Here is a 72089-nt window from a genome sequence, read left to right as displayed (position 1 = left end):
CTTGGTGGGAGCTGTTCTTCCTTGCATTGAGGTCCTGTCCATTTCTGTTCATGCTGAGGTATCCTCTCTATGGGTCATGTGAATATTACCTGCACCCCAAGTACAACACTGCTGAATACCTCCCCTTCCCTTAATACAGAGAGTCTGTCTGCATTTGGCCTTGCCCGGAATCTCAGCGTTTGACATTCTGGAGGCCTCACAGCTACTGACAGTCTACTAACTCACTGCCCTCCACACATCATCCCTAGAAATGTATAACCGCATTAGGAAGATTTTATTTTATAAGGACTGTTTAGAAATAGGACATGAAACAAAAGTTGCCCCATATTCTTCCCAATCAAACAAACCTTACCACCATTTTTCAAACCCGCTCCCACACACCACTCTAAATGCTCCTGCCTTCCGAACTGAAGAGAGAGCAAGTCTCTGTTGAATAGTGCTCCCTAAACTGCCAGGGATACTTGTAAAGTGTCCCCCTCGTCCCGCATGAATGCAGGCGGGGTCTAAACAAGGGCAACACACTTTGGAAAGAGTTACCCAGAAGATTCTTCCAAGAACTCTGCACCAGGGTGAATCTGTGGGTTCTAAGGCTTAGCAAGTATCCAGCCCAAATCAAGAGGTCAACTTCCCATAGTAACTTGTACCCCCAAACGTCATGAGATATGTTAAGCACTCTGTGCCACCACTGCGCCCACACATGTGACTTCTTGGAAAGGAAGGCATCTCCTCTCTCTGGGGGTGGTGAGAAGGCTCTGTCCCTCTGCATTTATCTCCCCGCTGCTCCCTTCTCTTCTTGTTATATCAGGTGAGGCGGGCTTTGTGTACAACCTCTGTAACAAAGAATGTGGTCAGTTTCACAATTCCAGGACCCGAGGATATATTCTACAAGCAATCTGACTACTTTCTTTTCTTTTCTTTCTTTTTTTTTTTTTTTTTCAAATTGCTCACACAATTAGCAATTCTAGTTAGCCAGTCTGGGCCACCCACTTCTGACTTGTGAATTCTGTATTTTGTGTTAATACCAACTGAAATATAAAATCCAGAAAAATAAGAAAATGCTCTAAATGTTTCTCAAGTATTACATACTAGCATCAAACATGCTTGCTAGTACAATATTTACAGAACTAAGGATGTTGTCTTGCTCATATTAACAAATTTCAGCGTTTCGACTCTTTTAATTTATCTAGTTTCTTATTTTCTTGTCAAATCTCATTACTTGCTTCTTTTTTTGCAAATAGTGAAATGGGAATAATAACTATCTCACAATTGTGTGGTGTATTAATTTGTTAATTTCACTAAGCAGTTAAGAAAACAGAAATCACTGTCATTGATGTTTGGAAAATGAAGATGTCTCCAATAAAGCATTGAATAGGAGCTGCAGACTTCACCCAATTCTGCTAGAAATTTAAATGCCTTCACTAGATGCCAGCAACTAAGATAATTAACTTTGCTTTCTTAGCAATTTTCATAATGCTACTTAGCAACTTCACTTTAAAAATACCCATTTCACATCCCTGTAGCGTAAGGAGCATCATTAGTAGTAAAATTACATGTTTGATGGCATAGCCAGAGAAGAGTTCATGCTATGCCTTGAAGATCTATTTCACTGGCTTCATGCGACTAACCAGACAGCATGCATTTTCTGCCACTTTGAAAGGATAAAAATTTTTACCAATCAGTAATTTAGAATATTAAATGAATCACTTTCACATGTGGTACATTCCACATGTAATAAATTAATACCTATGCATTATTATGTAATAAATAAGTATATCAACCAGAAGTTTTGTATAAGATCAAAATTATTTGAAACACAAAAATCTAAAATTTACCAAATGTCCCCTACACCATAAGAAATGTATGAATATTTTCTACTATAAACTAGGAATGATCATGTCTCAACAAATGTCAATGCCTTTGATAGTATAAATACTTAACTAGCTTAATAGCTTTTTCAGAAATCAATGAAATGTAACAGCTATAGAAACTCAAAAACATAATCAAAACATTGTAGTTAAACCAATTATTTATTCTACCTTCCAATTTTCTGTGTTTTCAATTGCTTATAATTAGCATGTGTAGTTTTACTGAGAGATAAGTTATCTTATTGTCTTTGAGTAAAGGTGTCTAATCCAATTAATATTTATCCAGTAGCTAGCAACATACAAGTATGCACTCAATATGACAGGTACTACTTATTTTTAAATTATGAAAACAGAAATTTAAGTATCCTCATCTTTATTCTAGAAATAATATACCTTTATAATTTTGGTTGCACAGGCATTATCTATTCATATTTTTTCTTATCAAAGGCAGGGGTCATCCATTTTTCCTATTAGAAGAAAACAAGTTAAAGCACTTAAATATTATCAGTAAGTTAATTCTTCTTCCATGGCTTCATACCAGGATCTCTGATTGTCTTCCAATTCTCTGGTATCTCTCACTCATCTCTTTATTTGCTCTCTTTCCTTTAAATATAGATATTCCTTAAAACTTCCTTCCTTTCTTTTTTCTTACACACTCCATTGGTTTTGCTGTCTCATTTATGTAGTTGATACTTAAATCAACATTCACCTATTCATCCATCCATCAATCTATGTATTCATCTATCCATCCATCCATGTATCCATCCATCCATGCGTCCATCCATCCATGTGTCCATCCATCCATCCATCCATCCACCCATCCATCCATCTATTCATCCATCCATTCATCCAAACATTTATTCATTCAACATCTATTGAGTCTACTATTTTTTCAGATAAGTGAACCAAGTGGTAGGAATTCAAAGATGAATAAGACACAGCTCCTGACTCAAGGGGTAAATAAGTGTTGGAAATTTCTATCTGGATAGTCTGACATTCTCTCAAGTTCAACATATTAAAATTGTCTTTTCTTGTCCCAGACTGTATCTCCAGACAACATTTTCAATTTATGTTCATAGTTATTTCATGTGTCTAGTCTCTCAGGATAAATTTACTGACCCTGTTCTTCCCATGAGGCCCATCCAATCAATCTCCCCTGTTGCCTCATTATTTAGTTCTTTATTACTCCCTGTCAGAACCACACGGTTTAAAAAATGTCCTTATTTATAAAAGATAGATTTTAAAATTTTATTTTGGTAAGTCATGATAGAACAAACACACACACACACACACACACACACACACACACACACACACACATATATATATATATATATATATATATATATATATATATATACATACATATATATATATATAAATTATGGGGGATGATATGGAATGGGATGAAAAGACCTTGCTTAGTCCAGTACCTGACATAAACAAAAGATATACAAAAGAATCACTAAATTTTATAATTTTGTTTATATATTTTTCTTCACCTATATTTTACTCAGGCTTTGATCATATGTGTATAAATATATACAATGTTTATGTAGAGTGAAAATTTATTATTTTTCTACCTATACCTACACATAGATACACCTCTCAGAAACCATAATATGAGCTAACATTTCTAAAATTTAGTGATTCTTTTGTATATGTCAGATACTGGACTAAGCAAGGTCTTTTCATCCCATTCCATATCATCCCCCATAATTACCACAACAGCTCTATGACAAAGATTCTACTTTTATCACCTGTTTAGAGGTAAGAAAATGAGTGTGTTTCTTCAAGTCATATAACTAAGGAGTGGCTATCCAGATTTAAAACCAGGAGGTCAGATTCTGGAACCTATTTTCTTCACTTATCTTCTATAGAGTGTATTAATAAATTATCTTTGACTTTTGTTCTTGTAGTTATGCCCATAATTCTGTATTTTTTATTAGCTTTTAGACAATGCCTATATGCTCCCCACAAGGAAAGAAAAGGGTTCAGTTCATTTCTCTTAATCCCATTTTCCCTGCTTCTCTCTTCTAAATGCATCAATGCTTTGTAGTTTATTTATATCTTAATTTCAAGTTGTTTTACTCAAGCAGTGGCATATTATACAATATTATTCTACTCCTTGCTTTTCACCTAAAAATCTTCCCAATATTATGTCTGTACATTTCCAATTGTGTTACTTTTAATGGTTATCTAAGATTCTAGACTAATGGTAATTCATTTTCATTTACTCAGTCAGTCCCCCCACTGGTGGATATTTAGGCACTTACACTCTTCTATCACAAACAATACAATATAGCATACGGAACACTTGTGTTCTAGATTTAAGAATACTTTTATTTGAGGTACCCAGACTCACAGTGGAAGCTTCAGTGCTCTTGTGAATGTATTTCACGAAGAGCCTCTTTCACACCCTTCCTCCCCACCTAGAGTAGAAACCAGGTTGTCAGTCCTGTGAATGAAAGCGGAACAGAGTGCTGCAAATCACTCAGTATGAGGACACTTAGTGAATACCCCAGTTTACCCTGATTCTCATGACTAATTTTCATATTCTGAGCATGTTCTTTTCAGGTCCTTCAGAAATGATTGGCACCACTTCCCCCACAGTGGTCTCCTCTGCTATGTTATTTTTTCCCAAAGTTTCAACCCACTTTACGTATTTAAAAAATTATATTTTTTATGCAGTAGCAACCTTTCCAAATCATTTATTAGTTCAATTTATTCTTAGAAATCCAGATAAAAAGAATTTTATATGTTTTATAATGGAAAGTCATATTCACTTTTAAACAAAATATTTTATTGCATTATTCATTGGAGAAAAAAGGAGAAACTTCACCTGATTTAGCATTCTACTGGGTTATGCTTATGCTTTGCTTCCATGTTTAATTTTGCTTGTATACTTTTCTTCACCTATATTTTACTCAGGCTTTGATCACATGTGATAATATATATAATTTTAAAAAAAAGAAGAAATGCAAATCAGAAATTCAGGGATATCACTGCAGAATGGCGGCCAGAGACTAGAAAAGTAGAATATGAAATACAGACCATATGTTATACTCAAGTTACAGTGCAATAGACTCATCTGTACCTAACTATAATGAATTAAACTATAGTGGAGTTGTGATAATGAGGAGAAAAGAAAGAAGAACTAGTTAAACCATGTTAACTCAATCCCCAGTTGGGGACATGTTGGAGGCAGCCTATTGATGTTTCTCTCTCGTCATTGCTTCTATCTCTCTATCCCTTTCCCTTCCTTTATCTCTAAAAAAAAGTAATAAAAATATTTTAAAATATATTAGTCAACAAAAAAGAGGAATCCTAATACTGCCATTGTAAAATATCTATCATCTATCTATCATCTATCTATCTATCTATCTATCTATCTATCTATGTATCATCTATCTATCTATCTATCTATCTATCTATCTATCTATCATCTATCCATCTATCATCTATCTATCATTATCTATCATCTAAGTGATTTCAAATATCATCTGGTTTTCTCTTTCTTGGCCCAACATAATGATAAGTCTCTATCACAGTGGATAGGGCTGTTTCTGATCTAAAGATAAGGATCTGATCCCCTTTCCTGGACCATGTCTTCCTTGAGTTAAGCCATATTTTGATTTGTTTGTCTTGCTTTGACTGGAAAAAGCATTCTAAGTATATCAAGTCTGAAAGCGTCATCTGAACAAGATATACCCTAAGACAATCAATTCACTGCCTCCCCACTGCCTTGGCCCTTTTTTACAGAGTCCAACCGTAAATCCCAGGGTGTTTCTGGTGCCAGGTTGCCTCTGATTTGGTTTATATTTTCCCCAGGATTTATTACAATAGGAGTGAGTTCCTCTCTCTAAAGAGTGGGTATGTGATCATTGTAGCTGAAATATGTCACAGAAACTGAGTTTGAATAAAGAGAAACATCAAAATATTCAAATGATAAGTTGGTTGTGACAGCTTAGAGTTATCTCTAGTTCACATTATATTTTATACCAAGTATACCCAAAGGCTTGACATTTTCTGTAGGAAAATTTACGCACAAGGCCTGACATCTACTTTATTTATTCCAACCCCTAGGGTGAAATTTAAGAATGCTCCTGTACAGCTAATCATTAGTAATTGATCCTACTGATCAATGCTTTTGAAAGTGAAATCATGCATGTAAACAAATAAAAATATATCTACAGCAAGAAAAGAAGTCTAGCAAATACTTGACTTCAAGAAATTCTTAGAAAACAATTTTCCTTACATGTTAAGCTTACTGTATATACACCTATGGGGAAAGAATAAGTCAGGATCGCCAATAAATGGCTCAAAGACAATTAACAATTAGCATTTTAGTTTTTTAGGGCAAATACTTTAGATCCATGTCCCCCCACATTTATATGTTGAAGCCCTAATGTCCACTGTGATGATATTTGGGATGGGCCTTTGAAAGGTAACTGGATTTAGATGAGATCATGAGTATAGAGCCCTTATGATGGGATTAGTTCTCTCTCTCTCTCTCTCTCTCTCTCTCTCTCTCTCTCTCTCTCTTTCCTTTTCTCTTTCCCTTTCTCCTTTTCTCTTGTGAGAACACAACAAGAAGGTGGCCATGTAGAGACTGAGTATCTTGGACTTCCAGCCTCTGAAACTGTGAGAAAAGTAAGCTTTAAGCAACTAAGTCTATGAATATTCTGTTATGGTAGCCTTGGCTGACTTATACATTAGGTTTTACCATGAAAAACCTGGTGGTACCTTTTACAAAATTATAAAAGACTTGGAGAAGAATAGGTATGAGGGAAAATCAAGAGTGTGGTTAAATAAAATGTCAATCTCCAAGTTGTTAGAGGGTTAGATTTTTTTAATGTAATATTATTATTATTTATTATTATTATTTTTAGTGTAGATCTTAGGAGGATGTTCTAGATCAAGGGCGGGAAATCTCTGGCCTGCGGGCTATATAAGGCCCATTAAACCATTTGGTATGGTCCTGCCAAGGCATTAGGGGTGAGTTAATTAAATGTTTGACCAAATATAGCTAATTTTTAAGTTGATCATTTTTTATGGCCCACGAATGATGTTATAGATATTCAAATGGCCCTTGGCAGAATAAAGGTCCCCACCCTTGTTCTAGATTAACATAAGTACTTGGTAGTTATTGTTATAAAGCTGATATCTAAAATTTTGGACTAGATAATTAGAGAAAACACATATAGAAACAAATATCAAGGATAGTCTCAAAATGTCAAATTTTGCTTTGATTGTCAAATATGCTTTTATTGTCAAAGAAATTAAGTGGTAGCTGGAGGACAATCAGTCAAAAGAAATGTTTTAAGTGGTTAATACTTAGACATGATTACATGCTGATGGTAAGGAACCACAGAATGGGAGAAATGTATAGTGCAGAGGAATAAAACAGACTATTCACAGAAGTGGGAGACATTGAGAAGGTGAGAAGAGATGGGATTCAGAGCAGAGATGAAAATGGGGACCCATTTTCCATCATAAATTGAGAAGTTAGAATATATGGATATACAGGCAACCAGATAGATGTGTTTGGTGAATGCAAGAAGAGGCTGTTATATATAATCACATCTATTCTCTCTCTGAATTAGAGGGTAGGGTTATCATCTGAGCGTGGAACCTGGGTAGCACTAATGGCTTAAAAGTTCTGATGAGATATGAGATTTGAATGAATAATCTATAATAATAAAAGGATAATATGCTAATTAGACCACACAACCTTCCAGACATCTTTCTGGACTAAGCCAGGGCCAGAGGGAAGCCCAGTTCCCGGGTGCCTGCAGACAGCCCGAGGGAAGCCAGCCCGGGTCCCGGGTGCATGCCGCAGCCGGAGGAAGGAAGCCCGGGTCCTGGGTGCTGGAGGGAAGCCGGTGCCGGCAGCCATGGGAAGAAAGGCCTACTCTTACATGAATTTTTGTACATCGGGCCTCTAGTAATTCTATAATACATAATATGGTAAATAGATAATTTTGATCTCAATGTGTAATGTTTGAGGTCATGATGGCAGATCTAGTGCCACTATTGGAGGTGACAGTTCATGACTGATTAGATATGGAGGAATAGATAGTTGAAGCTAAGGGTATCAAGAACTGAGAGATCAAGGTGCTAACTGATTATCTATATGGATGTTATCTATATATATAAAAGGCTAATATGCTAAGTGTCCAACTTTCCGACTGGTCACTATGACATGCACTGACCACAAGGGGGCAGATGCTCAACACAGGATCTGCTGATCTGCAGTGATTTGACAGTGGTGGTTCTCTGGTGATGCAGCCTGAAACCAGAAAGGAGGGAGCCCTGATTCCTCACGAGGCCGCACGATTCCACCTTTGGCCTTGGATTATGTTGTTGCTGGGGCACTATAGGCCCCAAATCTGGTTTACTGAACACGTGCATTAGAGTTCCACACCCTGTATGACAGCAACTTTACAGAGTGCCCTCACACACTCTGGGACCCCTCGGGGGATGTCAGAGAGCTGGTTTCGGCCAGATTCCCGTAGGTCAGACCAAGAGACCCCACCTGCCAGAGGGACCCTGCTCACTCCGCAGATGCTGGGGAGGGACCACGGGAGGTTGGCTCTAGAACTTGCCCGGCCCATCTCTTTCAGTCCCACCCTGCCAGCCACCTTCTAATTAATTTCCTTTCAGATGTTATCTTCAATAGTTGATACAGGTATAGGGTTGAATAAAACAGAAAACCAGAAATAATAAGTGAATTGTAAAAAAATAAATGGCAGGTTAATAGATTACATCCAAAAAGATGAAGTGACTGGTGCCTTGTATTCTTAAACGGGCAAGGATTTTGGGAAGAGTAGGGGAAAGAAAGGATTTGGAAGTAGCAAAGAATGACACCTATCTCTAGGTAGTCATGAACAAGAAGCTATGCCTTTAAAAACAAGCTGCACATGAAAAGGGTTCTCATAGAGCAGCCAAGTATAGATTTGAGGAGACAAGTAAACCTATGAAGTATACATCTTGGAAGATTGGAGAGTAAAAGTAAAAGGGTTGTATAGTCATTGTGTATAGCAATGTTGAGGGCAATTTTGAAAAATTTTACTAACTTAAAATAAGTAGTCAGTGTGGTGGTAAGATTTTCTTCAGGATTTTCAAGAACTGATGTTCAGTAACATATTTTAAATGTAGCTTAGAATTATCTTCATCTTACAACATAAGTAGAAAGTTCTGCAGGGGAGTGACTGAATGTATACTAGGCATTGATAAAACACACACACACACACACACACACACACACACACACCACTCACTCGCTCATTCACTCATTCACTCGATACTCACTCCTGCTTGATTAAATAAGAAGTAATAAAGTAGGAATAACATCACTCCATATCATTCCATATTATCAATAAAAACCAGACTTGTTATAACTTTTATTAAGCATATTTATTAGCATTTCTCAATAAACCTAATCATTTTATTTTAGCAAACTGAAAGAACAGCATTTAAAATGGCTATGATGTTGAAAGAAGAAAGAAATGGGGTTGTTTCTGTAACTGTACTGGCTGGGGAAGAGAAAACCCCTTGAAGTAACAAAAGTAGTATCTTTGAATTAAATATAAGTGAATATTGCAGCCTTTTGATGTTAGATTGCTACTTGATACTTTTAGGTCAAACTTACCTACAAAATGAGGATTTTGATATCTTCAATGTAGCATATTGTAAGAATTAAAAGCAGCAAAGAAAGAGTACCTAATGAAAAGTCTAAAATGTAGTAAGCCCTCAAAAATTATTAGTTGTGGATGGCACTCTGCTATTTTCTGAGACAGGCTGAAGTTGCATAAATAAACACATAAATATCAAAATAAGATTTTTATTTTTATTTATTAGTAATCAGACTGTTTTGTTCTTCCAGCCTCTCAATGATATTAGCAGGTTGGATTCTACTTCTAAAATAAATGCTGTCAACTCTTAAAAGTAAGTTCCCTCCACACATATTTTTTAGTATCTCAACTAAAAAAGAAAACCTGTATTTGTGTAGTTGATTCATGTCTATTCTTCAATTTCAAAGAGCCATTGTTAATATTTTGATGTTCACGAAGCAGTAAAAGCTTCCTCTCAATGAACAATACATTCTCAGCTCAAAGAGGAGGAGGAAGCCTCATGGAGGGGACAATAGAGCAGTGGGATGGGCAGACAGGATTCACTTAGTCCAACATGGAATGAAGGGGAAATTGGTTCTATTGTGTCAAATAGAGAGAATTTAGGGATTGAAATTTCAAGAGTAAGTAGAAAGAAAGTTCTAGGGACTTTCTACCTCATCTTGAAATAATACCTAATCAAAACTTTTCCCTGAGAGTTTTGAGAGGCATTTTAAATGGAATGAAAGTAAAGTGAAAAGCAGGCCAGTATGAAGGAATCTTTATTGGTGACTGCTGAGGCAGCCTTTGGCAGATGACAGAATTAAGTCTGAGAAAGCAAATCAATTTACAATTATCAGTGTATTATGAGTTTTGACAAATAATAATTTTATAAAGTGGTGCTTTAATGGGTATAATTTGTACTTCAATGAATAGACAAAAAGGCATTAATCATGTAGTAAAATCAGCAGTATAACTTGATATTTCTTGAACATGAAAAATAAAGCTATTTATTATGAATTCCCTGCAGTGCCGTAACCACAAATACATACCCCATTTGGTTGCCAGAAGTAAATAAACATTTGGCTAATACAAGTGATCTAGCTATCTATTGCTGCACAACAAAACCCCCCAAATGTAGTGGTATAAAACTAAGACTATTTTATTATGCTCAGAGAATCTGTGAGCTAAACCTCAACTGAAAGACTCTAAGACTGAAAGTGAGTTGATGGCTATAAGATCATAATTAGTTATGATCCTATATACACTGGAAGAAGAAAGATTTACCTACATTGGTTAAGAGAAAAACCCATTTTCCAGAGCCATAATGGAAAAAATGTTGGGGAAATGGCTTATATTCAGGATGATCTTTTTCTCAAGATCTTTTTAATTATTAGATCTTGTGATATTAAGACAGAATGAAATTTTAAATCTCATTGTAGCCTAAATTTGCTAGTGTAGAGGTAGAAAAACATTTGAAGTAAGTATAGCACCTTAAAGATAAATTTATAAAAAACAAAGTTAAGAGAAATCTCCAAGGATATCAGGTCTCTTATTTCAAAATAAGACTTTACCAGATATATGAAATACCCACTAGTACTCAAGGTCAAGATCACTTTTGGTTAATTCAAGTTAAGATCAGAACTGAGTCTCCACAAAGAGAGAGCCATTGAGTTATCCTTAAAGGAGATCATATTAATTATATACAAACAGATACAATAAAATTTGGCTATCAATATTAGCATTAAACTAGATTTATCCAATTAAAATTTGGAGAAAAGCAAAAAATATATAGTAATATCTACCAGTGTTTTTATTGTGACTTATTTTGATTGTGAATACAGTCCATGAATCAACAGAAATAGGGTATGACTAAACTAAATATATAAATAAATCTGGGAGGTGGAGGATTAAAAAGACATTCTTTAGAAGGATTCTTTAAAAAACAATGAAAAGTTAAAAATTTTGAAAACATTAGGAAAAAAATAGAAAAATTTTGTCAAATAGAAAAAAGTGATTCTGTTCCAAGCAAGCAAGAAAAAAAAAAACTGAAAATTTTGAAAAGGACTGACTTTCTGTTGGAAATATGATGTGAAGGAAGGCTTTCCAAAGGCAAAGTAGAAATGTCTGAAAAGAGAACTGAGTCACGGGCAAACTACGAGGAGGGATATATATCTGTGAAAAGAAACAAAGGTCATCACTGGCCATTGCTTATAAAGGAATGGAAAAGAGCAAAAGTCTGAAATGTCATTATTTTAGTTAACTGACGTATTTATAACTTAATGTGGTGAGTGTGTGTTCATGAATGTAGATAAACCAGAGAAGATTATGCATATTTGATTAAAAAATAACTGAACATGAAATTTATCTATAGACTAACTTGGCAGAATATAGTTAGGACATTTATGCCATTTAATTCAACAATAAATAACATGATATTAACATTTTGTATCTTTAAAATATAGCATTTTATTTGCTAAAACTACATGCAGCCACCATCCTGAACTTAAAAGGGATCCATTTAATTAAATATGTATATTTTTAATCGTTTAAAAATTATAAATGGTATTTTTATTTATTTTAAAATTTTATTTAAAATATTACATATGTCCCCTTTTCTCCCCTTTTGACCCCTTCACCTCCTCTCCCCCACCCCCACACCCCAGGCCTTCACCACACTATTCTCTGTGTCCACGGGTTATGCATATATACATACAAGTTCTTTGGTTGATCTCTTTCCACCCACTCCCATCTTCTCTCTGAGATTCAACAGTGTGTTCCATGCTTCTATATATTTATTTTTTATGTAAATTTGTTGGAATGACAAATAAACATTGTAGCAACTAATTGATTAAATGTATCATGGTTAATATTATGTCATTATTTTGATATTATAGTTATTATTTCTGTCCATGGGATACCATTCAGTGAGTTAAGATGCTAATCACTATATCATCCCTGAATGTTGATATAGTAATCCAAAATGTAGTTTTGTGTTAAAGACTTATTTTGTGGTACCAACTGAAATATGCATTCCTTGTATGGCTAAAATACCTGGGGCTATTTGGAAATGTCTACCTCAGATTTTACACAATCCAGCACATGGCTATGTTCCGTGTGTGTGAATTAATAACTATGACAATTTGGTCATTTGTATTGTATTTCTGGGAAGAAAAATTCCATTCTTTCATCGCGTCTGACTTAGCAGTCTTGTATGTTCTACCAGCATCCTTGAAATTAGGTCAAACTGACTCGTTAGCTTGCAGTAGAGTCTCAGGCTCTTCACAGTTCCTGACATAACTTTGCCAATTCCATTTCTTGCTGCCCCTTATATTCCAGTTTACATGACACTTAAGGTGCATTGCTCACCCTTCCCAATTATAACTGGCAATTCTATATCTTAGTGTATATATTGCTCGTCCATGACTTTCCACTCAGAAAAATTCCATGCACATTTTTTTGAGACATTTTTTGCTCAAACCACTCAGGTACAGCAATTTGACCTTTTAGTTTTTAGGCCATAGTGTTGGACTAATGCACTATCTGCTACTTAATTTTGTATTATAATCAGTTTTGTATAAGGTTATTCAATATGTGATGTTCATTTTGACTATCTTTATTATTTTATGGGTCAGAATTTTCACATTTTAGGAAGATAATGGAGGCACATACACAATTTATTACACAGCACCCTATAGTATCTTGCTTCACTCTTCCCCTCAATGTTTAAGATTTATTATCCTAACCAATTTTGAGTGTCCACTTCAGTAGCATTAAATACACTCACACTGTTGTGCAACCAATAACAGCATCAGTTTATAGAATTCTTTTCATCTTGCAAAATTGAAACTCTGTCCATGTATCTATCTATCTATCTATCTATCTATCTATCTATCTATCTAGATAGATAGATATATATATGACTGTGACCACCCGTCCGACCGACCTACTTGTCGCACATGCGCAATACATATAAAGCTCTTGCTGGCGCCAATTGCCCGTGTTTTTTAATTTTATAATACTATGTTATATATACTGTTTTGACATGTAATTTTTTGCAGTTACATAATTACCACACAAATCTTTCTCTTAATTAATTTCCTTTCAATGTGCATGAATCTGTGCACCAAGACACTAGTTAAATAATAATTCCCTATGCCCTTCTCCCCTGGAACCCACACTTGTACTCTAAGAATTTGACTACTCTAGGTATTGCATATAAGTGAAAATGTACAGTATTTGTCCTTTTGTGGGTGGCATATTTTACTTAGCATAATGTCCTCATTGTCCATCCCTGTTGTAGCATGTTATAATTTCCTTTATTTTCAAGATTGCATTATGTTTCATTGTATGTCTATATCACCTTTTGATTATTGCGAATCATGCTGTAATGAACAGGGGTGTGTAGATATCTCTTTGAGATGCTGCTTTTAATTATTTTGTGTATATAGCTAGGAATAGGATCAGATAGTACACACTTCACTTTTATTGGATTAACATTTTATGAATCTTCATATTAAATTTGATTTTTGTTGTTTTTTAATTTTTTCTTTATTTTTTTCAACAGCATCTTTTTTTAAGTGAGGCAAAGATATAAAGAAGTAAAAAAAGTAGTCATTTCAAACAAACACAAATACATATTTTTGGGTTTCTCACACATTTTTCAGGGAAAAAAACTATAAATTTTGAGCTTGTGTTATATTCTTCAGGGGAAAAAAGTTGTAAATCTGTTGTAATTTTTTTGGTTTGTTTGTTTCTCCAATTTTTATTCCTACCCCTCGCACCTCTTCTTTTTTGACAACTACCAGCTTATTCTCTGTACCTATGAGTCTGTTACTGTTTTGTTTATTTATGTTTTTAAGATTCCACATAGAAGAGATCATATGGTATTTTTCCTTCTCTGTCTTAATTAGTTCACTTGGCATAATACTGAAATATGGGGTTCTGGGAAAGGATCTCCCCATTGTGGGTTCTTGCCTCACAAAGTTTGAAGAATAAAATTCGCAGACTAAAAGGACTTGTTAGTAAAAGCGTGGGAATTTATTGGAAGCAAATAGAGATTCCCACATAGGGAGGGGTTCCCAAGCAGGTAACCAACCAAGCCCCTTTTTCTAAAGTTTATGAAGGCTGTAGTTCTTTGTCTCTTCATGCTCCCTTCTAATTGGATCCCTTCCCCATTTTATGACCCTGTGCTCTCCTAATTAGTCACTTTTTTGTTTCAAAGTCCAAAACCCATGTGGTGACCCCCGCCCCCGCCTTTCTCTCCCTCTTATCTTGCAACATTCCTCTATCTCCTGTGAAAATATATTTTCTTCTTTCCAGAATCTGTCAACATTTCTGTATCCTCTGTGAAAGTATGTTTCCTTCTTCCCAGTACTCTGTGACTATTCTTTATCCTCTGTGAATGTAGGCCTTCCTCCTTCCTTATCCTGTAGCACTTTTCTATTCTCTGTGAATGTATGCCTTCTGGCAGTTCCAAGCCCTCACCTATGCATTCGTCCCCCATGGATCCTCTTGTTTCCCTAATCCTATTTTGTCCCTCGAATTTCTTCCAATGCCCTCTAGGTTCATCCATGTTGTTGCAAATGGCAAGATTTAATTCTTTTTTTATTGCTGAATTATACATATATATTTCACCTCTTTTTTAGCCATTTTTTCATATTGGTGGACATCTAGGTTGTTTCCATATCTTGGCTATTACTAGTAATGCTGCAAAGAGCATAGAGGTGTATATATATTTTTAAATTAGTGTTTTTGTTTTCTTACAATAAAACCCAGACGTGGAATTACTGGGTTGTATGTCAGCTTTAAAAAAATGAGAACATTTCATGCTGTTTTACAGTGGCTGCACTAATTTGCAATGCCACCAATAGTGCACAAGAGTTCCCTTTCTTTACATCTTCATCAGCATTCATTGTTTGTTGATTTATTGATTACAGCAATTCTGACAGGTGTGAGGTGATATCTCATTGTGATTTTAATTTACATTTTTCTGATGATTAGTGACATTGACCACCTTTTCATATCTGTTGGCCATCTGTATGTCCTCTTGGGAGAAATGTCTATTCAGGTCCTCTGCTCATTTTTTAATTGAATTTTTGTTGTTTTTGTGTAAAATTATAATAGTAATTTATATACTTTGGATATTAACTCCTTATTGCATATAGCATTTTCAAGTACCCTCTCTCATTCAGTAGATTATCTTTTCATCTTTTAATAGTTTCCTTTGCTGTGCAAAACCTTTTTAGTGTCATGTAGTTCCCATTTGTTTATTTTTTCCTTTCATTTTTTCCTTTACTTGAGTAAATATATCCAAAATTCATCTTTATAGTCAATGTGCCCAGCACTGTGCCTGACCCGAAGTTTTCAATGAAAATTTAAATCAATCAACACAATGAATATTTCAAAGATTCATCTAAGTGTTATTTTATAAAATCCTCTAGATAACCTGAATTATTTAAAAGGGAAACAGGACCAAAAACAGTAGGAATGTGTGACTTTCATTTCCTTATTATTATAGGAAATATTTTCTTAATAGACTAAGACTAAAAGAGAAATAAATGTCAGCAATCAAACCACAATCCCTGAACAGCAGGTGATTTGAATACTTGGCTTGAATAAGCAAACAGTCTACATTGCTCTGACATAGCTTAAAGAGTTGCCTCTGGGAAAAATGGCAAGGCAAAACAAGAACACTAAGACAGTCACCCAGGGAAGTATATTGGAGACAAAGACATCAATAGAATCAACCCTTTTCAAACCAGTGACAAGCATTCAAGCAAGTGCTGGATCATTCATTGAATTACTAATAATGCTCTTGTTATCAGAGTCTTTATTTAGATAGGTCTAAATAAACAAGTCTATAATAGACTTGTCAAATGTACTTGAACATTGAGAAGTGTTGGCTTAGAGATGCTGCTTAAATTACTCAGGAAACATCAAATTATTTAATTTCAAAATGAATCACTTTTTCACTTAAAATTTTACACTTTACCAAATGAACTTTTATATCAAAGAACAGAAAAGTTTAGAGTTGTTATTATTTTTAACATTGCATTAAAGTCAGCTATTCTATACACATGTATTGAGCTCCAACTGTTTCAGGAAGTGTGCTGTATTAGTTCTCTATTATTGCTGTAATAGATTACCACTAATTTAGCGGCATAAAAGCATACCCATTTATTATCTCAAAGATCTTGAGGTTGGAAGTCCAACTGTTCTCAACTGGCTTTTCTGTTTAAAGTCTCAGGCTGAAATCAGCCAGGCTGAGCTCTTATCTGTAGGTTTTAGAGTAAAAAAAAAAAACCTTTCAAGTTTTTTCAGGTTATTGGCAGGATTGGCTGGAATGCTTTTCATGGTTTAGATTCTCTAACTCTCTGTTCTACTACAAGTCAAAGAAAACTTTGTTTTTATAGGGTTCATGGGATTAGAGTGATCCTATATAGGTAATGTCCATTTTTATTAACCTAAGATCAACTGATCATGAACCTTAATTGCATATGTAAAAATTGCTTTAATATGCAACGTAACATAACCACAGGAATTATGTTGTATCATATCCACAGTTTCCATCTACTCTGGAGGAGTAAAAATCATATAGGGGCAAGGGTCATTCATTAAGGGTCAGTCTCAGAATTCTGCTTACCACATTACATGTGTTAAGTTCTAGGAATAAAATGATAAGCAAAACAGACTCAATCCTTACTTTTATAAATCTTAAACTTAAATGGAATGGTATACGATAATGTATAAGTTGTTTAGGGAGGCATTGCATATATATATCAGATGTACCGGTTAATAACAAGGATTTTGTAATCAAAGAAAACATGATAATTTCAAGAGGAACATCAAAAGTGCTTTATTCAAAGTAATGTCAATCGCTAGCCACACATTTCCCCCATCTTTCAGGTAATTTGTGGATACCATACCAACAGAACTTTTCTTGTTTTGAGGCAAACCATTCAGAGACCCAATTTTCCACTTCTTCATATGTTTTGAAATGCTGCTCAGAAAGTGCGTGTGCCATCAATCAGAACAAGTGGTAATCTGAAGGAGCAAGGTCTGGTGAATACAGTGGGTGGGTTAATACTTCCCAGGCAAGATCTTTTAACGTGTCTTTAACTGGTTTTGAAGTGTGTGATGGTGCATTATCATGAAGAAAAATTACTTTGCCGTGTCTTCTGGCCCATTCTGGTCATTTTACGATCAAAGCGTGGTTCAAATTGATTATTTATTGTTGGTAGCGATCAGTATTAATGGTTTTACCTGATTTTAGAAGCTCATAATACACCACACCTTCCTGATCCCACCAAATGCAGAGCATTGTCTTCTTTCTGAAGTGATTTGGCCTTGCAGTCGATGTTGATGGTTGACCTGGATCAACCCATGATTTTGTGCATTTGGAATTCTCAAACAAACGCACTTTTCATTGCCAGTCACAATTTGATGCAAAAAAGACTTTCTTTCATACCGTTGAAGCAACATTTTACTGATGACTTTTCTGTTTTCCATTTGTCTTTCTTTCAGTTGATGTGGCATCCATTTTCCTTCCTTTATAATCTTTCCCATTGCCTGTAAATGATTGGAAATTGTTTGCTGAGCAACATTTAATATTTCTGTAAGTTGTTTTTAAGTTTGACAAACATCTTCATCCAATAATGCTTGTAATTGTTGGCCTTCAAACTTTTTCGGTTGACCTGGACGTTCTTTGCCTTTCACATCGAAATCATCACTTTTAAAGCATTTAAACCAGCATTCACAAGTATCTTGAGATGGAGCATGTTCACCATAAGCTTCCCGAAGTATAAGATAACTTCAGCAGCACTTTTCTTCAAAATAAAGTAATAAATTAACACTTCCCACAAATGCTCTTTTTTGGCACCAAGTTCAACATTTTTAAGCATAAAAATATCTATGATGTTAACACCTTCAGAAGAATTGACATATAAAGTATTAAAGCTTGCTGTCAATACAATAAAATAGCATACATATCAAATTGCATATATATCAACATATGTGTAACTCCATCTATTGAAAAAAATCCACATTATTAAATGGTACAACTAGGTAAGAATGCAAATGGAACAACCAATACAATGTAAACTGTTTCCTGGAGGAAATACTAGGATTTATTTGGTAAATGAAGATCATTGTAGGGTGAAAGGGTAGGATAGTGTTTAAAACAAAAGTAATAAAATTATAAGTCATCTTTTGAAAGAAGTTATGCTTAAACAAGGGTGTCATAGTTTTTAATGTCTGCAGAGGAGAGTAATGGAAAAATATTTTTAAGGCTTTTATTCCAGGATACTATCTAATCAAATGTGTGTTTTGGAAAGGTTATCCTGGATGCAGTGTCCAAAACAACTCTGAGAAGTATAAACATTTGAAGGAATGGGACCAGTTATAAGACCGTGAGATAATCTGGGTGGGAGATTATGGTTACTGGGACCATGATAGTGACATAAAGATCTGACCATAAATGGGTATATTGAGGAAATTTTGTAAGTGGATCCTAAAAGAGTTAATTGTTAAATAGATATAGCTGTGAAAGGGAAAGGAAGTGATGAATGAAGTCCAGGTTTCTGGCTTGAGACACTGGGGGAAGATGGACTGTTTTCTATAAAAAGAGAAGTAACCATAGGGAAGAGATGAGTAGCTCAATATTAAACATGAAAAGTTTAAACTCCTTTTGAGACAGCCAAGTGTTGATATTGATCATACAGTTGGATATACTAATCTAGAGCTCAGATGAAAGATCTAGGCTGGAGATATACAACTGACAAACCTCAGTACATAAGGTTAATAGAATCACTAGAGTGAAAGTTGTCCCCTAGGGAAGGTATGTAGCATGAGAAGAAGAGGATCTAAGACATATTCCCCAGGTCCACTGACACTTAGGAAAAGGATCAAAGAAAAGAATACATAGCAGATTCTAGATAAAGAAGAACCAGGACATTTGCTGTTAAGCAAGACAAGGAAATGAGAATTTTAAAATGTTTTAAATTTGGAAACAGTGGCCAACATTTATAGGGAAGTCATGTAAAAGAAGATTGGTAAGTGGAATGGACTTAGTGATAAAGGACTCATTGCTGACTGATAAAGTATGATACAGTGGTACAGTGTGATACACACTGTAGTGGATTTAGGAATAATTAACACCTGAGAAATTTATCTTTCAATAATATTTCTTTTATAATTGTTACCTTTGGTAGAATCCATTTTGAGTAAAGATTAAGAGTTTCTTAGAAAAGGTTGTTCAGAGAGGATTTCTGCAGTGGAGGGGAATTGGTTTACCATAAACCATGGATACCAGAGAGCACAATGGAATTGTTTCAGATGAGAGGAAGAGTGGAGGGCTATTGCATTATTGACTTTAGGGGAAATATGTATTTTTTTAAAAAAAGATGAAAAACTATTTTTGATCTGGGGGAACCCCCAAGCTATAATGGTATGTAATGTATGATGACCCTTCCTTAAACCCCATCTTGTGGTGGCCATCTTGTGACAATGTTGTGCGTGAGGGACACCTAGGCTTTTATTAGTATAGATGGAATAAACTTGCTTAATTAGATCTGCTTTCTGATTTATTTTTTTAATATATTTTATTGATTTTTTACAGAGAGGAAGGGAGAGGGAAAGAGAGTTAGAAACATCGATGAGAGAGAAACATCGACCAGCTGCCTCCTGCACACTCCCTACTGGGGATGTGCCCGCAACCCAGGTACATGCCCTTGACCGGAACCTAACCTGGGACCCTTCAATCCGCAGGCCGACGCTCTATCCACTGAGCCAAACCGGTTAGGGCCCTGCTTTCTGATTTAGCTAAACGTTTTCCAGTTCAGTGAAGCACCCCAACTTCTCTTTCAGGTAATTGTCAGCAACACAGCAGTAAATATTAACACAAAGCAAGTTATTATTACAGATCATGCAGGGAGAACAAAGGGTAAAATATTTAACTGTAGCAGTGTTTGACTATATACTGCACAGTGAGAAAACCTGAAGTCATTTTCAAGGCCCACCATTTCTTCTTTTCAGTCAGGTCAAGTTTCTAAGCTTTCTAAATCTCCGTTTTCCAGTTAATGAAAAGTAAATAGGATTTCACCAAGTCTCCTATCTACCTACTCCAGAACTTCTGTGAGGATCAAATGAGATGAGGCATGAGAAAACGTTTTACCGACATTTGGTTAAAGTGTGAAATGTTTCCACCTGGCTATAAATCAAGTCGTGTTCCTCGGCTGAAGAAACTGCAAGGAGGCTAGTTGCTAGCTAGGTGTTGCTACGTGATGTAATTACCCAGTGCCCACAGTCATGGTTTCTGGGCTGGGCTGGGTTGTGGCATTTTGCACCATGGCAGCATTGTTTGTGATTTGGTGGGCTGTCGCTCCGGGGTGGTGGCAGGGCCTGTGTCCCACTTGGGGGGAGCCGAGTGTTGCTTTATTGGTGCCAGGTCCACGCTGATGTCTCTCTGTAAATGGCCAGTGCACGTCACAGCAGCTCCTGCCTTGAGCATCTGCCCCGTGGTGGTCAGAGTGCATCATAGCGACTGGTTGACGGGTGGAGGGACACTTAGCATATTAGCCTTTTATATATATAGATGACTTTATCCAGTAAGCAGTTGTGTATTCATACTTGGAATTCATGGGTTTTGTCAAAACTAGAGCTACAGATTTGAAAGTTCTTAATTCATAGGTGGGAGATGAGATCACTTTATTAAAGAATCAAGATTAGAAAAGGTTAGAAAAGAATGGGAACTTGGGAAGACCCAGAATTTATGGGCCAAGTTCAGTATCAAACTTAGTGAGGGAGGCGGAAACTGAAGATGCTAAGTACAATTTAATTTGAGGGTAAATAATAAGTAGAAAGGGAGACTTTACAGGAAGAGGCATATGACCTACAAAGCAAAATGCTAGAGGATTCAGCAGTAGGCAGGATTGAGACTCTCATGGACAGGTTCGCATTGGATAGACCTTACTCTTGGAGACTGGAGGGAAAGCAACACTAACATATCCACAAGTAGCAACTTGTGGTTGTGGAATTAGGGATGATGGCTTTTATGGCCAGTGGCTTCAAATTTATAAAATAACCAGTAAAGGTGATCAGTTCTGGGTAAGAGATGTAGAAAGGGATGTGGAGAAAAGTAGCAGATTTGAATACTCTCTGATGAAAAAGAATAGCTGACCAATTGCAAGAGTTCAAATTGTAAGAAAGGAATGAGATACAGAGCTCTGACAAATTGGAGAAATTAGAGGGATACTGAGATTGGAGTTTTAAATGTTCAAGTCTATACACAGGTATAGGAGAAATGAATGCACACTAGACATTATCTGGAAGAGGGATTTTAGTTATTCAGGTATATTGATTTTTGAGATGACACAGTGCTTATATTCAAGAATCATCTGTGGAAATCAATACAGTCATTTTGGATATGAAAAGAAAGGGAAAGAGCAAATTTATTTATTCAAAAATATTTTTGAGCAACATCTATGTGTCAGGAAATACTGGAGATACTAAAATGCATAGGATTCAGTGTTTGTTTTTAGTTACATCAGGCTACTTGAAAGGTTGATGTTTCCAATTTAGGGAACAATGTGAATGATGGAGTGGCAGTTTTAAAGGGCAGTACATAAAGTATAATTAGTACACATTTAGAATGAGTAACTAATATAACAGGCCAAGTGGCTATATAAGCCAAACAAGCTAGAGAGATGAATCTTTAATCATGAAGAGAAGTCAGTTCTGAGTAGGAAACACCTAGGATGGCCCCTAGAGAGCATGAGGAGGAAGGAGTGGGTGGATTTCTACTCTAAGCTCCCCCCAAGGTTGGGCTGTAGGTGGAGAAAGAAAGGAGCCACTGAAAGAGAGCAGAGTTGAGGCTAGGCAACTTGCTTTTAAGAAAAATGAAGAAGAGAGTTCCAGAAAAAAGGTGGTCAACATAAATCCAGTAAGTCAGAGAGCCAGACAAGAAAGACAAAATTGTTTGAATAGATTTGGCAAATAGAAAAGCATCAGTAATCCTAGCAGGTGCAATTTCATTGGGTTAGGGTGCCATATAACCAGCAACTCTCAGCGCTATTGAATGATTATGAAATATAGCTTATATATAATTGGACTTGTAGGTGAAAGGGAAGATATGTACATTTAATAGAGAAATAATAAGTATAGGGTATACATAAGATGTAAAAATTAACTTAAAACCAAACAGGAGAAACTAAAATGCAGTAAGAATAGAAATATTTTTGGGGAGGTATATGTTATTTGTGGGAATAAGAATGCTTTAAAAAGTTGGTTTCATCATACAGTATTGAAAAAACCTTTGATAGTTTCAGCTAAATCCAAAACCTCAAATGATATGTGTCCTGCAAAGAGTGAAATTATATGTCTTTGTAAGTAAAAATAATAGATTATTCTGACACAGACAAGTAATTCCACACGTTATTGCTTTCAAATTTTAAAGGTAATATGAAATGTGGAGATCTTTTAAATTTAACAAATGACTTCTGATTTGCAGAAAAAAGATGACCTTCCAGGCTTTGGGGAAGTGAATATATGTTTACTAGTAAGAATGCAATTACATTTTCCACATAATGTAGTCATCTAACTATATATCCAAATGAAGCTAAAGGATTTCCGTGTGATTTATCTAAGGGTATTGGAGTTTGTATTATCTTCTATCAATTTTCTGGTAGTTATTATTTTCTAACAATTTGCTAATTATTCCTAGTCAAACTTTGCTTTGAGTAAATGAAAATCTCTTTTTATGCTGTGGCATATATGGAACAGCAATTAAAAAATATGGTTGCAGAAAATTCACTTTACTTTTTCTGAAAGAAGACATTATTTGAGAAGGCAAATTAATTCTTTTAGTTCTGTTTTAAAGAAATTAAATTGAATGAGATCTTTAAAATGATTTTAAGATTCAAAAGAATAAATACTTCCTAGCCTATATTTTAATAGCTTCATTTTTTTAATTGATCTTGGTTTTATTTATTTTGCTATTTAAGAGTAATGGAGTATATACTTGTATTTTCTTTGAGATTTTGTTGAAGGATATGTGGAAGTTAGAGTGTAGCAAATTTATGAATCGCTTTAGGATTATTCCTCAGATACAATGTGCTTATAAAGTATATAAAAATCCAACTTGGTTGAGAAATAACCAGCTATATGTTATTTTAAAAATTGGTTAGGTATGAGATACATGAAATGCTAAACAAAAACTATCTAAAGTAATATGCAATAACTAAATGGTATCCAAATAATTTCAAACTCTTAAAAAATGTTTTAGAAATGCTTAGTAAATACTGTAGTAATATATATTAATATTAGCTATTTTTTTAAAAAAAATTAGGTGCTTTTTCAGAAAAATCAATGTGATATTGATGGGCATAGTGTTGGACTCAACTCTAAGGAAAATTACCATTAGATTTTGTTGATTTTATAATTTCACTTTAGTATAAAAATTGCTCATTCAAAATGCCTTTAGCAATTCTTTTTAAAATTGATAATTCAACATATAGAATTAATCCATATTAAAACTCCATTTATCCTAGCCTTATCACTTTAACAGATTGCTACTTAATGGTATGAAAAAGAAACATCCCTTAGTGATGGAGCCAATGCAATTACACCCCAATAAAGCTAACGCCGCCGGACACTATAAAGTGCCTACTGGGCAGAGGGACAGGAGAGTTAAGTGGTTTTCTGCTCTAAGAAGCTTCAACTTTGAGGAGTAGGTAGAGGAAGAAAGGAGCCACTGAAAGATTAGAGATGAGGCCAGGCAACTTGTTTTTAAGAAAAATAAAGAAGAGATAACCTGTAAGAATCATTTTTTTTAAGCAGTGAAATTACAGAGATGGTTATCTGGAGGGTTGTTGGGGTGGTGGGGACAGGGAGAAGGTTCACTGGCTGGTACCTCATATCTCAGCAGAGAAGCCAATGACAGCTACTTGGCTTTATAAAGCAGGGTTTTCTTTCTACCTTCAGAGAGCTGTGTGTGGTTTGTTTTAGGCCTTGGTGCAGTGATTGAATTCGAGTTCAAGAGGAGAAAACCTAGTGAACCTGTTTGGGCCTGAAGTCCTTTGTAGTTGAGGAGGTTCCTCTGAAGGTTCTCATTTCCTCAGGTCTTCCGTCCGCTCCCTCGCTTCCCTTTTATCCTGAGAAGCCACTTTCAGAAACCTTCAAACTTCCTCAGTAGACAGACAGGGAGAGGCGATGACATGGTGAAACCATGTCCTATCATGCTAGTCTTGGGAGCTTCACCACCTGTAGACCATTTGTCTTTACTTATTTCCACCCAGCCAGTGGCCCTGGGTCTTCCTATTCTTTAAGTATATATTTTATTGATTTTTTACAGAGAGGAAGGGAGAGGGATAGAGAGTTAGAAACATCAATGAGAGAGATCCATCAGCTGCCTCCTGCATGCCCCCCACTGGGGATGTGCCCGCAACCAAGGTACATGCCCTTGACCGGAATCGAACCTGGGACCCTTCAGTCTGCAGGCCGACGCTCTATCCACTGAGCCAAACCAGTTCGGCAGGGTCTTCCTATTCTGACCTCATAACACTACTCAGTCAACCTTCTAGACTTCTCAGTCATGGATGTTTCCTCTTCAACTCGTGGCTTTCTGAGGGTGAAAGCCAAATTGTGAATTTCCTATGGCCTCAGTGAAGGAGCCTGGATAATCCCACTTGCTGTTGTCTGTCAATGGACACAATCTGGGGGAGAGCAGAAGGAGCTGTGATTTCCCCATAACCTAGGAAGGCTCATGATCTCTTTACTCCCTTCACTGTCTCTGATTAATGGGGTCTGGCTCTCAGGTCGCTAGGACAAGCAGAGTCTGGTGGCATAGCAGGTGGATTTTAGAAGCAGTCATTCATTGAAGGATGGGCTTCCACAGACTGCTGCCTAAACTCTTGTACTCTTAACTGAATCTACCTCCCTCCCTAAGACTCAGTAAAACAGTGACTGTTCAATAAATGTTTGAATGAACTGTAAAAAAAAAAAAGAATCAAGGGTTGCAAAGTCATTTGTCATATAACTTACCTTATTCCATTTGTTTTAAGACAGTTCTGATAATTCTCAGATAAAGTGCAGGCTCTAGACTCTCTTTACTACCAACTGTATGAAAGCTCAGTTTTTCTACTGACAGATCTCCCCAAGGTTCTTATCAATCCAAAGATATTTTAAAGATGATGTTCAAGGTTTAAGTGAAAAAGCCAGACATATCTCAAACAAAACAAAAATAACAATAGAGGTTATCATTTTAAAAAGTTATGCAGGCCCTAACCGGTTTGGCTCAGTGGATAGAGCGTCGGCCTGCGAACTGAAGGGTCCCAGGTTCGATTCCAGTCAAGAGCATGTACCTTGGGTGTGGCCACATCCCCAGTAGGGGGTGTGCAGGAGGCAGCTGATCGATGTTTCTCTCTCATCGATGTTTCTAGCTCTCTATTCCTCTCCCTTCCTCTCTGTAAAAAAATCAATAAAATATATACTTTAAAAAAAGTTATGCAGTCCCAACCACTTATTATGGTACTGCTGGGCTAAGAAAGGGTTAGCCCTTGGCCATTGCCCTGCTATTCTCTCCCTTGTTTCCAGTTCTCACATGCAGTCCTCTTGTCTCATTGAGTCATGTGGGTCATCAACCCCCTCTCAATTCCTAGGGTGGGTGGGAAGAGATCAGCCAATAAACTTATATGCATATATGCAAATCCATGACAGACATTGGGGTGGTGAGGGCCTGGGTGGGCGGGGGCAGGCTGGAAGAGGTCAGTGGGGGAAAAGGGGACTTAATTAATACTTTCAACAATAAAGATAAAAAATACAGGGTATGGAAACACCATACTGTGTATACTCTACCTTTAAATATTAATGTAATTATTAATGTATGTTAAATAGGAATCTGATACATTATGCCTAAGGTTTTTATTAGAATGAAACTTGAAATCTACAGTTTTAGTTTTTCAGCTTAGACAATAATCATTATGTAATACAGTAAATAGATGAGCTACAGGCAAAAGTGGAATAAAATAATTATAAAAGAGTTCCAAAAGAACAGCTGAGTAGAGCAAAATGTTGTCAGTTTATAGTATTTCATGAATACTGAAAAGCAAGTATAGAAAGCACTCATGCAATGGAATTCTCACTTGAGTATTACACTTTCATACAGGTCCATGGAATTAAAACAAAAGCAGTAATTTAGCATATGTTTTTATGACCATGCTGTGAAAACAATACTACAAAATTGTATGTGTACTTCATTGTTATTATACATTAATCATAGTCTAATAAATTAAAAACTAAGGCCTCAAAGACTTGTATTTCAACCCTTTAACAAAAGAAAATCTTGAGTACTGTTTTTTGTTATTATACATTAATCATAGTCTAATAAATTAAAATTAAGAGCAAAGAGATCTGGATGTCAAACCTTAAGTAAAAGGAAAATATAACTAAACAGGACTGTGAATTACTTAGAGAATTTCAGAAATAAAACATACCCCACCCCCAATCTATATTTACAATGAACATTGAAATACTGGGAACTTTGAGGAAGAGAAAATGGGAGGGGGTTTGTACATTCACTGGGTTTTATCTCCCACCCCAGCAACATAAGCGGAAATGGAGTATTTGAGTTTAATTTAGGAATACTCAGGAAGTAAAGGCAAGCTTCTGTTTGGAAGCAACAGGCTAGTTGATGTCGTAATCAACAGAGGTGACAGAGAGAAGAACATGAAAAACTAACCTCTTGAATACAAAATAAGGCCAACTTGCAGATTATGGTGTTTTTTTCTATTTGCAATTGGGACTCTGCATATATGGAGGACCGATATTTCAGTCATATAAGGGTTTTCGACGGTGCAGGTGGTTGGTGCCCCAGACCCCTACGTTGTTCAAGGGTGAGCTGTATAGTGTATCAGTCAGAGCTGTTTGATGTCATAAAGCCTTATGCTGAAGAGACTGATTCCTAACCGAGGTTCTAGAAGAGGCTCTGTAGCAGTCAGGAGGCTTCTCTTCTCTTGTTTTTATTTTTTCATCCTTCATGTGGAATAATACATTATTATGGAAAAGTAAAATGAGAGAGGAGGGCAGAGCTTTTAGCTGGCTCCTAGCACAGAAAAAGTCCTCCAGAAAGATATTATGAAAAATATTGTCCCTTGGGGTATCTATTATTTTTACTCCATGTTTACTAATAGAAAGAATGAATGAATTATGCTTCTTAATATAAATGTGCACATTTGCTAATATACCCCATATTAGCATTTATCTTGCCGACTCAAGTCTTTTTCTGGTCCTGCCTGAAACAATAAACTGTCTCTGTCCTTCAGTGACAGGCAGGATTCACAATCACTTCCTGCCACTCTGGTTTGGAGTGCCAAGAGCCAGGGGCCTGATGGACAAGGTCCCCCCTGGGTTCAGCAGAGCATTGTAAATTGTTAGCTGACTTGTTCTCTTGGTGCAATGAGATGGAAAGTCTGGTCTAGGTCTACCTAAGGTATCTGTGTAATTTTCTAGCTTTCTATAAGAACTTATACTATTTCCTCCATGCCACACATCCTAATATTTACACCCTAATACAGGGTTCCTCAAACTATGGCCCGTGGGACACATGCAAATACAAATATTGTATTTGTTCCCGTTTTGTTTTTTTACTTCAAAATAAGATATGTGCAGTGTGCATAGGAATTTGTTCATAGTTTTTTTTTAAACTATAGTCTGGCCCTCCAACGGTCTGAGGGACAGTGAACTGGCCCCCTGTTTAAAAGTTTGAGGACCCCTGCCCTAATATTTACATTAAGATGATTTGTGCAAAAAGTAGCACATTAACTCAACACTTAAACAGAGAAATAATCACCAAAATAATTTTAGTGCCATGAGGGATGGGAATAAGAGGGATTAGTATTATTTTTATGACAACTGAGACTTCTATCACAGTAAGAAAGATGTAGTCTAAATAATGATAAGTTCTATATTTGCCAAGATCAGCACTAGGCATTTAAAAATATGTAATTACACTTAATAATAAAAGCCTCTACCACAGCCTTGTTTTTAGAGTAGTTAATACGTGTCAGAAGAGACTGGCTTGAGTTTCAGCTATTTTATATTCCCTGGAATCACAGCACTTTGTAATTGCTGAAAAATTAACAAAATTTCAGGTAAGACATTATATATTCTTGAACCTCAAATGGATTCAACTTCTAGGAATCCAAGTATAGTCCAAATAGTTGGTTTTTAGAAATATGTTTAGTCCAAGTATTTTTGCTGTGTAGTAATAAATGCCTTTGAAACAAACAAAAGGTATTCTACTCTGTAACATCACGTACTTAAAAATATAGGACTAAAGCTTTCAGATTGGGGCCCATTCTGAAAAATGTATGCAACTTGGTGGCCATAGACAAATATGGTACAATCCTAATAAAAAGAATAGTACATTAAAGAGTAAATCTCTAGTAGGTAAATATTTCAGTTACTATAGGAATTTATCTTTTAAAAATTGTGGTGGAAGCAATTTGGAGGGGAGGTATAAAGAAGGATTAAGTTGTTATCAAACTTAAAAGTGCTTCTTCACTTGCATGCATCAAAGTCCAAACTAATGTGAACAGGGGTTTGCAGCAAAGAAAGTAAAAGTTTATTTAAGGAAATGATTCAAAACCTAGAGTCACAGGTGGGACCATTGTTTTAAGACCTGGCTCTCCAGTGGTTTCTAGGGTAAGAATCAGGGGGAGGGGGGAATAATTAATCATGGTGACTAAGTGTGTTAGGGTTGTGGTCTCTACTGATTGGTTAGAGCCAGGGTAGAGGGTAGTTGGTCATTGTGTCTGGCCATGATGTCAGCCATGGCATAGTTCTTTCTGTTTCTTAAGAATGTGGTCTGTGGGGTTGTCTGCTTCTGGGTCTGGGGCTGAAGCACAACTGAAACCTGGCTGTTATCTTTTGTTTGACTGAAACTGTTTCCTATTTCTGCAGTCAACAGAACCCAGGCTTTGTTCCTAATACTGTTTGATGCTGACAAGAACCTAATTGTCCTGAGGGCTTAATGATTAAGAGTGGATCTACAAGGGAGAGGGAGGGAGGTGAGTCAGGGTGCTGGTCAAGGCCAGTTTGATTCAAAAGGAAAGAAAGGAATACCCTGGCCAGTGTATCTCAATGGTTAGAGTGTTGGCCTGCACACCTAAGGATTGCAGGTTTGATTCCTGATTAAGGAAATGTATCTGGGTTGCAGGTTCAATCCCAGGGTGTGTGCAACCAATCTGCCTCTTATCAATGTTTTCTCTCTCTCTCTCTCTCTCTCTCTCTCTCTCTCTCTCTCTCTCTCTCTCTCTCCTTCCACCCCTTCCTTCCTTCTACTCTCTCTAAAAATCAATGGGAAACATATGCTCCAGTGAGGATTAACAACAACAACAAAAAAATTAAAAAAAGGAGAAAAGGTCTGCATGGTTACAAGACTTAAGAATTATAGAAGCAAAGGTAAAACATATATGTAAAAGATATAGTGAACTTTCACCTATATGTATAAAGATAGAATGACTATGATTATTTTAAGAAGCTCTAGTTATCAAAGAAATCTTGTTGTTAAAGTCACTTTTTTTTAAACAAAGTCTGTGCAGAAAAGTGAGCTAAAGTTCCTAAAAGGCATAGAATAAAAATACCTTAATAAATAAAACTTACTGAAAATATATTTAAAATTTGGAAAAAAACACACAAAATAATCTATATTGATGAAAGCCTAGGTGGCCCTTGTGTGTGACGTTGTCACAAGATGGCCACCACAACATGGCTGACAGGAGAGGTCAGTTGGGGGCAATCAGGTTGGCAGGCAGAAGCGGTTAGGGCCAATCAGGCAGGCAGGCAGGCGAGTGGTTAGGAGCCAGCAGTCCTGGATTGTGAGAGGGATGTCTGACTGCCGGGTTAGGCCTGATCCCACAGGGGTCCCAGATTGGAGTCTAGCTGAGGAACAACCCCCCCTCCCCCCAGTGCATGAATTCGTGTACTGCGCCACTAGTGAAATAATAACTATCATTTGACATTGTGATTCAGCTTTATTCTTTGCATTAACTAACATTTAATTCTTAGAGTAAACTACCCTTACCGGTGTTCTCAGTGGTTAAAGCATCGGTTCGAACACTGAAGGGTCACGGGTTCAATTCACACTTAAAGGCATATACCTAGGTTACAGGTCTGATCCCCAGCCTGTTGGGTGTGTGTGGGACACAACCAATCAATGTGTCTCTCTCACATCTTTTCCTTTCTCTCTCTCTCCTCTGTCTCTCTCCTCCTCCCTCACCCTAAAATATTGTTTGCTACTAATGTAATCTTGATATTTATGGAGTGTTTGATCCAAATCAACATGTATTAGTGATGGCGAACCTTTTGAGCTTGGCGTGTCAGCATTTTGAAAAACCCTAACTTAACTCTGGTGCCGTGTCACATATAGAAATTTTTTGATATTTGCAACCATAGTAAAACAAAGACTTATATTTTTGATATTTATTTTATATATTTAAATGCCATTTAACAAAGAAAAATCAACCAAAAAATGAGTTCCCGTGTCACCTCTGACACGCGTGTCATAGGTTCACCATCACTGACTGGTTGTGCTGTGAACAGAAACATGAGAAATAGGCTGAACTGAAAGCAAGCTTTGCAAGAGCTATAGTTTAGCGAAATCCCAGCAGTACATAGAATGCCTTGAGCCCTGGGCTGACCAGAAGATGAGAAAATCAATTGAACAGAGAGAAATTACACAAACTGATGTTAGGATTTATAATTTTGTATGAGAATGGAGGTTTGACTAAAGACATGGAAGAGTTTTGAAGATTCTAAAATATTCTGACAAAAATGACAAATATGCAGTGCAAATGAAATCAAATTGTCTTTTATTTTTTAAAATATTGTTGAAAGTATTACATATGTCCCTCCTTTTTCCCCATTGATCCCTTCTAGTCTGCCTCTGCCTCCCACCCCAGGTCTTCACCACCTATTGTCTGTGTGAATGGGTTATGCATATATACACAAGTTCTTTGGTTAATCATTTCCCACCCACCCATCCTCCCCAGCCTTCCTTCTGAGATTCCACAGTCTGCTCTATGCTTCTATAACTCTGGATCTATTTTGTTCATCAGTTTATTTTGTTCATTAGATACCATATATGAGTGAGATCATGTGCTACTTGTCTTTCTCTGACTGGCTTATTTTGCTTAGCATAATACTCTCCAGGTCAAATTGTCTTTTCTCCCTAATCTCCCTTAAAAATAATCTGTGCATGTCTTTAAATAAAATGGAAACATGGCATTATAAAGGATGTCAAGGTGGAATTATAGCACTACATTTTTTTGTTGTCGTTGTTAGCCTGAACTGTCATTTTTATGTAAATGTTAGAAAATGTGACACCGCATTCCTTTCATTTAAAATCACATTTCTTGCTGCAGCAAAGGCAGGCCATATCTGTATTTAGGTTACATAATCCTCGTTAATGATTGAAATCTCAATTGTCATGTAAATAGCATGCAATCTGGTCTAATTTGATCCATCTGTCTCCACAGTATTCAATATCATCCTTTTCAGGGTCATGGTAAGAAGGAACTGAACTCTAACTAAATCCCAGGATACCCAGCTTAAACCAAGGCTTTAAAGAGCTGCATGTTTCAACAAACCTATTCTTAGTTTAAACCACCTTTGCCAGGCTCACAACAAAACAAAACAAAACAAAACAAAAAACAAAGATACTTTGGTAATTTATCTTCATGCCTATAATGACTTATAGGCATGAAGATAACCACTGAACAACATTGGCCAGGCAACCAAGTCTATCTTGCCTATCAGTCCAGTTCTTGGTACATTGAGGCTGCACACCCCAAACACTTTCTGTTTATTATGAGAATTAATTCCAGGCCATGGTGTTTGTCATGAAATTTGCTAGGACACTTGGCTGTTAAAATGCAAAGACCATTTCTGGGCCTTAAATCTGGGATTACATTCATGAATTCATAGTGAAAATTCCTCAAGGTCACAGGAGTAGTAAAACAGCTTCTGATCAAAGACAAATAAGCAAACAAATAAAAATACCAATAAAGTAAATAAACTTCTAGTAATGCCATGTCCAAGTCATACTTATAAAACAATGCTTGAACTCTGCAAAAGAACAAATGTCTTTAAGATAAATAACTCATGATAGGCATGAAAATAAATTACCAAAGTATCTTTGTTTTTTGTTCTGTTTTGTTGTAAGCCTGGCAAAGGTGACTTAAATTAATAATAGATGTGTTTAAACGTGCAGCTAATGGGCAAGTTAGACATGGTTCCCCAGCCAGTGTGGCTAAGTGGTTGAGCATTGACCTATGAACTAGGAGGTCATGGTTTGATTCCCAGTCAAGGCATATGCCTAGATTTCAGACTTGATCCCCAGTGGGGGACGTGCAGGAGGCAGGCAATCAATGATTCTCTCTCATCATTGATGTTTCTATCTCTCTCCCCCTCCCTTCCTCTCTGAAATCAATAAACGCATATTTTTTTTAAAAAAGAAGAAAAAAAAGATTGACATGGCCCCTGTCCTCTTAGAGTTTTTATGCTTGTGAGATCTCTGTTGAGATGGTATAATGTTCCCATACTTGAAGTCTGATTATGGAGCCAAAGATGGAGACTTCATCCTAGATAATGATTAAGACTCAACAGATGAGAAAAAATAAAAAAGGATTTTATTATTCATTATTTTTCTTCTTCTTTCACTTTCAGTAATTTTTTAACCTCAGTTAAAACAAAAGAAATATTCCATTCTACTTAAGAAGACATTATAAGAAACAGCTGGATCAATGAACTTAATTTACTTAATTTAACAGTAAAATAGGCTCTTGTGATGATAGCCTTACTAAATACTTATATTCTTAGGAAGAGGAGCTGCATATTTTTTTTGTCTCAGAATCATTCAGTTAATTTGCAGATGCTATAGATTTAATACATGCTGTGAAAGAAAAGTGAAGTCAGAATAAGGAACGGGGAGCAGTCGACTTCCCCACCTGGAGACTGCAATGTAAACATCAGGGCTGCACACCCGGACAGGGAATATCCCCTTGTTAATGGTGGGTGCTGAAGACTGAAGGGTCTTGGTGACCCCATTAGTTTTACTGAAGGTAGCCATTCTTACTAGCACAGTTATGATCATTCATAAATAGAATTATATGTCATCTTATCTCAGTATTTTACTCTAAGGGAACAGAATAGAAATATTCAAAGGTAGAAACATTCAATTTTCCCTAAAATTACATTATCCATATTTCATATGTGATTTCTGAAAAAAAAGTCATGACTTATTTGTAAAAATTCAACTAATACCAGCATAAGTTCCAGGTATAATCAGTTTATAATGTCTCTGCAAATACATTTTGTAAACAACTCATGTAAGCAGTATTCATGGAACACAAAATCATACTAATTTTATGATAATTATTCTGTACTACAAATGGATTTTAATGGAGCATGACATAGAAATGATACTGCATGACTGATCAGAGGTATGGAAAAAATAATAGTTAAAGTAAGGCTATAATTACTGCCCATATTCTGAGATATGAAAAAAACACACACCCTATTTCAGTTTTAAAAAATTTTTACTTTGGAAAAATGTGTATATATTCTAAAGTCCATTTCAGGGCTAGTAGCTGTTAAAATGTTAGCTTTAGCGAATTTTATCATCTGTAGTTGCAATGTCTCAAGGCCCATAACAAAATAAACCTAAATAATATCACCATTTCAGCTAACTCCTCATATTCACTGGATATTAGAGGTTACCAACAATGTGTTACTTCTAGGAAGGAGAGTACATTTCTTCTGGGTTCTTTTATTGAAACACAAACTTTGAAGACTTCTTCATGCATAAAATACCTTAAAAAACATTTTTTTCTCAAATAAAGAATACACCGGCATTCTAATACATTCTGATTTGAAAAAAAAATACTTCACCGTATTGTAATCTTTTCAGAAAAAGGATAGAATAGTCATTGTTCATTTTTAACTAAGTATATGACTCCTAACTACATATCCTGTCATTAAAGTGCTTAAGTTATCCAAAAGTTGATTTCCCTCAGATATTGACTGCCTCATCACTGTAGGTCATTTCCTCTCTGCCATAAAATTCCAATTCTTAGTATTAATGAATGTCGCCTAGATATGACCTTGCTCTTAATATTCTCTGTGCCTGTAGGATGCTGTCTACAACATAATTTTCCTATGCAGCAGATGGCTTTCAATCAATATATACCAAACTATGTTCATTATCTTTTCCCAGAAAACCTGAACTTACTATTTCTCCTAGCTAATAAGAGTACTACTCAGATACTTGCATTCACTAAGTTTCCTTCCTTTTCTTCAGAACCCCACATGTCCATCATCCAACATCCTTAATAACGCTAAAATCCAACACCTAGGACTGGCTCCATAATTTGCAAAGCCTTGTGGACTCCTTGTTTAAAAGTACTCAGATTGCATATACCACGGCAGCAGAACATTAAGCCAAATGCGGGCACTCTGAGCTTGGGGTCTTGTGCGACTACACAGACTGCATGCTCACCCGCAGTTCCATTACCTCTTATTTAAATGCTCTGATTCCACAGGACTATTGTCCTACATTCTTGAAACTGCTCTCTTTCTTTTTTTCTGTACTCCCACTCCACCCCCTGCCCCCCAGAGTCTATCCTCTCCATTAGGGCTCTCAACTTCAGCACTATTGCATATTGGACTAGAGAATTATTTGTTGTAGAGGGTTATTCTGTGCATTTAAAAATGCTAAGCAGCATCTGTGGTCTCTACCCATTAGATACCCACAGCCCCTTCCCTATTACAAGTTTTCATCATCACAAATATCTCCAGCTACCTCCATATGTTCTCAAAAGGCAAAACTGTCCCATTGGGAAGCACTGATCTGTTATCAGAATTCTCTTTACAAAACATGGAGATGGTCATGCTATTCCCATTCTTGAAAAATTTGAAGAACTCTCCCAAGTAAAGTAAAAACACTTTCTAATGGTTTTTAATGGTTGTCATAACTTGGCCTGTATTTCTCTCCAACTCCAACTCCAGTTAAAATGTAACCCATTTCTCTCTCGAACTCTATACTTCATCCTTGCTAAATGGCTTAGTTTTTTTTGCATGATTTTTACTGTCTTTGTAACTGTGCTTACTATTCTCTCTAGTTACATGATCCTGCCATTTATTGCTCCTATCAACTCCAAATTCCAGCTTATTATCTTTTAAGATTAAGCTAGAATATAACTTTATTTTAAGAAGTCTTTTCTATTTGTATGCCATCCCACACAGAAGTATTATTTCCTTTTGCCCTGTATTATACCTGTAAGAATATTGTATCAACATGCTATTTCTAAATCTAATGTGATTAAAAGAGGTTTAACTTTACAGTCCTTCAAAGTATTTCCAAAAATTAGAAGAATGTGTCCATCTTCAGAAACATTACATTGAGGCAGTTCAATTTACTTTGGAGTGTATGTTCATATAGGGAATATTTCTAAGTAGAAAAACTCCTGTTGTGTCACTTCTAAGGTGTTACACTTCGTTTTCTACAGGCCTGATTCAATACACTGATCTCTATATTCTTTAAAACTAGGGAGCATTCATTGTACATATTTATATCTCTGGCTTATAGCATACTAACACATAGTAGGCTATTACTTATTTTTTGTTAAAAGAAAGAAGGGAAAGGAGGAAGGAAAGGGGGAAAGGAGAAAAAAGAGGGATGCAATGAAGAAGAGAAAAAAGAGAAAGAAAGAACTTTTGAAGAAGAGCTTTGAGTCTGGTATTAGATGGGCAGCAGATTAATATTTAGGTAATCTTCCCCTGCCTCTCAGCATATTCATGTGCAGATTCTTCATCACCATCATTGTCATCACTACCATCTCATTAACAAGCACAATGATAAGAACATGTACTGAGCACTTTCTAAGCATTTTATGCACAATGCTTTTGAAAGACACACATACTAGTATATGGTGGATGTTTACTCTAAGGGATTTGCATGCTGCTGCTGTTATTAATCCATCCACCTTAATATTGACATTTAAAAGCTTATAGGTTAACATGTTCAGATATATGCATATTTACTAATGTATATTCTAAACCTTTAAAAAAAAGGATATAGAATTCTACCCCCCCCCCAAATGCTACAGGTTTGCTTTTGAAAGTCTCCATGTGTTATTAAAAACATAATTTTCAGTTAATATAGAAACATATTATAGAAATGAATCACACATGTACATAAGTGTTCTCATAATTTTGGTAGAACATAGATACACTTTATATGATGGTGGACCAGCTCTCAGGCAGCAAGACACAATCCAGTGACTAATGTTAAAGGTACGTCCTTCACCGATGGGTTGACAGAAAATTCCAAATCAATGTTCCTCGTGATTGCACTTTGATTGTGAATTTAAATCACCCGAAGTCCATCTGTTCATCAAAGAGTAATTTACTGTCAAATTCAATAAGTGACAGGATATCCCTTCCCTTCCGACCTTGTTCTTGGCACAGAGGAAGTTGGTTCAAATATGACAAATTCTCCCCTGACAGCTGGGCGATTGTTCACTGTGGCCAAATGAGAAATCTGCTGCAGGGCATGGACAGGCTGGATGCACCAAATATTTTACCATTCTAAAATGTGCTTCTGGATGCATGTATTATTTCTTCGATTTTGTCTTGCTGTATTTAATAATTTTCTACCTTTAAGCTAAGTTAGTCCTATGAAATGCATATATCTCATCTATGACTGCTTTTGATACACAACCTGTGCCTCAAGCTTCTCATTATTATTTAAAAACTGAAATTCCACCTTTTCCTTCAGTCTCTCTAGTTTAAAATATCTGGTGAACTCTGTTTTTTTTTTTATTTTAAAGAAAACGCATGATGTAGAAGTAAAGAGATTTATCAGTCCCTTCTCATTGTTATTTCCTTGAATAAATTTATCTTTACATCTCCACCAAATTGTACAGCAATTGTTAGAATCTGCATAAAAAAATTCCTGGAATATAATTTGAAGTACTTTTAAGAGAAGTAGTATAATACAATAATTTATTCTGAATAAATACTTTGGGTATAAACAATCTTAATTTGGTTTAGCATATAATCTCCATTTGAAAATGCCATTCACTACTGTACAATAAAATTCTTGTCAGTTACATCAATACCAATTACCAACGACTTTTTGGTACTTTGGACATTTAAAGGGTGTGATTTGTATAATAGTGATTGCAATGTCCTTAAAAGTTAATATGTGTTTGTTAATTTTGTGCCTTTTCACACTAAAGTCAGTGCAATTTAAAGAGCAAAGTCTGTAATACACAGGCATATACTTACCCTTCAATCAAACAAAATACATAGAACTCAAAAAATAAGATCACTATCAGCCATTTCCTCCCTCCCTCCCCCTCTCATTTCCCCTCTCTCTACCTCTCTCCTTTCTTTCCTTCCTTCCTTTTGTTTTCTTCAAGAAAAAACTAAGTGGCCAATGAGTACCAGGCACTTTATGTGTTAGATAAATAAATAATTAAAAAACAAACAAGCAGTAGCCTTTAAGAGTACATGTACCAGAGGATATTGAAGAAATCTGAGTACTTATGTAGCACCAAACAGCTTATAAAGTAGTCTTAGAGAATAACTGAATGTTCAATTATGTCTCACACTAAATATACCGTAGTTACTCCTATAAGGAGGAGATCAATGTTACCTAGAACAATTGGAAATTGCTATAAGGAGAGAGTCCAGTTGAACTAAATCTTAAAACTGGCTAGTGTTTGAGGAAGTAGAGAGGGCCTTTAGAAGAAGGCTAAACGTCCTAATTGAAGTAGGAGAAGAATATTAGAGTTATGTAGAAAGTAAAATTTAAAAAATAAATGTGTTAGAAAAATGAATATAAACCTCAGGGACCCTGGGTCCTAGAGAGATGCATCTAAAAATGCAATAGGGCATTCTAGATTCTAGGTAATATAAGTAAAAGGGTGCTTTCCCACTAGAATGTACAGTATGTATTACAGGGAAGGTATTCGAGTTTGGGAAACTATGAAATATGAGTGAAACTTAGAGGCATTGCAAAAGAAGAAACAATTGGTCTTAAAAACAGACTAGTAAGATTTTCTCCGCACACATGGCTGTATAAGTCAGCATTTTCTTCTTTTCCTGGAAATCAATCAAAAACATCAAGGAGAATAAAAAATAAATCTTGTAAACTTTATATTTGGTGAAATAAAGTAAAACATATTCTCTGTAGACTCAACTATACAGAAAAATATTTTAAGACAGAAGTACAAAAAGAAAATAAGAAAAATAATGAGAGGATTGGTTGGGAACATAAATGTGTATTAATTGACCAACAAATATACGTTGAGCTTCGCCTGTGGGTCAGACCCTGCTTTGACCATGAGGGAAAACTGAATTAATGAAATGGACAAAAGTTCCTACTCTCATAGAGCTTATAGCATAGTTGAGAGACATACAATAACAAAATAATTAAAATATATAATGTGATGAAGGGCAATAACTGCTATGAAGTAAAATACAGTAGAAAAAGGGAATAGAAATTGTGCACACAGGGAAAGTTTAATTTTAAGTAGACTGGTCAGGGGAGTTTCTATGGATTGGATGTTTATGTCTTCCCAAAATTCATATCTTGAAAACTTAATCAACCCTACTGTGATGGTACTTGGGGATGAGGCCTTTGGGAGGTAATTAGATCATAAGGGTGGGGACCCTCCTGGTGGGATTAGTGCCTTTATGAGAAGAGAGATAAGAGACTTGCCTTCCTCTGTCCTCTGTCACCTGAGGAAACAATGAGAAGGTGGCCACCTGCACACCAGAAAGAGGGGCCTTACCAGACCCCATACCTGCTGGCACCCTGACCTTGGACTTTTTAGCTTCCAGAATTTCGAAAAATAAATGTTTGTTGTTTAAATCGAAGTTTATGGTAATTTCTTATGGCAGCCTGATCAGATTAAGACAGAGTGTCTCCCTGAGTAGGTGATGTTTGAGGAAAGACCTGAGTGAGAGAGAGGAGAGAGGAAAAGGGAACAGCGAGTGGAAAGGCCTGAAGTCCAGGCCTTCAGAGGGGCATCTGGGACGCCTGTGTAGCTGGACCTGAGAGAAGGACCAGGCAATGATTAGGGAATGCAGTCAGAAATACAAGGGTGCCAAATTGTATGAAGCTTGTTTGTGGGAATGAACATTGGGCATTTAATCAGAATGACATAGGAAGCCATGGGTAGTTTTGAGCCAAAAGACTGATGTGATTTGATTTATATTTTCACAAAATTATTTTTTAAATTGTTATTGAATTTATCAGGGTGACATTGGTTAATAAAATTAGATAGGTTTTAGGTGTACAATACTATAATACATCATCTGTATATTTCAGTGATTTTCAACCTTGTTCATCTCATGGCACACATAACCTAATTATTACAATTCTGCAGCACACAAAAAATATACTTTTCCGGATCTGACAAGAAATAGGTATAATTTTGATTGGCTTATCAAAATTATAATAGTAATTATCTATCATTTTTGCTCCAAAGTGACTTTTTAAGAAATCTGGTGCCTGTACTTGTACATAAGGATTTCTGGTACCAAGAATTAACCAGACATAACCTTATTATGTGATGTGATCATTAAAATGCTGTTATATGACCAATATATTTATGGTTCCAGAAAGGGCATTCACACCACAGGGCTATTGTTGTGTTGGCTGTTGTCATGTTTTTATTTGATAGTCTAAGAGCAAAGAGGTCAGTGCCCCTAACTAAATAGTCAGGCATTGCCTATTTGAAAAAGTCTTGTGGCGCTCCAGTTGAAAATCACTGGTATAGTGCACTGTGTGCTCATCACCCCAAGCCAAGTTTCCTTCCATCACCATTTATTCCCCCTTTACCTTCTTCTACCTCCTCCCACTCCCCTTTCCTTCTGGTAATTACCATACTGTTTTCTGTGGCAATGAGTTGTGGCTGTTTTTTTTTTCTTTGCTTAAATCCCTTCACCTTTTTCACCGCCCCCCCTCCCCGCTATACCCTTCCCTCTTTGACAACTGTCAATCTGTTTTCTGTATCTATGAGTGTGTTTCTATTTTGTTCATTTATTTGGTTCATTATATTCCATATATAAGTGAAATCATATGGTACTTGTCTTTCTCTGGCTGCTTATTTCACTCAGCATAACAAGCTCCAGATTCATTCAGACTTTCACAAAAGGTAAGGATCATTTTGTTTGGCTTCCTCATTGAGAATAAATCCAAGGTTCAAGGTGAAAGCAGAGGCCCCAGTTGTTTAGGAGGTTTGTAACACACCAGGTGAGACATGATGGTGAAGCTGGCTAGGGTGATGTCAATCAATGAGGGGAAAGGTGGTTAGAATTAAATCCATCATGAAAGTAGAGAATGTGGCAGTGGATGAGATGTGGAGTCTAAAAGAAAAGTCCAGGTATTTGGCCTGAGAAATGGAAGGATGGGGTTGAGATAAACTGAAATGAGACAGACTGAAGATGCAGTTTTGGGGGGAAAGAACAGTATTTTGGTTTTGGAATGTTAAATTTCAGATGCCTCTTGAACGTCCAGGTAGAGATGTATAGCGGTAAACAATTAGATTTAAGATTCTGGAGTTCAGGAGAGATCTGAACTAGAGAAATTAATCTGAGAGCTGCCCCAGTGTAGATGGGATATAAAGCTGCAGGAATGTGTGAGATCCCCCAAGGGGATGTTCTTTTGTTGTAGGTGTGTGTGTGTGTGTGTGTGTGTGTGTGTGTGTTTAAATAAAGAAGTACATGGCAAAGATGAAGAACCCACTTCACAGTACATCTATTTTTCAAATTTGTAGTAAGTACCAGCATCAGGAGGACCTGTGCCAGGGTCATTCAGGACCTCTTTTATTTTTTTAAATATATTTTATTGATTTTTTACAGAGAGGAAGGAAGAGGGATAGAGAGTTAGAAACATCGATAAGAGAGAAACATCGATCAGCTGCCTCCTGCATACCCCCCACTGGGGATGTGCCTGCAACCAAGGTATGCCCTTGACCGGAATCGAACCTGGGACCCTTGATTCCGAAGGCTGATGCTCTATCGGATCCACTGAGCCAAACCGGTTAGGGCATTCAGGGCCTCTTTTAGTTCAGAGAACAGAGGCTCAGAGCTAGCACTTTACTGGGGATCTCAGATGAGCCAGACTTGGTTGAGGAAAACATCCAAATTATCCAAAGATTTGAATCACCATTCATTTCTAAGGCTTATAAGACAACTGTGGGTATAAATTGGATTTTCAATAGAAGATGTCAATTTTTTCCTTTAAGCTTGGCCTGCTGCAGTTCCCTACAGCACAGTTGCATAAGGTGCTCCTTACACACAGGAAGTAGATGAGCTGCCCAAACTATCAGGACCTAACTCTATTGTTGGACAAGACACTTCACCTCTTTTCAGTCTCATTTTCCTCATGGCAAAGAGGAGGGTTTGCCATATCGCTCCAGTCTCTGAAGCCTGCTCCTCCCACCCCTCATCACTCATTGCCATCTGCTTTAATCGCACTTTGAATGGAACTTCATTGCTTTAGGATAGAGTTACTGTGATCTTTAAACGATATTTGCAGGTTAAATGATCTCAGTTGGGGAGATCTTTTTTTAATTTTAAAATATCTCAATTAGAGTATACTGTGATGGCTGTGCTAATAGATGTACAAAATAATATTTACCAACCTCTATTTAACCCCTATTTAACATCTATTTATATTTTCCTAGTTTGTATTTAATATCTTCCCAGATATGCTTTCATAAATATTTACTAATTATAAGACATAAAACTTTTTTATCTATGAAATCTTATATCTCTATTCCAAAATTGTTATTATTTAAAGATGTAGTTTTAAAATAAAATTCTAAAACAATTTGCAATTCAATTTATTAGATTTAAGGTTTTCTCAGGAAGCTGCCCTTTGCACTTGCAGTTGTTATTTTGTTTCTTGTATTATTTTTTGTTACATGTGAAAATCAAAGGAGGAGTGGAACTAGCTGGTATATGCTAGGTGGTATCATCCTAATTACCCATTGCAGTCTGAGGGAAGTGTTGGTGTCATCAGTATTCTAAGGAGGTAAATGAGAATCAGGAAGTTGAATAATTGCTCAAAGGTGTGTAATTTGTCACTCTGATCTGAGTCAAGACACCAAGATATTTTTTTACTACCCCTTACACTTTCATGTAGCCACCATATCTTACTTCATGTCCCGAGTTTTATACATTGCTCTAAGGCCCACTTCATATATGTGAACCAATAATATCAAATGATTCTTAATCAGTCTATCTTTTCATCTTTTATGTCTACCATGAACATTTCCATATTTTGAATACAAATTATTATAGATAGATTTTGCACAATCACCTCTGACCGGGGATCGAAACTGAACCTAGGTATTTGCCCTGACTGGGAATCATATCCAAAACCTTCTGGTGTACGGGACGTTGCTCGAACCAAACTGAGCCACACCAGCCAGGGAGCAAATGTAAAAACTTCTAGTGAGCATCTGTCTTCTTTGATAGTACTTTATCTTTATCCTTCAATCCTAAAAAGTCAGAAGTTTTAATAAATACAAATTGGTTACATTTATTTCCCATCAATTTCACTGTGATTAACAGAATTTAGTAATGTATTCAGACTCAAGAACATCTTAATACAATACAGCCTCATCGAGTTTCTTTTGAGTGGTATGCACTGACATATAGTAGGGCCAACATTCAGTCTCATAACGCATGCATGGAGTAACCCCAAGCGGTGCTATTTACTTAACCTATGCAATCAGTGACACTTCTGGAGTTATGCAGTGCACAATCTCCACAACTCCACACCATAACCTGCATAGGATAAAATTTATTGCATTTGGAACCATGATTAATTTGAAGTTACATATTGTGTAATAAATTAAACATGTCATTAATAATTAAAAGAGAAACTTTTGAAAATCATATTAAAGCATTTAATTATATAATATATATCATGACAGAATTAGAATTACACCCAATATATGTTTGTTTGTTGGTGCCCTATCTCACCTATAATTATTAAAGGAAGATTATAATTATGTGGATTTACATAGATTTGCATATATGTTTATATATCTAAATATAATTTTCATACATATATGCAATATATTCTTAAATATTATATATGTTAAAAATGAACACAAGGGAAGGAAGCAAAGATGCTAATACTAATGACTAATAAATTGACTGTGACAAATGGCATATTAATGTCCATGTTTCCCAAACAACCAATGTAAGGAGAGAAGCTAGAATTTGCAAAATTATTTTTCTTCAAATGTAAAAAGACTATCAGATTTACTATACAATCAGTTCAAAAATAATGTCTCATGTGTGCCTTTATTTGAGGCATGGGGCACATGTACAAGTGCATATACTATTGAATAACTACAATTGTCATAACAAATCCATAATAATAATAGGGTAATATGCTAATTAGACCAGACATCATTCTGGACAAAGCTGGGACCAGAGGGAAGCCTGGGTCCCAGGTGCCAGAGGGAAGCCGGTGCTGGCAGCCAGGGGAAGGAAGTCCTACTCTTGCATGAATTCGTGCATCGGGTCTCTAGTATGAAATAATTGTTTATGCAGCTATTTGTTTTAAAATTCAAGCCAGTATTTTGGAATAATGCTTCTGATGAGATAATCTCACATATGGGTAGATATAGACTGTCTAGGGGAAAAAAGAGATGAAAAACATGTTCTTTAAAATAGGCTAACTGATATTTATTTCAACATGAGTGTTTAGCTGGATGTCAAACAACTTGCTGGTCTGCTTTGACTTAACCTAGGGTGTTTCTAGTCTAGGTTGTTTCATAGTCAGAGAGAGAGAGAGTCTATATATGTTATAAATTAGATGAGCTTATCTCGAGTCAGCAATGTGTTTTGATATTTGAAAACCCAACTATGGTTTTTGTTTTAGAGTGGGTTTTGTTGTTGCTTTTGTTGTTTTGTTGGTTTGGGGGTTTTTTGTTTGTTTTCATTTTATCCTGAGGTGGATGGCCACACATTTTCATGTGGATTGATTCACTGCGGTTCCTTCAGGCAACACCCTGTTTGTTGCTATTGTTTCTCAAAGTCATTGTTATTTCATTACAGCATTTGAGCAAGAGCTGAATAAAACCCCCGAGCTCCACACCTGTAGCAGAGGGGATTCTGTCACAAAACTTAAGCCCAGTGATCATCCTTAAAAATAACATTTCATTTTAAATACTATAATCTTGCTTTGTGGCCATGAGGATAATTTTCGTGATGCAGTAGTCTTGCATATCTGGATAAATTGACTTAGATCTCAATGACACCAAAAATAAGTATTAGGTGGATAACAGGATTCTGAGTGATTTTTAGTTTTGGTATAAAATCTCCCCATCGAGTAGTTCAGACTCATCTCCCTGTTTACCCTCAGAGAAAATTAGGCATTCAGTTCATCTCTAAATAATCTCAAACCATGATGGTGTAAATTAAAGAACATAGGATTAAAATGCTGGCTTACAATCTATCACTTGAGATTTTATCTTATTTCCGGACACTCTTCATGGTAAATCTAATTCCTACAGGGGCAGTGCAATGTACATTTTATAGAAGTAATAATAGCCAGGGCTTTTGACTATAGCTGATTTCTCTTCTAATCAAAAGCCAATTAAAAAAAGAATAAAGTTTTATGTTGCTTTTAGTCATTTTCTCCATGAAGGTTTAAGGAGTAGTCAATAGCAGAATGGTGGTATCTGGAAATTTTGTGGGTCGTGGTGAGAGATATTGGGTTTGGTTTAAAAAACAATAAAGCTGGCATATGCACCAAGACTTTTAGTGAGTATTGTTCTTTCTAAAAAAAAACAAAAACAACAAAAAACGAGGCTGATTTACATTTTGATTCAATTGAGAGGGTACTAGAGGTACTGAATTGGAGGTGTTAATGAAAGCTTTAATGAAAGCTTTGGTGCCCACCATGCGAAACAGGTTTCAAACTGTTCTGTCTGTCCTTTCTAATAAAAGCTGGAGGGAAGCCACCTTCTTTTCCCAAAGGCAGGGCAGCACTTCAGTTTCCCTCAATAATGCTGTGTGATGTGATATGTGAGCCAGCCTTTCTTAAGTGGCTTTTGAAGACACTCTTAGAAGTTGTTTGAACATTATAAGACTATTGAGAGAGCTAATAAGGACTTTGAACCAATTCACCTTTATCTTCTAAGCTTTTCAGACATTAGTGGTATCATTTGAACACATTAAAAAAAGCAAAGGGATAATGGACAGAAACTCATATCCACCTTAAGTAAGCACAGAATGACTACTGGTTAATCAAATTGGAAACCCAATTGCATTGACACACAACAGTATAAGTTTATGCTTATAGATGAGTCTGGCTAGACATTTTGTGTATGTGTGTGTGTGTGTGTGTGTGTGACACATGTCAATTCCTAAGTACAAGCTTGCAGAGAAAAGGATATCCCAATAATGTATATGTTGAGCATTTATTATGTATCCATCACTGTTCTATACATATTTTATGCATTCTTTTATTTAATTATCACACACAAAGTAAGTATTTAATTTCTATTACTAGTTTCCATTTCAGCATTTGAAATGGAGATACTAAGTCATTGAGAGTTAATGTAACTTGCTCCACATCCCCAAACTCTGTGGAAGTATGTAGAAAGAGCAAGTTTCTAACTCCATTGTCATATTTTTAACTGCTGGGTTACACTGCTATTCATATATGCCTGTAAGTAGACCTAGTTTTGAAACTCAAAGAAAATTCCAGACTTTAAATTCCCCTTCCCCAAATAATTTATTTCCTAAATGATGAAATTATATGCAGTTTGAACATCTGTCAGAGGCAAGACCTTTAAACAGCCTTGATGCACCTTTGTGAGATGCATAAAAATGTTAGGATATGAAATGTTCCACACAAAATGGAGTTCAATAAAAATTAAAAGAAATAAGCTCCCGGCCCAGAGGGCTAAGCATTTATTCCTGTCACAGATTAAAATCAATGTTTCTAGCTTCTCTCACACCTTTTATTTCTCTATATCCTTAAAATAAACACGGTCTAAGTGTTTCTGAGACAACATTGATATTATGAAGTCCAAACCTTAAAAAGCCATAAATAATGTAATACCTGGGGGAGGGGCAGCTAATAAATTGGGTGATTCAATTACGGATTCAAGGATTTCGCTAAACAAGTTTCCAGGAGCTGCAAACTCGAATGCAAAGCTATTGCTTCCCTTCAAGGGAACAAACATACACACAGCAAATTACAACTTCATAAGAGAGATATATGGAGAGTGAAGTGGGGACATCTGAAAGGCCCATCTCACTCCAGGAGAGCATTCTTGGTTGTTTGGAATGTAGGTCCAAAGCCTGTCTGGTCTGGGGAAAGCAGCCACTTGCCTTTTTAATTTCTGCTGATCTGAATAGTATTATAAAAGCAAATGTCTGTTCTGAAAAGAAGCAAATAGACATGAACTGGGGATTTCCTAGATTTTGAGAGGAGACGGGGATGTAAATAGTCTGGAATTTGTGGTATATAATTTTTTGGAAAGTATGTTTATTTATAGGAGTAAAATCTTCCATAATTTTACAAACAGGGTGCTGAGCTAAGTTTCTTCCATCATGTGTTTGCAACCCAGCATGACTGAAGCGCACGCACACATGCACATACACACACAAACATTGTCCTCTGCTGTTTGCTGGAAGCACACAGCAGAACTGGCTGAGCACTTCACTTTTTTGCATCTTTGTAATCATGGTCCAGTCATGCATAACTCCTCCCAGTTCCTGGCAAAGCACAAGTGTCACCCTGTATCCATGCCCTCTCCACCTGGAAAAGCCACCTTTAGCTTTCGCCTTGCTGGTCCTCCAGTATTTGCTCTAGGCATCACTTCCTCCAGAGAGCCTCCCTTATGGCCTCACTGATGTGCTCATAGCATCCTGTCTCTATTACATGAATTAATACTCTGCCTTGAAATTGTCTAACTGTTCCCTGATGTCTTATTATTTTATTTTTTATTTTTATTTTTCTGTGCCTGACACAGGGCCGGGTTCATAGGACTTGGAAACATATATTTATAACCTAAATGAAGAACAGCTGTTACTCATTCTGTTAAAGGAATACTTTTTCCTCTCCCCAAACTTAACTACAGTTGTCCCTCAGTATCCATGGAGAACTGGTCCAGGATCCCCCATGGATGCTAAAATCCATAGATGTGCAAGTCCCTCAAATAAAATGTCATAGGACAATGCATACAGTTGGCCTACTGTATCCATGGACTGCCAACCATGGATCAAAAATAATGTCTTGGATATATGCATAGCCCATGGACAGACAATAAATAGTGCAGGGAAGGCCTGGGGAGGGGACTGGAGCAGGTTGCAGGGGGTCAATGGGGGGAAAAAGGGGTACATCTGTAATACTTTCAACAACAAAGGTAAATTTAAAAAAATAATGTTTTCAACCTACAGTTGGTTGAAACTATGGATGGGAAAGCTGGTGATGTGGAGAGCTGACTGTACATTTATTGAAAAAAATTGTAGGTATTAAGTGGATCAGTGCAGTTTAAACTCATGTTGTTCAAGAGTCAACTGTATATGAAATGGTTCTATACAAAGAGGACTATTGTACAATAGATAACATATTAACATTTAATATTTACTGTATTTTCCTGCTATAGCAAATCAATTTGTATTTCATAGCAGATTGCATGGAATTCAAGCTTGTATTTTACCTGAACATATATATTGGCTTTCAACTGCATTTTCAATCCATTTTCTCCTTTTACCTGAACATGATTTACTGTAGCCCTAAAACATCTGGGAAGAAGAAAAGACCATTCTGAGAAGAAAAGAGAGGCCAGCAGTAATAAGAGAAACATGATACAGGAGGATAATGTGCTTGGCCTCACACTGACCTCTCTATTCAGCATCTTCTTCCCTTGACCACTGCTGAGCAATAGAATTCTCACCCCAATCATTCTTATCTGACATTCATAAAAGTAGAAAATTATTTTGGTTATTGTAGGTCTGAAAGCCAATTTGATTATGCAGCTTCAGCCTTCATATTTTAACATGTGGGTTAAATAGCAGGGTTTTTATGTTTTTAAAGGGCTTTGAGGGACTTATTTGGCCCACATGATATTATAAATTTAACAAAGAACATCTATTTTTATTAACTATTCTATATAGATGTACCAATCATGTGGGGGCAGAGGCAAGCCCCTTTGGTGAGAGATTGAAGTGGAGGGCTCAGGTAGGTGAGCCAGAGGCTTCTTTCCTGATTCTGCCTCCAAGGAGTTAAGAAATGGGATATACAAGCAGCGCTTCTCCCTGCAGCGGGGCTGACTCTGCCCTTAATGGTGGCCACACCTATTGGAACTAACAAATGGACATTTCTCTGAGGCAGATTGTAGAAAGAGCTATCCCCCCTTCCTATTATTGATGGTTTTTCCTTTACCATTTTTTAAAATATATCAGACTCTCTGAGCTCTACTGAAGAGAACCAGTGAAGGCATTTTTTGTGTAATTTGGAGATGACATTTAAGGTGTACATAGGCCTGTGAGGAACAGCACGAAGGTAGAAGTGGTTGACACTTTCTGAGCAGCAGAATAGAAAGGGACACTCCAAGGGACCACAATGAGCTCATTTGATGACTCATCTCTTCCTCTTTTAGATACACCATCCAGGGTTGGCAACTTGGAGACCTTTGATTGCATTGATAATAAGGGATGCACACTATATTCAGACAGAGAAGGAAAACCTAATTAATTGACTGGCAGAGAGTTATTTATTGTTTAAAAATTGAGTAATTGGTGAAATTTCAAGGAGTTGCAGGTGCTAATGAGTTATTTTGCTGACATGTTAAAACAGTTTTTTGAGTATTTGATTATCTGCAAATTATTTTAGTGAAGATGTGTATGAATGGCTGTGTTAGATCATAGTGAAGAAGCTCAGTCATTTGTATACTTGATCCACCATGAGATGCAGAATGTACTAGTAGATCTGGGGCAGGGGGTGGAGGGAGTTGAACTAAGTGCTCACCTGTTCCAATCTCTCCACAGTAGGTAGTTTTGTTACTTTAGAAAATGAAAGGTGCAGAAATATTTTGACACTACATGTGCTCAATAATTTTTCTCTTCTGTCTTAGATTCCAGGTAATTGCAACCCTCTTAGCTGCTGGCTAGCATGCATGAAGTCATGGACACTGTTTCAAATGGAAAGAAACATAATTCATATAGATATGGAAGAACTTTATAGGGAAGAAAGTATGAGTTTTGGATTCTGACAGATCAGAATTTGAGTTCTAGGCCCATTACTTCCTTGCTGTATAATCTTGGGAAAATTATTCATGCTCTCTTTATCTCAGCTTTTTCAGAGTATAAACATATCAACTTCAATTTTTTTCTCCTCCCTCCTGCTTTTGCAAAAATATTATTAAAAGTCTGTTCTCCTTCTAGGCACTTTGCTGGCTCCTCAAAGATACAACATTGAGCAAAACTGATACTGTCTGTCTTTTTGGAGATTTCAAGCTATTGAGGTTGTTGTGATGATTGAATGAGATAGTGCATGTCAGTTCATTTAAAGTTTCTCAGTAAGTATTGGGGGTCTTCCTTCTTCCTTCCTAAGAATCTGTTAGGGTGCTTTATAGGAAAGGTCCAGGTGCCTCTTGTCTGTTGTTCAAATCATGCACCTTATTCAGAGGGTAGGAGGATAAGATCAGTGGGTTCATACTTTTCAACATATAGCAGGCTTAATGTACATTTAATTATTTGACTTTAAATAATTTTATTTTGTTTCTATTTTGTAGATGAATATAAGGGGACAAAAAATGACATTGACTCCTTGGGATATATAGAGGGACAAATATTGTGAGTGGTAGCCTCTCAGACATTATCAAGTTAGTATTAATAGTAACTGTACAGCAGTGTATGTGCTAATGCCAAACTCAATTGGCAAGATAATCATGACTCAGAAGTGTGTGAAATTAAAATTTTAAAAATCATTCTATATAATAAAAGCCTAGGTGGTGTCACACCCTCGCATGACATCATCACAAGATGGCTGCCACAAGATGGCCACCCTCATGTCGTCACAAGATAGCTGCCACAAGATGGTCACCACAAGATGGCTGGCAGGGGACGGCAGTTGTGGGCGATCAGGCCGGCAGGGGAGGGCAGTTGGGGGTGAACAGGCCAGCAGGGGAGGGCAGTTGGTGCAACTAGGCCTGCAGGGGAAGGCAGTTGGGGGTGACCAGGCCAGCAGAGGAGGGTAGTTGGGGGTAATCAGGCCTTTAGGGTAGCAGTTAGGTGTCAATCAGGCTGGCAGGCAGAAGTGGTTAGGGTCAATCAGGCAGGCAGGCAGGCCAGCAGTTAGGAGCCTACAGACCTGGATTGTGAGATAGATGTCCCACAGGGATTGGGCCTAAACTGGCAGTCAGACATCCCCCAAGGGGTCCCAGATTGGAGAGGGTGCAGGCCGGGCTGAGGGTCCCCCCCGCCCCCATGCATGAATTTCGTGCACCGGGCCTCTAGTATGAAATAGTAGTGCAATTCAAAAGTTTTGTGTGAGCAAAGCAAGGACATTGCAAAGCACCTTATTTATGATTGGTTTTTCATACCTACACAATTTCACTTGGTATCTGTCTTAGTTTATTTGGGCCACTATAAAATATTATATAAACTGGATGGCTTATAAACAACAGAAATGTATTTCTCATCATTTTGAAATTCAAGATCAAGGCTCTGGTATATTCAGTGTCTGGTGAGGGCCTACTGCCTAGACAGTTATCTTTTCTCTGTAACCTTACATGGCACAAAGGGCTAGGTTTCTCTGTGATGTCTTTTTATAAGAGCACTAATCATATTCATGAGGATTCTCATGACTTCATCATGTCCAAAAGGCCTACCTCCTGACATCATCACTTTAGAAATTAGGATTTCAACATAGAAGCTTTAGGGGGACACAAACATTCAAATCACAGGAGTATCAAATGGTAAGATTGATCTAAATAAGAAAAAAATGTTAAAAAATAGACATCCATGCCCTGCCATGGATGTGGCCCAGTTGGTTGAGCATTGTCCTATGTACCAAAATGTTGCCAGTTTGTTCCAGGTCAGGGCACATTACCTGGATTGTGGGTTCGATTCCCAGTTGGGGCACATATGGAAGGAAACCAATCGATGTTTCTCTCTCACATTAATGTTTCTCTCTCTCTCCCTCCCTCTCTTTATGTATGTCCTAAAGTGAGGATAAACAAAAGTAGATATCTGTGATGTTTCTAAAAATTGCAGTTCAGAACAGAGCAGCATTTCACATCTAGATTCTGAGGATTGTGGTCTGGAAAGCACAGGGTGTTTTCCACTGTCTGAATCTTTATGACAGCCACAATGTTTAAGATATTTTTTTAAATATTTTTATTGATTTCAGAGAGGAAGGGAGAGGGAGATATAGAAACATCAATGATGAGAGAGACTCATCCATTGGCTGCCTCCTGCACGCCCCTTACAGGGGATCGAGCCCACAATCTGAGCATGTGCCCTTGACTGGAATCAAACCAGGACCCTCCAGTCTGCAGGCCAATGCTCTATCCACTGAGCCAAACCAGCCAGGGCTAAGATTTTTGTAAGTTTCTATTTTAAACTATTACTAGTATCTCCGTACTTCTCAAATACAGAGACCATGCTAGTGATCAATGACTGTGAGATTGGACTTTGAGCCTTGCGGTTCAGGAATGATGATTGGAATGCATTATTTACATTCTCTTACTCTGTTTCTCTCCTGCTCCAACTTTGTGATCTGTGTCTTGTATTGGTAGAGGACTAGGTGACTAAGTACTGTTCACATGGGTCCCAGAATAGACTAGAATGAAACCTGTGTCTCTGTACTAATGGTCTGTTGTTCTGGCCCAATGAACTTTTCTTTCTTTCTCTCCCTCCCTTCCTCTTTCTTTCTTTCTTTCTTTCTTTCTTTCTTTCTTTCTTTCTTTCTTTCTTTCTTTCTTTCTTTCTTTCTTTCTTCTTTATTTCTTTCTTTCTTTCTTCTTCCTTTCTTTCTTTTTCTTTCTTCTCCAAAATGATACCTTTACTTTGCCAGGTCTGTAACAGATACAACACAATTTACCAAAGCACAAGAGAATAAAGTGGAACATGTTTCTTTACTTTCCCTACAATAATATTGTCTGTATTTCTTAAGATATAAACTAAAGTCGCTGTTCTTTATGGCAAATATCTAATTCAAATGAGCATTTCAAAACAAATGAACTTCATCGATGTTATTACATGTTCTTTTAACAAATTAGAGAACTTATTTTTCCAAATAGAAATAGGTGATTTAAAGTACAAATAATATTATACTTTCAAATTTCAAACATGAGATTAGGTAAGTGGAAGTGAATATTTAAGTTTTACAATATGGAGAGAAAATGGTGATGTAAATTATATACACACTGATAAGATAGAAATCTTTCTAATTACCTTCTATTTTTTATAGCATCATGATAATACAAAAAAAGTACTGCTCTATTGCATTAAAAGCACCTACTTATTAGTGAAATGGCCAGGAAAAAAACTATTCACTCACTCAGTGAAATATTAACGTGACATATTTTGCCTAGGTGTGTATATCACTTGAACTTTCTTTGAACTCTGCGTACTTCTTGCTATTTATGACAAAGAAAGCCATTGCTCACAAAGTACTGGGTTTGCCTTTGAAGCAATACCAGGAGATCAGTGACAAAAGGCAGAGCTAAGATTAGATGCTGCGGGTTATTGTCTTGCGATAGTCCCAAAGCTACTTTGAAATGTCAACTAATTGAAAGTGGTAATTATCCTACATCACAACATAAGGTGTTTCATTCTAGGATATGTGTTGCTTTTAAATTAATAGCCATTGATCTTCTGGTTTTTCACAATTCTTCTCTGCCCTTTTGTCAAATTATCCAGCTATCAGTCCTTGGGACAAAACCCACTCCACCATTTTTATTGACCATGGTTTAATGAGTGACCTGGCCTTCCTGTTTGGAGAGACTGTAATAGGTCCATCCATCTGAAGGTCTGTCAGCCAGAGCTATGTAATCTTTACTGTATATTTGGTTTCTTAGTGGAAAGGATTTAAAATGAAAACTTCAAATAATTGTGTTTACTATGGCTATTTGCATTTCTTTCAGATACTGGTTGGGAGGAGCTATATTAATCACAGTAGCACCAGATCTTCAAATTATGACCTAGTGAGAAAGGGCGTCCCTGGAGAGAGAAATAATATATATTCAAAAGCTCAGCTTGCTTTTAATGCCCAGTGCTTCATACTAAATGGCTTTGAGGGAAATTTATTTTATCACATAATTTTTCAGACACAAAATTAAAATTCTTAGTTATGATGAGAAAAAAAACCTGTCAACCTGTCAAGTATATATTCTCATCATTATAATACAAACTACAAGTGCATGCTGATCCTGTAAAATTGAGTTCCTTTAGAAAATATTTCAGTTACCTAATCCCAAATCAGTCTTTTATTGCAATGGGTAGGCGGTCCAAAAACTCATTGAGCTCCTTCTGTTTGAACAAAGTGAGGAAAGTATGAAGAGTATGGGAAATTATTCACATATATTCATGCAGAATTCTCCATTATTGAGGTTAGAAGCCTAATACACAGTGATTACAGGAAAAAAAAAAAAAGATTATGTCCTTAGTTCAAGCCTTACCACAAAATCATAAAATTAAATTTTTTTTAGATGTGAAGGAAATCACTACACTGTCTTTCTAGTCATACTGGAAATAGGAAATGGTGCTATCTACAGCATTATTTTTAAGTTGTATATTATAACTATGAAGTGTTTAAAAATTATGGAGACTAAGGACATATGGGAAAATTTGGTGCCAAAAATAAACAGTTGAAGGTAAAATAATTTGACACGTTGAATAATGAACACATAATTTTGCACTTCACAATATTCAGGCACAAATTGAAAATACTCTATTATGTTGGGAAATCATGGCTTTATACCTTAGAGAGCAAAAGGAAAGGGTTTGTGGGTGATGGGCAACTCGGTTGCCTCCCTTACTGGAAACAACAACTTCTCACAAAGACTGTCTTCTGGACGAACTTTAGTCAAGCTCCTTTAAGATCTCTAGGCCTTAACCTTGGCGTCCATCCTTGTTAGGCCTGAATCACCCAACTATAGCCAGAACCCTCCACCCTCAATATCTAATCACATGTGGTATGTGATACATTATTCTTCTCCCACAATCCCCCTGGTGATATGTGATCACCCTGGTCTTCCTTCAGCATCTCAGTCAAGAATGTTTAACCAGAATTCCCCCTTGACCCCTGGGATGCAATCTCAGTACTTTCCACTGACTATCCACCCTTCCCTTGGCTATAAATCTCCATTTGTCCATGCTGTGTTGAGAATTGAGCTCAGTACTGTGTTGGGGTCTCTTTTCTCTTAGCAAGAGTTCCTGAATAAATATTTTTACCTCTTTTTTTTTTTAACCAGGGAAAGCTTGTATTTTATTTTGTTCAGACTCAAGAAATATTTCCCCATTTTATTAATACACTAGAGGCCCGATGCATGAAATTCATACAAGAGTAGGCCTTCCTTCCCCCTGCTGCTGGCACAGGCTTCCCTCTGGCACCCGGGACCTGGGCTGGCTTCCCTTCAGCTGCTGGCAGGCACCAGGGACCCAGGCTTCCCTCGCAGCCCTGGCTTTGTCTGGAAGGATGTCTGGTCTAATTAGCAAATTACACTTTTATTATTATAGATTTTTGTTCTAACCTATTTTTAATTTATTGTTGACATTATTACAGATGTCCCTCATTTCCCCCCCTTTACCTACCGCCACCCAGTCCCCACCCCCTCTCTCTGGCCATCACCACACCATTGTCTGTGTCCATGGTCTATACATATATGTGTTTTGGCTAATCCCTTAACCTTCTTTCATCTTCTTTAACTGCTATCCAGCCCTGGTTGTCTTAGCAGTTTTTGCTGCTTTGACCCCTTCGGGTCCTGCTTTTTCTTTGACAATTCCACATAATCTTCTATTTCAGGCCTAAATTATTTAGAATACCCCACCTGTCCCATCCTACGCATAATATCTGAGAGTAAGTGAAGGTGTTTGCCAGAAGAACCAGGGCATGTATCTGTGGGACTTTAGCAACCTTCCTACCCTGCATGGTTCTCTCCTCCCTCCCTCCACCTGCCATCAGCTGGAGGAGGAAGCTGGGGACCAAGCCTTTTTCTCCCTCCCCACTGTGAACTAAAATGACTAGTGATGAATAGCCAGTTCTGTCTGAATTTGATAGCATAAAATGAGGACCTTAGGTTTCTTTCCTGAAAATCCTCCCTTTTTTCCATAAAAGTAACTCTATAGCAGAATTCTGTCCCATTGTAAAATAACATGCATTAACAGCAACAACAACCAAAAAAATCACAATAGTCATACATTTGTTCTGTAAAGTTAATGAAATTTAAGTCCTAGAAATCTGTCCTTTTAGCACTCTGACACCTTGTAATAAAGGCTCTCTAGATGTTACAGGCATAAAAGAGCATGCAGAGTTATAGCTGGGTATTGCTATGGGAAAAATAAAGCCATAGTCGTTCACTATACAGCCCACATTCATGTAATTGCTGTTCCCTAGTAAACTATCTGGCATGCAAAATGCTAAGTATTCAAAGTACCTGGCATTTGTGATCACTGTAATTGTAAACTGTTGGCATTTGGTTCATTTTCTCGAGCCAGACCATTTTGAACTACTCTTAAATATTTTGGCTTTAGAACTTTGTTTTTGATACAGATAATTTCTCTCCTTATTTCCCTGTTTCCCTCATTGCTGCTCCGCATTTAGCTGCAATTTGCTCTAATTGAGTCATCTCTATGATCATGGAGAATTTGTTTAGCCGTTGCAATTTTTAGCTGTAATCTCATTTTGAATTGTTTACCCTGATGATTAACATTAGTGGGTGAAGACTCAGCAGAGAAAAAATATGTGGAAAATTCATTCTTTAATAATTAATATAAGCCTTCAAATGTTGAGCATGAAGGCTGGAGCGTGGCTTTGATCTATCTTGTCAACGAAGACAGTTCAGTCGAAGATGGTATATTGTTAAATCCAAATATTTTTAGAAATAGGCTTTGAGTCTTGAGGATTTAGAAATTTGCATAAATGATAGGAATCTCAGCAAGCTCTGAATACACAGCAGCTATTTGATGGGAGAATTTAAAAAGGGCCTCCCCCTGGAGTGATCACTATCTACAAAAGTGATCACTCATAAGGGATTATGTCTAACTGGGTGAGAACGTGGTATCACATTGGTAATTTTTTTATCAATAAAGTGAAATACGATCAGATTGGGGAACATATAAACCTGTAGCAGTCCAGTGAAATGTGTCAGCAGGGAGAAAAAGAAAAAAAAGTATAAAAGTTAGATGGAATTATTTGGGAAAGCTTAAAAGAAATGTAGTTTTGTCTCTGCTGTGACACTCAGCGAGGGGCAGAATGAGCTTCAGGGCTTGTATTTCCAGGAGTCTAGCCAATGGGGCTTTGCCCAATATTAGATTTTTCCAGAAAACCAAAAGGAATCTTGCACTCTAGCTTCTGAGTATTTAAAGTATATGTCATGTGGTTTTATGGTTCCAGTAAACACAGCTGATGGTGCTGGATTCGAGGCATGTCGCTCTGCTCCGGACAAGTGTGTGAGGCTCAGCAAGTTCTCGTCCTCTATAAATGTTAGTGTTACCATTTAGAAAAGGATGAGGACTGAGATGGTCATCTTTAGGCCATCTGCCCCTCCAAAATTCTAAATTTTGTAGAGATGTCAAGTCTGCAGTTTTTTTTATACAAGTCAGACTTCCAGAGAAAGTTCAGAAAGGGAGATTTAGACTTGAAAGTCCTATTTCTATGGATGCTGATTAAAGCTCAGGGATTCGATGGCTTCAAGAAGCTATATTTGTACATAGGAAAGAAGAAAGGATCTAGGAAGGTGTCTAGAACCTTGCCAAAATTGGGATGAGGAGCTAGCAAATGAGATTAATAAGAGAGCATTAGTGACTAGGGGGAAAACAAGGAGAAGATGGGATTTCTAAAGCCTTTAACATAGAAGGGGGTGATAAACTGGGTTGAATGTGTCTAAAACATCATAGAAAGGAACAGAAAAGGTACCACTGGGCTTAGGTGTTTGTAGCTTGATAAAATTGGGTCATGACAGTGAAAGTCCAATTAGAAATGACAGTGATGGTCCAATCAAAATAGTGTGAAGCGTAGAATGGGGTTGATTAAGTAGAGAATATGATTCTAGATAGGAATTTCTAGAAGTTTACTCTTAAGGATAGAAGAAAACGGGACAGAGTGGGGAAGGATGTGTAATTAAAGGAATTCCTCCTCCTCCTGCTTCATCATCTTTTACTTTTTTTGATGGATATAATAAAAAAATTAGAACATAATACAATGATGGAGAGAAAAGATAAGATTATTGTCCAAGATACATAAATCCTCAGAAGGCACAAAGCTCTTGGCTGTGGCACACAGAGGGGTTGGCTTATGGCTTTTTCCATATAACACTTATTTTTCTAAGGAAATTTAATTGATAAAATTTAGTTGAGAACCAAAGGCTAGACCAGCCGTGGGCAAACTACGGCCCGCGGGCCGGATCCGGCCTGTTTGAAATGAATAAAACTAAAAAAAAAAAAGACCGTACCCTTTTATGTAATGATGTTTACTTTGAATTTATATTAGTTCACACAAACACTCCATCCATGCTTTTGTTCCGGCCCTCCGGTCCAGTTTAAGAACCCATTGTGGCCCTCGAGTCAAAAAGTTTGCCCACCCCAGGGCTAGACCTAAGTTGTGATGTTAAATGCAGTTCTCATTATAGGTTCTTGTCTAAAAATTTAAAAGTAAATGCCTTGAGATAAATAAAGTAAGAAGACAAAAGGGTGAAAGACATAAGAAAGAATACAACGGAAAAATAGAATTGTAGTAGAGTTTCAGGACAAATCCTGGTGAATTTCAGCAAGTAGCAGCTGACTGACATCAGGTTCTGCTGAGAGCTTTATGGAGTTCAATGCCAAGAGGTCATCTTTTTAAAAATCAATTTTGATGTAAACACTGCTTTGTTTACATAGTTCAAATGAAGTGAAGTATAATGTGGAGAAACAGAAAAATAACAAAATTAAGTAACTTGAAATAATCTTTATTCTTAGGGCAATGTTTTTCCAAAGTAAGGCCTGTGGCCCATTTACTGGTTAATAACATAAAATGTATTTCTCACCGTGAATGGCTTCAAAGAAAACTCTAATAAGAAGGTTTAACCAATTGAGAGTTCACTATGTCACTGAGTTATACATTTACTAGTAACCATTCAATGGCCAGATAGTATTAGAACTTGCATTTGGAGATGGTCTTTCCTCATGCTTGTTGTCCTGGGATGACAGACTGTTCCGTTCTGAGGCATCATATTTCCATTCAAAGAATGAAAACACTGTGGTCGGCATGAAAATGCCCAAAGGAATCCATGTCCTAAGGCTCAGAACCTGTGAATATGTTGCCTAACAACAAAAGAGCCTTTTCAGATGTGATTAAGTTAAGGATTCTGGGTTATTTGGGTGGGTCCGATATAATCACATGACCTTATAAGTAAAAGAGTGAGTCAGGAGATTCAGAGACAGATACATGATGATGGAAATGCAGTGGGAACGATACAGGTTGAGAATGATACTAGTGACAATGACTAGCTTTAAAGATGGAAGTGGTCCAAGAGTCAAGGGATATGGGTGTCCTCTAAATGTGGGGGAAAAAACTGATTCTTCCCTTGAACCTCCGTATAACTTTAGCCAATGACTCTCATTTCAGACTTCTGACCTCCAGAACTATAAGATAATATTTTATGTTGTTTTAAGCCATCAAGTTTGTAGTCATTGTTATAGCAGCAATAGAAAACTAATATATGGGGAAAAGGGGGGAAAGAGAAGTGACAGCTGAGTTTATCACTTTATACTAAGAAAGAAAATGCCTTCCAAGGAACTCTAATGAGTTGGCATTTGCTTATATCTTCTTACCCAGAATTGGGTAACATGACTACCCTAAATCAATCACTAGCCAAAAAGAATTCAATTGTCCTAGCAGTATTAGATTAGACAATCATAGTCTATGCCTTGGACCTGAGGCAAGGATTTTTTTTTTTCCTTTGTAAAATCCATTATTTCTGTCATTAGCAGGAAAAAAAACACACAAATTCTGTGGGAAGGGAGGAAGGGGGTTGAAGAGGAATAAACTTTGGATATGTAGCTGATGCTGAGATGTTGGGTAAACAGCAGGCATTGGGACACTGGAGGTATAGCAGATGTTGAAACAGAGTATAGAGCAGATGTTGGGTATAAGAAGGTATGGGGAAGTTGGGTGTGTAGCAAATGGTGTCTGCCATAATACCCCCCATTTCCCATCTACCAGTAAGAGTCATTGTTTCCTTTCAAAAATATATTTCAAATTTGTAATAACCTTCTTGTCCACAACCATCATTCTGTTGCAATCTAACATCATCTCTTTTTTGAATTACTAAAATAATCATCTAATTCTCCTAGGATCTGTTTTGCTTTACACTCATCACTATTTTTTTCACCATTATGCAGCCAGAATAATTTTATTAAAAGTATACTATATTAACCCCTTGGGGTTCTTTTTAAATAAGTTTTTACTGATTTTAGAGAGAGGAAGGGAGAGGAAGAGAGAGAGATAGAAACATCAATAATGAGAGAGAATCATTGATTGAATGCCTCCTACACATCCCCTACTGGGGATTAAGCCCACAACCCAGGCATGTGCCTGACTGGTAATGGAACCAGTGACATTTCAATTCATGGGACGATGCTCAATGCACTGAGCCACTCCAGCTAGGCAACCCCTTGTTTTTCGATTAAGAACTCCTTATTGAAATTAGAGTTAAGATAAAAGTCCTCAACTGCCTCCTCTCTTTTCAAGCACTGCTTACAGGGGAACAAGATTCAAGAACATCCCTCTTTTCATCTTTGGTCATTTTTTTTGAAGTGATTTTTTTTTCATATAATTATATTTTTGTTTGTAATTATGAACTCATTTGTGTGATTACTTAATTAATGCCTCTATTCTAAGTTATGAGCTCCACTATAGCTGAAACCAAATTCACCCACTATTATATTGTACTTGAACTACAACTGTTGAGTGAATGAAGAATGAGTCAGTAAAGCAAGAAAAAATAACATTTCTCATTTTCAAGAACTTTCTAATCCAGTGGGAAAGAAAGAATGAAATGACTAATAAAAATGACAAAACTACACTCTTAAGAAGGAAAGGAGATGTGAATTTTCACCATTAGAGATCAGATGTGTTTGACTATACATTTGAAAGATGCAGGTAAGAGGATGTTGGAGGATTAAACATTTGAGGTATAGTTAAAAGTATGAATCAATGTAGGTTGATATGGCAGATTGAGTCAGATTTACACACCTTGATTCATAATCGGCGATGGTATAGAGACTAGAAGGTGGAAGGGAAATGAGTTCTGGAAGTTTGGTGAAGGCCAGGCTGTGAAAAGTTTCGAACACTGTAAAGCTGTGCAAATAAATTCTAATTTTGGTTATGTCTATATTTTGTTTCTGAATATATGAGTTATAAGATTTAATGGTATTATAGGAAGTTAAAATTTCAGGTACAATCATACCAATAAATGCTGATTTATTCAACATATGTTCAACAAATATGTTTTGAGTGTTAATTAATTCTAAAATTCAAAATAAGCCCTGGAGATAATACAATAAGAGAAAAATAAAGGCACGATTCTTGCTCTCATAAAAAGTTTTTTTCTTTAATTTTAAATTTATTTGTTAATTTTTTTAAAAAAATATATTTTTATTGATTTCAGAGAAGGAGGGAGAGAGAGATAAAAACATCAATGATGAGAGAGAATCATGGATCAGCTGCCTTCTGCATGACCCCCACTGGAGATGGAGCCCGAAACCCGAGCATGTGCCCTGACCCTGAATTGAATGAACTGTGACTCCCTGGTTCATAGGTCGACACTCAACCACTGAACCATGCCCTCCGGGCTATTTGTTACATTTTTAAAGTCATTTGTTATTTACCTGTTTAAAATGATGACTTTTAAAGTTGTCTTCAAGATAACATCACGTGTGTCCATTGAGAGCAGAGAAAATCATTCTTCCTATATTTCTCTGTTAATCACGATCACTACAGCAGAATTAAGCTGATTGAGCAATACCTCAAGTGGATTTATTAATGTGATAATAAAGATATTTCTGGATGGTAAAATTTAATGGAATAGCATGATGCCACCTTGAATCATTACACAGACATTATAACAGGTGGGTAAAGTGAAAAGGGGCAATTAAAACACATGTATTTAGACTGACTAATGAGAGGCAGTTATTATGGATTATTCAGGCTGACAAAATCACTTGGAGGTCTGAATGATCCTGATTCCTCATTCTGATGGTATTAAATAAATGCAACTGCCAAATGCTCCGTCGCATTCTGTAACGTCTCACTACAGCTTGGATATCTTGCTTATGCTGGAATTTATCAGTATAATCAAAACATTTAATGCTGGTTAACATGACAGTACCCTGACTTAATTATAGGGGCTGTCAGGTAAAACTGACAGATGGATCTCAATGAGAACAAAGCATATTCTAGCCTGCCTCCCACCACAGAATACACTAAGGGATGACATGTCTGCCCTTCTATCCTTACATAAGGTTTTTTAAGTTGGTATAATCAGAATTATAATTATATACAGTATAATAATAGTGATCATGACTTAAGTTTTGTAAAATATAAACTGCATAGGACATGCTTTAAAAATATGACAATTTTCAAATAAAGGAGAAACACATTAATGTACAAACTCTCTCAAAAATTATGTATGTTTGCCTTGTTGACGTGAAGAGCTGGAAGGTAGGAATCAAATAGTTTTAGTTCCCAAAGTCCAAAATTCCATCTGAACTTTAAGTTTGTCTTCTTGGCAATTTAGAAGTGCTTGGTTACTTCCATGAAAGGAACATAAGGATGGGGAGAGTTAAGGATCACTGCTGTTTAATTCCTAATACAATTATTAGGCTGCTATCCAATATGATAGCCTCTAGTCACATGTGGCTATTTAAATTTAAAGCTAACTAAAATAAAAAGATGTTTTTAATTTAGTTTCTGTCACATCAGCGACATTTCAAGTGCTCAATAATCATGTGTGTAGTGACCATTCTGTTAGACAGCTCAAGTATAGGACATTCTTAGCATGTTAGAAAGTCTCCTTGGACAGCAGTGCTTCAGTGCGTTTGCATTTTTGTTTATCATCTCTAGGCAATGAACAGAATGCTTGGAGGAGAATGAGGAATTTCTCAAGGTGAGAAACTGTGTTTCTCAAGGGAAAACTGGTATAAATGATAACCAAGTGTTTGCAAGAGAGTGAAGGCAAATGGAGCCATTTGTACCTGTGATTGCCAGAATCGGAAGGGAATTTGTTATCTGGAGACTACTTACATACTTAATTTCCGAAATTGCTCCATCATGACTTTGTTTTGATTTCACCAAGACCTGTCATGATGCACCTTGTGTAATTCAAGATAAGCTGGTATGATCAGGATTGGCTACTTCTAAAAATGGGCCTCCATCTAGTTCATGAGTGGAAAACTTTGGTAGAGTGCAATAATTTTTGTCATCCAGCGGAAGTGTTTACTTCCAAACCATTCTTTAAAAATGTTACATGTGTTAGCCCAAATTTATCCTGGTATTAGTTACAGTGGGACAGTTACAGTATCAGATCAGTGTTGATGCAGTTAATATTAATCATTGTTTTGGTTATTTGTGTAACCCCTGTGAGAAATAATTTAAATCATTCTATAATGTGTTATTATACATAGGATATATACTAATGTTAACTGCCAATGGACATACTGGTGTCCACTCCAAGGAGAAGCCATAAAATCCAAATTCCTGGCCCTGAAACCAGGTGCTAAGCAAGTGTCTAAGTCCTCCACCGGGGAATGCAGGTTATTTATGCTAAAGGTTTGCTGCCAAAGCTGTTTTCCTTTGTTGTCTTGTAGTCACCTAATCTTTATTATTATTTGAAATATTGTTTACATTTTCTGATTTGGTTATAATAATCTATAATGGCCCTTGAGACAGTATTATTTCTACCAAACATATAATGTAGTTAGCAGAAAAAAATAATCAAATTATATGAATGTGGTCTGAATAGTAAGTTTTATGGTTTCTTATTATTTACTAGAGGCCCGGTACACAAAATTCTTGCATGGGTAGGGTCCCTAGGCCTGGCCGGCGATCAGGGCTGATCTGTGGGGAACGGGCAGGGCAATTGGGGAACCACCACTGGCACCCACCTTGGCTGGCCTGGCACTGCCCACTCACCAGCCCCGCCCCACCCTGCCGCCACTGGTCTCCTCCCTCTGCAGGGCGACTGGTGGGGCAATTGGGGGCCCCCCGCTGGCACCTGCCTTGGCTGGCCTGAGGCCTGTGGGCTGGGGGAAGCTCCTGCATTGAGCATCTGCCCCCTGCTGGTAAGTGCACATCATAGCGACCCATTGTTCCTCCGGTCATTCTGCCCTTTGGTCAATTTGCATATTAGGCTTTTATATTATACTAGGGGCCCAGTGCATGAATTCATGCACCTTGAAAGGAACTGTGGGCCGCGAGGCTGCGGTAGGCACAGGGGCAGGTCTCAGCCCACCCTCTGCAGCACCACCCGGCCCTTCCTGCCACGGGCCCCGGTCCCCTGTCTGCCAACAGCCCCGCTCCCACCGCTACTGCTCCCACACCCTGATAGCACCGGCCCCACTCTCGCCCCGTGATGTCACAGAGCAACTGGGGCCAGCACCATCAGCAGGTGCGAGCAGCGGCTGCTGGCCCCCGATCTTCCCTGAGGGCTTCTCCACCTCCCCCAGCTCCTGAGGGGCGATCGGGGCCAGCAGCTGCTGCTTGCACCTGCTGATGGCTCTGAGAGATCTGGACCAGCACTGGGCACCTGCAGTGGGTGCGAGCGGCGGCTCCAGCACCAGATGTGGGTGCAAGCAGGGCCGGTGCTGGCAGCGGTGCAAGTGGGGCCATTGCCGGCAGCGGGTGCGAGAGGTGGCTGCTGGTCCTGATCTCCCCTCAGAAGCAGGGGGAGGTGGAGAAGCCCTGGGGGTCAATTGGGGCCAGAAGCCATTGCTCATACCCACTTTCAGCGCTGAGTGATCGGGCCAGCACCTGGCTCCGGCAGCAGGTGCAAGAGCCAGGCAGGACCGCCGCGCACAGGAGCAAAGAATTTTCAGTAACCACTAGAGGTCGCCCGAATGACAGTGACCGGCACCCCGCCTTGGTCTGGTGCTCCTGCTCACCTGCTCCACCATCCCGCCCCAGCTGATGCCCGCCATGCACTGTGTGCACCCCCTGGTGGTCAGCGTGTGTCACAGCGACTGGTTGTTCAATTGTCCGGTTGTTCTGCCATTCAGTCTATTTGTATATTAGGTCTATTTATATAGATAGATAGATGATAGATGGATGGATAGATAGATAGATAGATAGATAGATAGATAGATGATAGATAGATAGATAGGATCATCAATCTTTTTCTCCTATTTTGCCAGGGTATCAATATATCCATGTTCATAAAGAACAGTGATTGTGTTTAGGCTTGGAAGCCAGGATGTCAGGATTGAACTCTGGATCCACTACTTACTAGTTGTGTGCTCTCATAACTCTGTGACCCAGTTGTACAGATGTACACATCTATAAAATGTGGATGATAATAACAGTGCCCACTTTGTGGATGTAATATGATTATTAAGTAAGTTAATTATAAGTAAACTAGAGGCCTGTTGCACGAAATTCATGCACGGGGTGGGTGGTCCCTCAGCCCAGCCTGCACCCTCTTCAATCCGGGACCCCTCGGGGGAAGTCCGACTGTCTCTCGCAATCCGGGACTGCTGGCTCCTAACTGCTCACCTCCCTGCCTGCCTGATCGCCCCTAACCACCTCTGCCTGCCTGCCTGCCTGATCACCCTTAACTGCTCTCCTACCGGCCTGATTGCCCCTAACTGCTCCCTGCTGGCCTGATCGCCCCTAATTGCCTCTGCCTTGCCCCGCACCCAGGACCCAGGATTCCCTCCGGCCTGTCACAGGTACCCGGGACCCAAGCTTCCCTCTCTCTGGCCAGCCGCAGGCACCGAGGACCCAGGCCAGCTTCGCCCGGGCCAGCCGCAGCCACAGGAGACCATGGGCAGGTGGCTTCACCCGGGCCACAGCTGCAGGTGCCCGCGACCATGGGCCAGGTGGCTTGTCCCTCTCCTGGGCCGCAGCCACAGGCACTGGTGCCCAGGATCTTGGGGCAGGCAACTTGTCCCTCTCCCAAGCCGCAGCCTGGCTGGTCCCCATTCCTCTCTCGTGAGCTCATTTGTGTATGGCTGGTCCCTATTCCTCTCTCCCCAGTGTTGAGTGTCTGAGCCGTTATGGTGTGATGGTCTGAGGGCATGAGGACCATTTGCATATTAGCTCTTTATTATATAGAATTACTTACAGGAAGTTAAGGCACAGCCTAAGTGTCCACTGAGCGTGAAAAGCTATTGCCTCTTCTCATCTTACGATGTGGTGCAGATGAGAGTCTCATCAATGTTCTTCTAGCATCACTCCCTCAATCACTCAGGGGTTTTGTTTTGTTTTTAGTGCCTTAGATTTTATTATAAATTCTTACTGCTTACCACTAGAAATACAGAGATGAATAAGAGAAAGGTCATCACATCCAAAAGTACATGTTCTTGCATGTATATTGTTATCTTTTAATACATATTTGCCATAAGCAAAATTTTAGGATGCAGTAGTAATTTAGCTTAACTGGAGAGACTATTAAAGAGAAAATGAATCATAATAAAATTTTACATTTGATAGTTTATGCAATTTTGTTGTGTTTTAACATAAATTAACTAAATCAATTCTTATAATAATCTAAATTATAACAGTATCTCAGGTCAAGTGGCTTGTGTAGATCTGTGAAATAGCTTTTGTCCACACTATGCTGCCTTCCTGTGAAGAAAAGTATGATTTCAAACATAGACTTGATACAAAAGCAGGAAACTACTATATATACTATTGGAGGTCAGGACAGTGATGCCTTTGTTGGGGAGGAGATAAAGATTAGTGACTGGAAAAGAACATGATGGAGTTTTGAGACTGAGTAAACTTCTATTTCTTAGTATGGGTCATGGTTTGCTGTTTGTGAAAATTCATCAAACTATACACTTTTGATATTTGCACTTTTCTATCTTTATCTATACTAAGAAAAGAGAAAGATGCAAATTGACCATAATTTCATGACACCCACCAGCCAATCAGGAGTGAGTATGCAAATTAACCCAACAAAGGTGGGAGGTTAATTTGCATATGCAGGCACCGAGCGGCCATTGCCATGGTGACGACGCAGGCGTTCTGCACTGCCCCAGCTGCTCAGGGCCTCTGGGCAGCGTGGAAAGGCAGAAAGGTGGCTCTGGGACAGAGCGAAGGTGGTGCAGGCAGCCAGGGGAAGGAAGGAACATTCTTGCATGAATCTTCATGCATCAGGCCTCTAGTATTTAAAGAAAAATTCAAATACATATACAAACACTGATATATTGCTATATATATATATATATATATATATATATGCATATGAATGAGTTCAAATGAGTTCAAATCAATATCAAACCTCACATAAAAACCCAAGTCATTTCCCTAATGACACTATAACTACATTTTTTAAAGATAGGAAACTTATTAAACAGCCCCCAAATTTTCAAACTTATTTATATTGAAGCACACTGTTATTAAGCATGGTATACCCAAGCAGATTTTCCTAGTGTACTTCTATTTTTCTTTTTCTAGACTGTAGGTGGTCAAAATGAACAAAGACACAAATAATTCTGTCAGTTTAATAAACACTGCAATAGATTTGCTTCCATTGTAAAAATAAATAAACAAGGAATGGCATGCCTCACTCCCCCCGCCCCCCCAAAAAATATACTTAGATTTATGCATTACTCTTCCATGATGGAAAGACAAGTAGATTCTATGCAATGCTCACTTCAGAACCACTACATTTCTAAAATGCCACCGAAGCATAAGTTAACTAAATCACATACCTTCCAGGCAGTGATGGGAAAAGCAATATTTGATACAAGGGCATATTCTTGCAGAAAGCCCTTCCTTATAATGCGTGCTGATACATGAGCTGCTTAACTGCTGGCCTTTTAATATGTCCAAAGGGGAGATATATTTAAGTAGGTTAGTTATTCCCTGGCTTGTGAAGTGCTATCGTTTTTACTATTTGCTAATAGTCTGCAGAGTGGAACTCATTCAAAGCCAGATAGGAAATATAATGATATTAAATATAGTGTTTACAATACACATGCTCAGAATTCACAGTAATACTGTGTCAGAGGTGGTGGGCTCCTGCAGGCATTCCATTTCACTTGATTCATGATGATTGGGGCTTTGAAAGCGAAGTCCTCAAAAATTAATTCTATTTGTGAAACTGCCCTCTGGAAAACTGTCCATGTTGATATCAATAAATGCACTAATGCAGCAACAGCATTTAAAGGCTTGGCAAAAATACAGCGATTAACAAATGAAACATTAGAAATGTCTTCTAATACAATAACAAGTTATACAGAAAAGAGATGGGGCTTTTCGTTTTTCAAATCCCACAAAAATATGGCCTGATAATGAAAGGGAAAAAAATCAGAATTATTTTGTAAACTAAAAGCCAACTATTGACCATATTTCTAAAACTAGTATATTTTAAAAAATCTGTAATGGATACATATATTAATGTTCAATATGCATATTAAGATCAATGGTTTCTTTTTTATGCTAAAGAAGTTTATTTGATCAATATTTGCTCATGTGAAAACAAAGATTTTCTCAACATACAAGGGCAACATCTTCATAATTATTTTTTATGGATAAATAGGATTCTATGATAACTTGATAATGGAAGAGAATATAAATAGTGTACTTGGCCAATTATGCAGGTCATCCAGCTCAGTATTTGTCCTCTAACAGGCATCGAGATATAAATTGTAGAATGTTCTGTTGTCTTTCTGAATGTTACTTTAAAAATTAGGCAATGCATTCTTAAACTATCCATTTTTTTAGACTATCTATCACTTTCATTTATCATGTTTCCTAAATCTCATTAATACATGACAAATTCAGACTATGAAAGTTCCAACTGGAAAACTAAACTTCATAAAATTATTATTCGGTATTAAGTAGTATTTTATTTTCCCTCGTTTTTCTTCTCTCTTGGTTCAAAGATGTAGGGAGCAGCTATAGGGTTAAGCCTCAGACTGACCTGTTGGCAAAGCCACAAACAAGTCCCAGCTTAGAGGGCACAGCCCTCTTAGCATAATTAGGCTTGACCTTATGAAGCTCCCTAGATCTTATCTGGGAAGCTAATGGGCTGAGGGAGATGTAGCAAGTGCTGCCAAAAGAAGTGAAACTCACAAGAACATTGTAACTATGGTGACCACTACCTTGTTTACCTCTGGCTATAAAATAAAGGCTCAGCTTGCCTCTGGATCTCTCTCTGTGGCCTCAGCCAGGCACAGGAAGATCCACATAGACCCAGCTTATTCTCTTTGTCTGCAATTTCTTCATCCTTCACCACTTTCACTCAGGTTTGTGAACCCTTGGCTGAGCTGGCTCGGCACAAAAGAAGGTTCTTTTAATTTAATTTTATTTATTTATTTTTTGGTGTTGATTTTTTTTAAAAAAATTTTGTTTTATTGCTTAAAGTATTACAAAGAGTATTACATATGTCTCCTTTTTTTTCCCCCTTGACATTCCCTCGGTCTTCCCTACCCCCCAGTGTCTTGTGTCCATTGGTTATGCTTATATGCATGCATACAAGTCCTTCAGTTGATCTCTTACCCACCCCCCAACCCTCCCCGGGCTTCCCGCTGTAGTTTGACAGTCTGTTCAATGCTACTCTGCCTCTGTATCTATTTTTGTTCATCACTTTATAATGGCCTTATTATCCATAAATGAGTGAGATCATGTGATATTTTTCTTTCATTGACGGGCTTATTTCACTTAGCATAATGCTCTCCAGTTCCATCCATGCTGTTGCAAATGGTAAGAATTCCTTCTTTTTTACAGCAGCATAGTATTCCATTGTGTAGATGTACCACAGTTTTCTAATCCATTCATCTACTGATGGGCACTTAGGCTGTTTCCAGATCTTCGAAATGGTAAATTGTGCTGCTATGAACATAGGGATGCATATATCCTTTCTGATTGGTGTTTCTAGTTTCTTGGGATATATTCCTAGAAGTGGGATCACTGGGTCAAATGGGAGTTCCATTTTTAACTTTTTGAGGAAACTCCATACTGTCTTCCATAGTGGCTGCACCAGTCTGCATTCCCACCAGCAGTGCATGAGTGTTCCCTTTTCTCCGCATCCTCTCCAGCACTTGTCTTTTGTTGATTTGTTGATGATAGCCATTCTGACAGGTGTGAGATGATACCTCATTGTTGTTTTGATTTGCATCTCTCAGATGATTAGTGAGTTTGAGCATGTTTTCATATGTCTCTTGGCTTTCTGAATGTCCTCTTTTGAAAAGTGTCTATTTAGGTCCTTTGCCCATTTCCTTTTATTGGATTGTTTATCTTCCTTTTGTTAAGTTGTATGAGTTCCCTATAAATGTTGGAGATTAAACCCTTATTGGTGATAACTGGCAAATATGTTCTCCCATGCAGTGGGCATTCTTGTTGTTTTGTTGATGGTTTCTTTTGCTGTGCAGAAGCTTTTTATTTTTATGTAGTCCCATTTGTTTATTTTCTCTTTAGTTTCCAATGCCCTAGGACAGTGATGGCGAACATTTTGAGCTCGGAGTATCAGCATTTTGAAAAACCCTAACTTAACTCTGGTGCTGTGTCACATATAGAAATTTTTTGATATTTGCAACCATAGTAAAACAAAGATTTATAGTTTTGATATTTATTTTATATATGTAAATGCCATTTAACAAAGAAAAATCAACCAAAAAAATGAGTTCACGTGTCACCTCTGACACGCGTGTCATAGGTTCGCCATCACTGCCCTAGGAGCTGTATCGGTGAAGAAATTGCTTCGGCATATGGCATATGTCTGAGATTTTGTAGGAGGTTCTTTTTAAATGAAATATGTTATAATATATTCTTAGCTTTCATAATTTCAGAATTATGCCTTCAACTTCACAGTTTTTAAAAATCATTTCAGTCTTTAGTCTACATTGTTTAAGTCTAAAGAGGCAGACCCCTGTCCTTTTGATTTTTTTTGTGTGTGTGTGTGCTGTGATCTAGACCTAAAAGACTTTCATTTTATCTTTCTTGAGGTGCTAAGGCACCATTATAAACTCAGTATAAACTTAATATTTTGCACAAAAGTTGTATTTAAATTTTTTCCCATAGCTTGCCAAGGATGTCAATGTTGCCTTTCTTTCCTCCTACCCTCCTTTCTTTTTTTTCATTCTTTCAATTTTATTGATACAAATACTGAAGACTGTAAGTGTTCTTCAGTCCTATTTTAACTGAATTGCATATATTGCTATGTGTATTTCTTTTTTTTAAAGTTCCTTAGTGTTGAAAGTTTTACATGGCTCCCTTCTCCCCCATTGACCTCTCTGCGCCTGCTCCTGCCCCCAGCCTCCTTCCTCCCTTCCTTCCTTCCTCCTTTCCTTCCTTCCTTCCTTCCTTCCTTCCTTCCTTCCTCCCTCCCTCCCTCCCTCCCTCCCTCCCTCCCTCCCTCCCTCCCTTCCTTCCTTCCTTCCTTCCTTCCTTCCTTCCTTCCTTCCTTCCTTCTTTTCTTTCCTTTTTTAATACAGTGTCACACTAATTTTTTTAAGAAATTAATTCTTTAAACCTTAAAAATGCCTGGCAAAATATTTCATCAAAGGGATGTAATAATAGCCACAAAGTAAAACTGAAGCAAGCAATCAATAAATACAATTCTGAGTAAAATTATTCTCCTTCATTTTGAAACCTAGTTGAATAAAAGTGAATATCCTTAATTTGTTGAATCTTGAAACACAAAAGATTGTGTTTCAAAAGTAAAGGAAGTGTATCTTTTAAAAAACCAACAACAAAAAAAAACAGCACCTAGTAATCCCCACAGTGTTGTCACTCTAGCCCATTATTTGCATCCATAAGCAGCTATCTCAGAGTTCTCCTCAAATCCCTATCAAGAGAATGCGGAATAATATTTCCTGTCTGATAGTTATTGAACAAAGCAGCTTAACCCTGAGGCTGACTTCAGCATGTCAAATAAGTGACTGTTCTCCCACAAATAAATGACAATAAACCCGTGGGTTGCCTTTTGAATCCACAGTGAATGGCCCTCTTCCAGGGCTCTGACTGTGAGGCTGTTCTTTCTTTCTTAACACAGACTCAACAAATTCAGTATTCTTTCTAATAGAGTTTATTCAGAAGTTATGTTCTTAACATTCTCATCCATGACATATGTTTGAAAAACATATACTGAAATGCACACATGGCTTAAAAATTAGAACTAGTTCTTAGCAA

Source organism: Myotis lucifugus, unplaced genomic scaffold (assembly GCF_000147115.1).
Source record: "Myotis lucifugus unplaced genomic scaffold, Myoluc2.0 scaffold_64, whole genome shotgun sequence".
Lineage (NCBI taxonomy): Eukaryota > Metazoa > Chordata > Mammalia > Chiroptera > Vespertilionidae > Myotis > Myotis lucifugus.
Note: the sequence above shows the minus strand (reverse complement) of the source record.